The 72,089-nt window shown below is 44.0% G+C and overlaps 1 long non-coding RNA gene across 9 annotated transcripts; it reads right to left on the reverse strand.

The window, feature by feature from the left end:
* Window positions 1-8,661: 8,661 nt before the first annotated feature.
* Window positions 8,662-22,793, reverse strand: LOC125543665 (uncharacterized). Of its 9 annotated transcripts, none has more exons than XR_007298688.2 (6): window positions 22,077-22,793; window positions 21,852-21,905; window positions 21,636-21,738; window positions 11,834-13,245; window positions 11,429-11,477; window positions 10,684-11,315 (listed from the first exon to the last, which is right to left on the reverse strand). It is a non-coding gene; the product is annotated as an uncharacterized LOC125543665 (long non-coding RNA). The 9 variants fall into 9 exon arrangements; XR_007298686.2 differs by having other exon boundaries at window positions 10,684-11,324; XR_007298687.2 differs by lacking the exons at window positions 10,684-11,315; window positions 11,429-11,477 and adding an exon at window positions 8,662-9,139.
* Between the last annotated feature and the right edge of the window lie 49,296 nt (window positions 22,794-72,089).

Here is a 72,089-nt window from a genome sequence, read left to right on the forward strand (position 1 = left end):
GGTGGGTTGCTCTATCTGTTGACGGCTCCTTCGTCAAAGACACCGGACAGGCAGGGACTGGCATGGTTCTAAGGGACTCGGATGGCGTGGTCATGTTCTTGGCTTACAGATATCTATTCAACTGTAAAGATGCCTTAGAGTCCGAAATCAGTGCAGCTTTGGAGGGCATTTCATTCTACTTGCAAAGGTCAGATCTCCCGGTTGTAGTTCAATCTGACTCTTCTGTCTTGGTCGCTGCATTAACGGATGAGTCATTGGACAAATCTGAACATGGACATCTCATTCTGGAAATTAAGAAGCTCCTGGAATTGCGTGGGTTTATTCCGCAGAAATTAGATTGTCATCAAAATAGTGTTGCTCATTGTCTAGCTAATATTGGTCGTTCTGGAGGTAGCACCGCCTATTGGTTGCGCCGTGTTCCAGACAGTGTATCTAGTTTTGTATTAGCAGACTATAACATTATTTCAAAGGAATAAATCCAATATTCTCCCGCAAAAAAAAATAACCTGTATCTTGAAATAATACAATTGTGCAATGTGCGCTGAACAAAAAAACTAATGCATCATAGAGTAGATGACATTATAATTTTCTGAAGACATCAGAAAATGTCATTCTCTTTAAAATGAAGCGAACGTACCATTCACTCTTCCATCCCACCCCATAACTTGCACGTAGCTGATACTTCAATATGCGTTATTGTTTGCGTAGGGAAGTAGCTAGGCCACCCGCCACCACTTTCCATGCAAGTATCTTCAGTTTTTTGTGGCAATGAAGACTTCGAGATCAAACTCCAAATAGGCCGATTCCCATCAGGATGAGTGTTGCACGCACCGCTACTTGCCCTTCCCAAAGCAAATACGAGTACATGCCTGGACTGTGGTGGATGCCTACACTCACAGATGGATCATGGACGGCACGCAAACGCGCGGCGGCGGCGGCTCAGATCTGGTTGTGCGCGTGGGGCATAGATCGGGCCGGGCACGGCAACGGCTTGCGCGGTAACCAACTGGGCGTGGCAGTTTTGGGTTTCATGTCAGTGACCAGGTTGGCCGATGGTGTCCATGTCATATGGGTTGGCTTGTCTTTGTTTTAGCCTGGTTTTTCGTCAATTAATCGGACAATTCTCTTCTTCTTAATCAATGAAAATGGCAAGTCTTTTGCCTCATTTTAAAAAGATGTCTTAGTAGAAACAAAATTTATACCGTCTACATGGGTGTGAACGTCGTGTTTCTGCTACATATTCCACCAAGGGTGGAGGGGCATCAAGGGATGACACATTCCATGCATTGGTACTGTGCCCGCGTTCGTTGGAGCTTTGGGAAGTGATGCGACAGGTATGGCCACTACCACCAAATGGGAAACTGTTGCATACCGGAGATGATTGGCTATTCAATATTCTGTCAGTTGAGAAGGAAGATGTAAGAGCAATCATTATCATGTTATTATGGAGAATTTGGAGTCTGAGAAATGATGTTCTACATGACAAATCGATGCCTCTTGTAGAGATTTCAAAGACCTTCTCTGTAGTTACCTGTCCGCTTATAACCAGGTCCAAAAGTACAGCATAGAAGAGATCATTAAGGGGAAGATGCTGGTTGTGGACACCCCTGTACCAACTAATGCCATCATTATGAAGAAGATGCCTTGGCCAAAACCACCAGCTGGGTGGGTTGCTCTATCTGTTGACGGCTCCTTCGTCAAAGACACCGGACAGGCAGGGACTGGCATGGTTCTAAGGGACTCGGATGGCGTGGTCATGTTCTCGGCTTACAGATATCTATTCAACTGTAAAGATGCCTTAGAGTCCGAAATCAGTGCAGCTTTGGAGGGCATTTCATTCTACTTGCAAAGGTCAGATCTCCCGGTTGTAGTTCAATCTGACTCTTCTGTCTTGGTCGCTGCATTAACGGATGAGTCATTGGACAAATCTGAACATGGACATCTCATTCTGGAAATTAAGAAGCTCCTGGAATTGCGTGGGTTTATTCCGCAGAAATTAGATTGTCATCAAAATAGTGTTGCTCATTGTCTAGCTAATATTGGTCGTTCTGGAGGTAGCACCGCCTATTGGTTGCGCCGTGTTCCAGACAGTGTATCTAGTTTTGTATTAGCAGACTATAACATTATTTCAAAGGAATAAATCCAATATTCTCCCGCAAAAAAAAATAACCTGTATCTTGAAATAATACAATTGTGCAATGTGCGCTGAACAAAAAAACTAATGCATCATAGAGTAGATGACATTATAATTTTCTGAAGACATCAGAAAATGTCATTCTCTTTAAAATGAAGCGAACGTACCATTCACTCTTCCATCCCACCCCATAACTTGCACGTAGCTGATACTTCAATATGCGTTATTGTTTGCGTAGGGAAGTAGCTAGGCCACCCGCCACCACTTTCCATGCAAGTATCTTCAGTTTTTTGTGGCAATGAAGACTTCGAGATCAAACTCCAAATAGGCCGATTCCCATCAGGATGAGTGTTGCACGCACCGCTACTTGCCCTTCCCAAAGCAAATACGAGTACATGCCTGGACTGTGGTGGATGCCTACACTCACAGATGGATCATGGACGGCACGCAAACGCGCGGCGGCGGCGGCTCAGATCTGGTTGTGCGCGTGGGGCATAGATCGGGCCGGGCACGGCAACGGCTTGCGCGGTAACCAACTGGGCGTGGCAGTTTTGGGTTTCATGTCAGTGACCAGGTTGGCCGGTGGTGTCCATGTCATATGGGTTGGCTTGTCTTTGTTTTAGCCTGGTTTTTCGTCAATTAATCGGACAATTCTCTTCTTCTTAATCAATGAAAATGGCAAGTCTTTTGCCTCATTTTAAAAAGATGTCTTAGTAGAAACAAAATTTATACCGTCTACATGGGTGTGAACGTCGTGTTTCTGCTACATATTCCACCAAGGGTGGAGGGGCATCAAGGGATGACACATTCCATGCATTGGTACTGTGCCCGCGTTCGTTGGAGCTTTGGGAAGTGATGCGACAGGTATGGCCACTACCACCAAATGGGAAACTGTTGCATACCGGAGATGATTGGCTATTCAATATTCTGTCAGTTGAGAAGGAAGATGTAAGAGCAATCATTATCATGTTATTATGGAGAATTTGGAGTCTGAGAAATGATGTTCTACATGACAAATCGATGCCTCTTGTAGAGATTTCAAAGACCTTCTCTGTAGTTACCTGTCCGCTTATAACCAGGTCCAAAAGTACAGCATAGAAGAGATCATTAAGGGGAAGATGCTGGTTGTGGACACCCCTGTACCAACTAATGCCATCATTATGAAGAAGATGCCTTGGCCAAAACCACCAGCTGGGTGGGTTGCTCTATCTGTTGACGGCTCCTTCGTCAAAGACACCGGACAGGCAGGGACTGGCATGGTTCTAAGGGACTCGGATGGCGTGGTCATCTTCTCGGCTTACAGATATCTATTCAACTGTAAAGATGCCTTAGAGTCCGAAATCAGTGCAGCTTTGGAGGGCATTTCATTCTACTTGCAAAGGTCAGATCTCCCGGTTGTAGTTCAATCTGACTCTTCTGTCTTGGTCGCTGCATTAACGGATGAGTCATTGGACAAATCTGAACATGGACATCTCATTCTAGAAATTAAGAAGCTCCTGGAATTGCGTGGGTTTATTCCGCAGAAATTAGATTGTCATCAAAATAGTGTTGCTCATTGTCTAGCTAATATTGGTCGTTCTGGAGGTAGCACCGCCTATTGGTTGCGCCGTGTTCCAGACAGTGTATCTAGTTTTGTATTAGCAGACTATAACATTATTTCAAAGGAATAAATCCAATATTCTCCCGCAAAAAAAAATAACCTGTATCTTGAAATAATACAATTGTGCAATGTGCGCTGAACAAAAAAACTAATGCATCATAGAGTAGATGACATTATAATTTTCTGAAGACATCAGAAAATGTCATTCTCTTTAAAATGAAGCGAACGTACCATTCACTCTTCCATCCCACCCCATAACTTGCACGTAGCTGATACTTCAATATGCGTTATTGTTTGCGTAGGGAAGTAGCTAGGCCACCCGCCACCACTTTCCATGCAAGTATCTTCAGTTTTTTGTGGCAATGAAGACTTCGAGATCAAACTCCAAATAGGCCGATTCCCATCAGGATGAGTGTTGCACGCACCGCTACTTGCCCTTCCCAAAGCAAATACGAGTACATGCCTGGACTGTGGTGGATGCCTACACTCACAGATGGATCATGGATCAGCTGACAAGCCCACAAATGGGGACTTAGAATAACATCCCCCCCCCCAATCGATGAAAGCCTTTCTTCCATCACTCCCGAGATCATAGAAAGCATTACTCTCTACTACAACTTTAGATTGAAATTTAAGCCTCATAGCCGGTGTGTGATTCCCCACACATTGCTTCCAAGTCAACAGCTTCACCCGTGAGTACCTAGGAAATAAACTAATAGACTTTGAACATCCATGTCTATATTTGTCAGAGAAAGCCACACGCAAGGCTGGGGCGCTATCAGTTTATGTCACTAATAAAATATGCATATTATTATAGCTTTGCTTGCTAGCTATGTACATTAACCTGAAGCTGAGGTTGCATCATACATCTAGCGACGGTGGACGCCCTTGTACTGAAAGTTCCTTATTTATTAAATGGAACTTCAGAACAAATGGCCAAAAAGTCATATTACCCAATTTTGACAATGCAAATTTAGAGAAACAAGTTCGGACAATTCTACAGAATCATAACACAGTTACCATTATTTTGCATGTTTTTTAAAAACAAGACCATGATTAAGCTGATGCTCACGGACAGAGGACAGGAATATGAGGTCTCCAACCGCTGCAGCCACAAGTCCATCAACCTGCAACAAAAGAAAAACAAATTCGGGCAGAGACATGCGGTGGAGCCGTGGAGGAACAAAAGGAAAGAGACGGGATGTGCACCAGAGAGAAAGGCCAGGCAGGCAGTGGCAGGCAGCTCTCACGCAAGAGAGGTTGTGGGGCAAGAGGGCTCGAGCTGGCCTTTTCAAAGGAGAGAACCCGGGCTTGCAGCAACATTTGACCAGGCACCTTTCGTGGACTAGGAACCGAATGCTCGTGGGCCGAGGACCAGCATGCTGCTACTTCGCTAGCCTATGAACTGGCACATCTGACCAGTGAACAGTAAAGTGTGGTCCAGTTCATCTATATGAGGAAATAACAATCGACCACTGAATATACAGGAAATGAAAAAGAGGAAAGAGAAGGGACCAGATCCCAACACATAATGTGCAGCCCTGATTGCAGCCGCACTAGCGAAACTTTATATCTTTGCTTTTTTATATATATATATATATATATATATATATAAACACTATTCTGATGGCGGGATCAGGATAATATTGTGATCACAACAAGAACTTCCTGAGTAACGCGCCTGACCTTCCCCGAGTACTAGGTTGAACTTCAGTTAAAATGTGTCCAAATGGGGCTTGCGATATACCGTTGGATAGCTATGGACATCAGTATCATGACCCAAGTTAAATTTTTGGCAAAATGTAAGCGGTTTAAGAGCAGTTTTGAAAACCGTTTTTTCTTCATATAAAAAACGTGAATCGTATTTTCGATCGCATTTTTAAACCATTTATCAGAATGAGAAAAATAATATGGAGTTGGAAAGCTGCTGCAAAACCGCTCCTTCCACATGTTGAAAGTTTTCTCTAATTCCCTACGGTTAAAGAGTAATTCGGAAAATCATAAAATTTTGCAAACCGAACACCCGAGTTCGTATTTTTGATGCCATTTCTAAACGGCTAATACAATTAAGGCAAATAATATGGCGTTCGAAAGCTTATGAAAATGCGCTACTTTTTTATGTTAAAAGTGTTTTCTAATTTTGAATGGTTTAAAAGTAATTTAGAAAATGGTACAAGTTGCACCGAGTTCGTATTTCGAGCTAATTTTTTAACCGTACGTCCAAATGCAACAAATGATATGGCGTTGGAAAGCTTGAAGAAATGCGAAACTTTTTTGTATATATTTTTTCTCCTAATTCATTATGGTTTTATGTCAGTTTTGAAAATGATTAAAAACGTATTTTTGCCGTATTTTCTACAAACTTTATCGGAATGGGGCAAATAATATACCGCTTAAAAGCTACGGAAAATGCGAAACTTTTTCATGTTGATGGTTTTCTCTGAATCCTGACCGTTTTTAAGTAATTTCGAAAATGGTGAGATCATTCGTTCTGCCTTTATCGCAAAACAAATTATTCGAAAATGCACCGCGTGAAGAACCTAAACTTCTCGGCATGTCTACTTGAAGTTCACTCTGTTTTTTACGTGTTATTTTTCTCGTAGCTCTCCATCCCCTACTCGTAGCTCTCCATCCACTCACCAGAATTGAGCAAGTGATATACCAGTGGAAAGCTGTTGTAAACACGCAACTTTACCGTGTTGATCATTTTTTCATACTTGCAATGATTTTAAAAGTTTTTCACCTGATATTCATTCAGTGTAGTAGGTGAACTTCCTGCTATTTTTACGTTGAACTTCTGTGACATATTTTTCATTTGTAATTTTCTCATCCATTCGTCAAGTGTTACACAAATGATATTTCTTTTGTATAAACCTCTCTCACAATATTTTTTAAAATTTCTCCGACGGAGGACTTGAACTTATATGAACAAACTTTTAGTCTTTGCTTTTTTTATTCTTTTTAATACAAAATGCACACTGTGTAGTACGTGAACTTCTGGCAGTTATCAATCTGAACTTCTCTCGGTTACATGAAAACATATGAGTTTTTTAATGAATTTTTAATCTAAATTTTTAATCTTTTTTATGAAATTTTGAAGCGCTCTATTTTTAATAGTTGAACTTCTTGTTATTTTATTTTTGAACTTCCTTGTTTTCATTCTTTAATAATGAGGAAAATCAGAGTTTTCTATAATCATCAAACTTCTCCGTCTTTTTAATATGGACTTCATGGTTTTTTTCTTAATCTTTTTTATGAAATTTTGAAGCGCTCTATTTTTTTTAAAAAAAGTTGAACTTCTTGTTATATAATTTTTGAACTTCTTATTTTCCATTCTTTAATAACGAGGGAAATCTGAGTTATAATCATCGAACTTCTCCATCTTTCTAATTTGGACTTCCTGGTTTTATTTCTTCTAGTAACGAAAAAAATCCTACTTTTTGATAGACATCGAGCCCCTTCGTTAAATTTGAACTTCTAGGTTTATTTTAATAGAACTTCTTCATTATTTCAAATAGAACTTATTGGTCTTATTCTTTAGTAACCGGAAAAAATTGAGTTTTCAAATAAATATCAAACTGCTCTGCTTTTAAAAATTGAACTTCTTGGTGTATTATTTAGTAACAAGAAAAATCTGAGTTTTTAATATGCATTGAACTACTTCATTTGTTAAAATTGAACTTCTTGGTTTTTATCTTTAGTATTGGGGGAAAATGCCTAAAATGACATTGTTTTTTGTTTTTGTTTTTTGAACTTCTAAATCATAGGTTTTAATATACTTTGCACTTCTATGTTATTTTAATGTGAACTTCACAATTTTTATTTTATGATTAAATTTTTTGTTTTTGATTTTTAAATAAACATGATTTTGACTTTTTTTATCTTCATGGTCGATTTTCCCTGTTCTATTTGGACTTCTTGGTGTTATTCATTTGTAACAGAAAAAAATCCTACTTTTATAATAAACATCGTACAACTTCTTGGTTATTTCCAACATAACTTCTTGGTTTATTCGTTAGTATCAGGAAAATATTGATTTTTTTAATAAATATTGAACTGCTCTATTTTTTGAAATTGAACTTCTTGGTTTATTATTTAGTAACAAGAAAAGTCAGAGTTTTTTATGAATCCCAAACTATCTATCTTTTTTAATTTGAACTTCTTGTTTGTATTTTTTACCAAAATATTATTTTGGTAAGTGAATTTTATTTTATGACATATTTGAACTCCCTAGTTGAAATTCTATGGTTTCTTTTCTGAACATATTTCATCTTTTATTTAATATATAGAACTTCTTATATTTTTTAATTTGAACTTCTTTAAAAATCCAATTCTAGTAGACATATGAACAAAGACTATCAATCACACAACTTTTTTTTGACTGCACTTGGGAGGGGGGATACAATTTTTTAAATAAACATTGAAATTATGCATTATTATAATTTGAACTCTTGGTTTTTTTAGAAACCGGAAAATGTGATTTTATAAACAAAGCTTTTTTAGTTTTATCCCAACTTAATGGGTTTTGAAGTTCCAAACTTCTTAGGTTTTGCCATGTTAACTTTTCTGATTTTTTGTGTCCTGTAATTTTTCAAAGTAATCTTTTTTATCTGATAGTTTTTGTTACTCGAGTCGAGCGTATGCTGCACTCGCAAGTGAGTAGACTCCTTTTAACATACGGTGGTCAAACTGAACCTTTTACAGAAAGAAAGAATAGTATAGAAGTGGACTAGTAGTACTCACACAAAAGGAAATAAAGGAAAAACCAAACACTCCTCCCATACATGCCCACCACGTGTATAACTAGTACTCTGCCAGCATCACACAAAGACATTCAGTGTTATCTTCTTTTCTTCTTGATCTAATTCTGCATATATCACACAAACTGTATTTCAACTACTATTTTGTTACAGAGTTCTCCTGTTTTCTATTCCAGTCTGCTATCTTTTCAAACTTCAGATGTTTCTGTATCTGACATGCCAATTTTTTTTGTATCAGACCTGTCTGGAGAGATAAATTATGACATAACTATGAACTGAACTTTTCGTACTTCCCATACCTCTACATGTAACATGTGTACCTTTCAGGTTTTTCCGCATACCAATCCAGTTATATATGGACCAAGTGCTAGCACGCGGACATGCTATCAATAGACTACAGGAAACAGAAATCTAAACAGTGGTCTATTCCATATTCGTATATCCAAAACAGAAGAATTTTGCACTTATAGAATAGGGTAGTTGTTTAGGTGTAAGAAAACAATGACGGGCCACAACTTTTCTCATTATATCGTCTCTGAACTTCCAGATTGTTGCTTCGCGAAATTTCCCTGGCCACATTACTTGCCTCGCCATGTGGTTGCTGCTTATTTGGAATGGCCTCAGGTCCGAACTATGAGGGCGGACCTGCATTTCACACATTTGTCAGAAGTATAATACTGCTGAAACCAGTGCATCGGTCACATATAGAAGTGGCATCAAACTGCATTTTTTTAGAAACCAAATACAAAAACTATTTTTGCAGTAAAGTTCAAATACTTTCGGCATGAGAGTTCAATGGACAAAGAGAGAGATCACGAGCTAATATTGTTTACTAACTATGCATAGTTCAGTATAGTATCCGACATAATCAAATAAAATTCAATAGCAGTACTGCTCCAAGCATTTACACAAACTTGTTGTGAGCAACAAACACCCAAGCGAAGTGAGATGGAGCACAGCAGCAGCATCAACAATAATATAGAACAGCGGCAGTGGCTAACATGAGAGAAAGCAGAGCAGAGATAGCAACAGCAACATGCGTTAGTTTGGAGCAAGTACAAGGAGGAGAGAGAAGAAACACCACGGCGGAGAGAGCGGCAACGCAAGGTCCAACGACGAGAATGCTAGGGAGGACGGGAGTGCTGATGCTCGCGTGACGCGGTGCTCTACTTGTGCCAGCGCGAGGGGTGAGCTGGGGACGGCGAGCAGGTTGACCACCCAGGAGGCCGACAGCCTACAGGGAGCAGCACCGCGAGCTCCCTCCCTTGCCGATGAAGTAAGAAGAATTGGAGACGCTCGAGCGCATCGGCGGCGGGCCACGGGATGCGTTGTGCAGTGGTGTTCAGCGGGGCAATGAGGGGCTCAAGCGTGGACGGGGCGGCGACTCTACCCTGGACTTCATCCCTCCCTAGGAGTCGCCGGCACGGAGCCTCGCGACCCCTGCCGTCGGCCGGATGAGGTCACCGGTGCAGGCCCGATAGGGCAGGAGCAACATGGAGGAAGAGGGGATACTGGAAGTGACGGTGTGGCCCTTCTGGTGGCAGAAGGCCGGATCCAGGCATGGCAGCGCCGGAGCCCCGTCGGAAGGAGTCAGAGTGGTGGCGGGAGAGGCTCACCGGGAGGAGGTGGAGGTGCCGCGCCGCATCGCGTGGTCCGCGGTTCCGGCTCGTCTGCGGGGTGTGGGGGACGCAGACGTGGGGGCCGGTCTGGACCCGGCCATGGGGAGGCTCGCCGGTAGGGGGAGGCGTGCGAGGGCGGGGATGGCGGCGGCTGGGAATCGAGGAGAGTGGGGAGAGGCGGGGAACGTGGAGTTGGAAGTTTAGGAACGTCCTCGCGCGCCCTATATAGACCGGCTGTGATCCAAATAACTATTCTAATCTCAGGATTAGAATAGTGTTATCCTATATATGTATATATATATATGTGTGTGTATATATATGTGTGTGTGTGTGTGTGTGTATATATATATATACTAGTGGACCCGTTGCGCTAAATGGCGCAGAGACCTGCTGATTCCATGTTAGCGATGAAAAGAAATCCATGGTTTAGTTGATATAGTTACAGGTACGCACATATGACAACAAATTTAATCTTTCTTATATGGGAAAACAGGGCTTGTTATCAACAATCAGATGTATAGATATAGACACAATTAAATTTGGTAACATAGAGTTCTATTTGAAACAAAATGTATGTAACAAATATAATCCTCTTTACTAGGAAAAAATGGTATTTTGTTGTCTATAATGAGATGTATATACAAATTCTAATTTGGTAGCACAAAGTTATATATATTCTATAAGATGTGAACGATGGACATCACATCTAGAGATATTCACATCAGCAACAAAGTTGTCTAGAATCCATGTGAACGATGTGGTTTGCTGAGGCAGCCTGTGGTTTGCTGAGGCAGCTGTTTCGGGGCCGTTGATTTCTGAGTGAGTCTAGGTGGTGATGATGACAGACACTCGGTGGTCATTTGTGAATGGCATGATCAATGCAAGCCCTGCATATTTCCCTTGCAAAGCTCGTCTTCAAAGTCGGAGTGGTCAATTGTTCGCATGTGTAGCCATCTGTTAGCATGTGGCCAGTGGTATCCATGTTTGTGGGTTGAGTTGTATTAGTTTTAGCCCGGTTTTCCTCAATTAACCGGACAATTCTCACTATCTTCTTAATAAATGAAAATGACAAGTCTTTTGCCTTGTTTCGAAAAAAAACATCAGCAACAAATAATATCCTTGGGCCAGCACCCGACGAAGTTGAAATGACATTGTTCCACGCCTTCCAAATATGCGAAGGATATTACCGATGTTGTCTTGGTCTGGCAGCCCTTCAGGTGGCATCAGTTGCCAAACAAAGAGATTAATAGGAATCGAAACGCCGAGGATTGACCAAATCACAACAACGAAATTGCGGTCATTTTTTCATACATACATGGAGTGTCAAGCCATAGCATTGCTGGAGCGGACTAAAATTCAGGAGACTGGATGATAATAGAAATGATGTAAAGTCAGGTCTCGGTTTAAAATGGGCATAAGAAAGTAGTATTTCAGTAGAGTTGTATCAGAGTGCACAAAGGCTTAGTAACTACAATACTAATTTACTCAAGGAAGTGCTGCACAATTTACTCAAGTAAGAGCTGCTCAATTTTGCCGTTAGAACAAACTGTAATAGGATCGTGGGAATTATATGCACAATTATAACTCTATGTAACAATGCACAAAGGAGTAGCAACTACAATATTAATTTACTCAAGGAAAAACTGGTCAATTATGTCAATAGAACAAACTGTAATAGGATGGTGCAAATTATGTAAACCTTGAACAGGGTGCATCGTACCTTCCAAAGCCTATTAACATCAAGATGTAATAAGGCAAGAGAAAAATGATTGTAACTATCTTCTAATTGTTCAAACATTTGAGAAAGCTTAGAGAATATGTCTTGCTGCCTTTTTCTCCAATGTTCTCTTTTCCTTCTTTTACCTGCAAAAATGAAGCATGTTCCACAAACTGGCAAAATCAGCGTTGTTACCAACATGCTTCCATATTATAAGAGGTATTCTGGAAGTATTTATGCTAAATAAATTCAGGAAAGACCAAAAGCATAATAATTTAGCAGCCTTGTATAAGACTCATTTCAATCCTCATGGTGCATCTCGAAGCCCTGCAATCGAAACTGAAACATCACTCCGCACTGAAATCTCTAAACACCAGTTGATCTAACTAATCAAGCTTGTAGCAGTCTTGCACTGAAACCCCTAAAGACTAGTTCAGTTATCCATATTATACACATCCCTGCTACTACAAAATCTGAAAAATGAGAAACTGGACCCTCAGCAACAACTGACATAAAGGCTAAACCAGAGCAATCAACCATTACTTCTGTCGTGGCACAAAATTTCTAATAGAGTCACATCTAAGAATATCAATTGGAAGGAGAGAAAGGAACTCTAGGAATTCACGGTGGCAGATAAAGCAAAATAATATCAGGGATATGAAAGGTTGTTCTAAGATGTCCCAGACAATCTAACAGTTAGACAACACACACAAAGAAAAGGTCGAATCAAAGACAAACTAAAAACCAGATTACAATATAAAGTGGTTACCTTTTTTTGCTTAGGCAAAGGCCGACATGAACATTAGAAACCAAATTGAACTTATCTTTTTCTGTGTAGTAAAAAACCGAACTGAACAAGTGTCTCTGTTTTTCAACGAAAGAAACAAATGCTAGGAGAGTACTATGCTTATGGCAGAATTAACATTGATAGCAGAAGAAGATACATACTGGAAATGTTGGACTAAATTTGGCCATGGGAGATATTCAGAAATTGGTGAGCATTGACAGCCAACCAAGCAAATGAAGGAATATCCCAGCCAAAATCAAGAACGGTAAATTAGCATCTATAAGTATATAAAAACAAACATTCCGCTTGGAAGAGTGTTATCTCAGTATGATATAAATAACTGGGACTAAAGAAGGTAACCATGTAGAGTGTCACACCTAAGGGCATTATTAAGTATGTCTCTAGTAATATAACTCACTATTGATTGATTTAACTAAGGTATTCTACAGTTGGGTATTTATAAAGGAAAATCACTATTTTTTTACCAGCGAATGGAGAGCAACTGAAAGATTTGTGTTTTTAATTGCAAGAACTAACCACATCAGGCTGCTGTGCAGATTTATTGTCAATGGAAGACACTATAGCTGAGCAAAATTGGCTTTGGATTTCTTCTACCTGCTGCTCCCTCCTACAACAATTATTTAGAACAACAAATAAGATATAAGATAACTATGAGATGAGAGAAGGGCACACTAAAGAGCACGTTCGTAGGAATGTATCTAATAATATAGATGCTACCAATCAATAGAACTAAAATACTCCAGCATTTGGGATCAGCTTGATCTGTGTGTACATCACCAAATTGGAAGTTTAGTTACTTGTAGTTCGCTTGATAGTAGTTGCAGGTTTTCATGCGCTGAAGTAAAAGAACAGACCAGCAGTGACCAAACTTGAGCGCAACCGTCCCCCACAATTCGAGTTCTACCCCAGCAAGTACAGACATGTCCTCTACGAACTCACACATATATGGAAGTGCCATAAAGGACACCGTGCTATGCCACTACCACGGCTTCCAAAACATGTATAAAGACTGAAATAAGCGGACACATCCTGCTCACGCGCAAGCATTAAAACCGGCGGATCTCGGGTAGGGGGTCCCGAACTGTGCGTCTAGGCTGGATGGTAATAGGAGGCAAGGGACACGATGTTTTACTCAGGTTCGGGCCTTTTTGATGGAGGTAAAACCCTACGTCCTTCTTGATTAATATTGATGATATAGGTAGTACAAGAGTAGATCTACCACAAGATCAGAGAGGCTAAACCCTAGAAGCTAGCCTATGGTATGATTGTATGTTGTGATTGTTGTCCTACAGACTAAAACCCTTCGGTTTATATAGACACCGGAGAGGGTTAGGGTTACACAAGGTCGGTTACAAAGGAGGAGATATCCATATTCGTATTGCCTAGCTTGCCTTCCATGCCAAGTAGAGTCCCACTCGGACACGAGACGAAGTCTTCAATCTTGTATCTTCATAGTCTAACAGTCCGGCCAATGGAGATAGTCCGGCTGTCCGGAGACCCCCTAATCCAGGACTCCCTCAGTAGCCCCTGAACCAGGCTTCAATGACGATGAGTCCGGCGTGCAGTATTATCTTCGGCATTGCAAGGCGGGTTCCTTCTCCGAATACATCACAGAAGAATTTGAATACGAGGATAGTGTCCGACCCTACAAAATAAGTTCCACATTCCACCGCAGTGAGAATAATTTTTTCGCAGATCTAATTTGCTGGCTTGTTTTGGCAGCATGACGTTATGTCATGGCCCGGTGATTATTCGAACCGTTTCTTTTAACCAGCTCCACACATAACACGAGGCGGTTTCTTGACACGTCTTGCCGAAGCGGAGATCGTGTTCCCCCAATTACGGGATTCTCATTAATGTGGTCGTGGGTAACCCAACTGTGTCTAGGACTGCTAGATTATAGGCAAGTCCCAAACGGCTACGGAGAGGACGCTTGATATTCACCCCCTTTATAAGGGGACAAGGTTTTCGCTTTTCCCCTCTCGTGCTCAATCGAACCCTTCCCCCGCCTCGAGTTCTAACAGCCAAAGCCCAGGTTAGGTGCTCCGGATCTTCAACCATGTCCGGATCCAGCCTTCAAGGCCGATGGACGCCCTCCTCCGTTACGGAAGAGGACATTAAGAACTTGAGGGAGGCCAGATACCTGACCACCGAGGTTTCGCATCGGCTGCCTGCTCGAGGGCAGATCGTCCCTACTCCCGGACCCAACGAGAACGTTGTGTTCGTCTCCCACTTCCTCTGAGGTCTAGGCCTCACTCTGAATCCTTTCGTCAGGGGTTTGATGTTCTATTACGGGCTAGATTTCCACGATCTAGCTCTAGACTCTTTTCTCCACATCTCGACATTTATTGTCGTGTGTGAGGCCTTCCTCTGCGTTACCCCTCACTTCGGCCTGTGGCTCAGGACCTTTGAAGTAAAGCCGAAGATGATCGAGGGGCAACATGCAGCGTGCGGAGGTGCATCAATAGGCAAGATGGCAGGAGCTCCATGGCTGAAAGGTTCCTTTCCAGAGGTGTCCGAATTATGGCAACGGGAGTGGTTTTACGTCACGGCTCCCAGAAGTGCCAAGTGGGCGGCTGCCCCCGCTTTCCGCTCGGGCCCCCCACCACAACTGATGTCATGGATTAGCAGAGGTCTGAGCTGGGGTCCAGCCAAGGACGTGCCAATACTGCAAAGCCGCATGCGAGATCTCTTCGAGGGAGATTTTAATTTGGTTGCGGTAATACAAGTTATGCTGGTTCGTCAAGTCCAGCCTTGCAAACGCTGGCCCCTTTGCTTGTGGGAGTTCAACCCAGAGGGACCACGTGCCATTCAAAGTTTCCTTGGCCTCGCACGAGGAGATGTACAGGTCATTCTTCGGACCTCAAGTAGAATGCCCGGATATTACCGAGGACGTGGGCCTGAGCAGTAACCGCGCCGCCGAACAAGTAAGAAATCCTCTAGCTGAACACACTGTCTTTTATTCAAAGTTATTTATGAGAGTTTGCTTTTTGACCAGGACTGGCTAACAAAGGCGAAGATGATTCAGTGTTTGGCCCCCCTCCCTGAGGGTTTGGAAAATCCGGTATTGGAAAAGATGCTCAAGGTCGCACCTTGCCCGGAGCCCTTGAAGGAAGATAACAGGGGGGATAATACGGGCGGACGCGGGCTCCCATCGCTGCCCGTTCCAACCGAGGGAACGAGCGTCTCCACGAAGGAGGACGACCGGGGGAGGAAAAGGACTGCTTCCGAGGATCCGGAAGCCGAAGCCTCCAAACGGGAGAAGTCTCCCACAGAGGGTCTTGCCTCGGGGGGGTGCTTTTGCCGCACAAATTCCGCGGGGGGATCAGCCCTCCAACGAGTCGTAAGTGATCCAAAATACTTTAATAGTAAAGGTATGCTATCTTTTTTTCTCTGAGAAAATAACCACCGCATATATCTTGCAGTTCGGGCCTTAGCCCCTCTCAAATGAGCTCGTCTTCGGGGGATCTTTTTCCAGAGATGATGGAGAGCGAAACGCCTCCCCCGGACTCCTCCGCTCCAGAAGCGGGCGACCCCGAAGTGTCGTCACGGAGGGCCTCTCCGGATCCGGTGAGGCCAGAAGATAATCCCGTAGACCCCCAAAGTCCCCAGTGTCCGGCTCCCGAAGAGAGCATACAAAAGAGTCCGGCCCCATCCGGTGTGCGGTCAGACGTTCTGAGGGAGTTGGTGGGGCGAGCGGCCATCTCAGAAGAACACCGTATGCTGATGGGTACGGTGATGGAGAGAATCTCGTCCGCCGAAAGCGGATTACATGAAGCCTTTATGAGTCTACTGACAGGCTTTCAGGTACGTGAGATAATATGTGATAGTACTGCACATGTTAGGTGTGCCCTGTGTAGATAGTAGCCCCTGAGACTCTGGTTGTCGTCGAGAACAGCGGTGAACAGAGGATCATATTCCCAGGCAATAACCAGACTGCCCCTATGTGCAGGTGGTGGAAGCTCCGGTGGCTAGCCGGACTAGTGAGTTTGCCAAATTAAAACGGCAACTGGATGCGGCAGACACCGACATCGAGCTTGTTAACAAGAGGCTTGACGAGGCACAGGGTAAGTGTTATTATCCGGCGAACGCCACATAGTAAGAGCAGCATGATGCCAGTATCTTTAATATGTTGTGAATGCAGATGGAGCTGCCACCGTAGAAGCCTTGCGGGCAGAACTTGCCCGAGCCAAGGAACAAGCGAGGATTAGTAATGCGGCTGCTTTGAAGGCGGCCGAAGAGTTGAAAGCCGAGAAGGCCGCACATTGCGAGAGCCAAGAGAAGATGGCCAAGATGGCCGTAGAATTAAAAGACACTGCCGACCGTTGCCGGGTCCTTGAAAAATTAAACCGAGCGAAGGCAACGGACCTAGAGAAGGCCGCGGCGGCGGACAAATACACCCGTTCTGCTATGAGAGCGAAGAAGGAGGAGCTGCAGGAAGCCGGGGATACTGCGACTGAGAAACCCTTCATGTTATGGAGGAAGTTCGGAGATCCACGGTATGCCCCTCTGGATCGGCTGTGGAGTTCGGCAGATGCGTATATGGATTTGGCGGCGAGCGCTGCCGATGCGGCCAAGTATTTCCAAGGTCAGACAGATCATGAAGTGGACAAGCTGTTCTGGACGCAATTCCACGTTCCAGAGCGTCCGCTTACATTGACTGACCAGCTAGCCGAATGGGCCGAACTGAATAGGTTGCCCGGACTCGCCATGAGGTCTGTTGTGGATCAGCTATGGCCAGAAAGGCCAAAGCCAAATAGCTACTTCAGCTTAGTGCAGCAGTTCCATGATGCGGTGTCACGCATTAATGCGATGAAGAGGTCGGCGTGCATAGAAGGCTCGCGGATGGCCCTTGCCATGTTAAAGCATACTAGGCGCAGATGGACGCTACCACTGTTACGGCGCAGGGTTCGGCCATAGGCCGGGTGGCTGCCGAGCACTATTTCGAGGAGGTTCTCGAGGGTGCTCGTTTGATAGAGGCCCAGTGCTCGAAGAATAGTATGTTTGAGTGATATGTATTCTCATTGTAAGCACAATGCTTTTATGAAGTTTTTATAAGGTTATGTTTATACTTTTGTCTGAAAGTAGTATGATGCCTCCTGCGCGGCCGTTTATGTATACATGTGTATAACCTGAAAGATTGCAGCCGTCGGATTCAACCCCCACGCATATAATGTGGAGGTGCTCGCAAAAAACGCGTGTTCACACTTAACCCAACGTCTTGGTCCTATTAAGGAGGTGATAGCGTAGCGAGCGAGGCAACCGGACTAGAATGCTTTAACACTTTCACTTAGCCATAGGAGTTTGACAGTGGGGCTACTAGATAGCCTCTGGTGGCTCCGCAATCTCCCGATCGCGGGGTGCGTACATGCCTGGCCGGAAAACGGCCCTTCATTAAGGCGGAGGAATTCTAACATTCCGATAGGTCACCGAGTGGTTGACCAGTCTCACGCTATATCATGACAGTCAGTTTTCGGCTTTCTCTACTGAGGTGCTCGTCCGGATGAACCAGGGCAAAATCGCAGTAGTTCTCCTGGTGCTACCTTAGCCGGTAAAACGGAACATAAGGCACCAAAACACAGGAGCCGGGCAAACCAAACATTTGACCAAAGACAATGATTCAGAGCTGATGCATATAAGGCCAAACTCGCGACGCCGAACACTCCCTAAGGTATTCGGTCTTTATGGTATAAACCGGGCCTAAATAGTGCCCTTCGTAAGAAGCCCCTTGTGTCCAGGTACGTGCATTATTCTGGCGTGGCCACATGCCAAGACGTCAGCATCCTTCTCAACTATGCTGAGAATTCGGTGGATATGTATCAACAAGAGACAGTAAAAAAGGTTTACGCAGGGTCTTAATCTAAAAAGAATCCTTGGAGCGGGTCCCTGCTGCACGTCTGCGCATGTGTCTTCGTTGTGCCGTATCCTGGACGGGTGTAGCACGATGATCATCTGTAAAAGACAGGAACTTAGGTGAAAAGGTTGTCGTGCAAAAGGATAGTTTTTAAGGGAACCAAGTATAATTCAAGATGAGTAAAATATTGCCACTTTGGGTAGCTCTTGGTGGGGCGATTGTCGCCATACCTCGCTGCTGTGTTGAGTACTTTACTCCATCTGAGTTGGAGTGTGTCTTGCGCAGCCTTGAGCCTTTGCTTCTGCTTTTTCAGACTCCTCACGGTGGCAACAAGCCTTTGATGGGCATTCTGCTGCTCCGGGTGCCTGTCCGGCATTATGTCGTCCGGACTATTATCTTTGACAGAATTGGTTTGTTCGGTTTGAGTCCCCGTATTGCCGTGGTCCGGCAGTGGTTCGCCCTGCTCCAACGCTGGGTCTGTATGATCGTTATTTTTGCCGAGGCGGGATTTGGGGTGGCGCTTGCGCCGCCGTTTTGACTGCTTCTCGAGGGAACAAGCCTTCGGTGCGTCCTTCCATTCCTCGTCGTCGTCTTCTTTTGGTGTGTCCACCATGTATATGTCATATGATGAAGTGGACGTCCAGCACCCTGTGGGCGGTGGTTCCTCTTCGCCTCCCGCATCGTCATCCATACCGTCGATGTCTTCAGAGTCAAAGTCGAGCATGTCGGTTGAGTCATGGATAGTGGCTATTAAGTGGGTGGTGGGTGGGCGTCGAATTTCTTCGTCGTCCGCATTCCAATCCTGTTGGCCATAATCCGGCCAGGGCTCTCCTGACAAAGAGAGAGACCTTAGTGAATTCAGAATGTCGCCGAGTGCTGAAAGATATCCGCGGCAGTGAATTCCATGATCGGCGCCCAATCGGATTCGATTGGCAGGGGCGCGGGCGGTTCGGAGTCAGAAAAAGAGTCCGACACCTTGGAGTCATGGGCTGCGCAGAGGGGTATGCTGGTGTTCGGCTCGATCGCCATTGAGACTGCAGCCCCTGAGGCGGTGTCTAACCACCCGTCCTCGATTGGCGCAGTTGGCTCCGAACTAAGGGTCGGAGCTGATGCGGGCGCGGCTTCTGGGGTACTGTTTGGCGGCAGAGCTAGGTCATACCCATCGCGACAGTGCGGCGTGCCCGGCTGTGGCTCGAATCCGTCGAAGATCAAGTCTCCGCGGATGTCGGCCGTGCAGTTCAAACTTCCAAATCTGACCTGATGGACAGGGGCGTAGTTTTCAATCTGCTCCAGATGGCCAAGCGAATTAGCCCGCAGTGCAAAGCCGCCGAATACGAAGATCTGTCCGAGGAGAAAAGTGTCACCCTGGACCGCATCGCTATCGATGATAGTAGGATCCATCAAGCCTAAAGGCGACGACACAGAGGAACTCTCAATGAAAGCACCAGTGTCGGTGTCAAAACCGGTGGATCTCGGGTAGGGGGTCCCGAACTGTGCGTCTAGGCTGGATGGTAACAGGAGGCAAGGGACACGATGTTTTGCCTAGGTTCGGGCCCTCTTGATGGAGGTAAAACCCTACGTCCTGCTTGATTAATATTGATGATATAGGTAGTACAAGAGTAGATCTACCACGAGATCAGAGAGGCTAAACCCTAGAAGCTAGCCTATGGTATGATTATATGTTGTGATTGTTGTCCTACGGACTAAAACCCTTCGGTTTATATAGACACCGGAGAGGGTTAGGGTTACACAAGGTCGGCTACAAAGGAGGAGATATCCATATTCGTATTTCCTAGCTTGCCTTCCACGCCAAGTAGAGTCCCATCTGGACACGAGACGAAGTCTTCAATCTTGTATCTTCATAGTCTAACAGTTCAGCCAATGAAGATAGTCCGGCTGTCCGGAGACCCCCTAATCCAGGACTCCCTCAAGAATAAAGCCAAACAATACATAACACCCTGCCAGATCTAGAAAAGCATTTTAGCTAGACAGAAAGCAAGCAAACTTCGAGGAACAGAACAAAGATGCAACAAAGCAGGAGATCGAGACACAGCAATAGTGCAACACAAGAGATCGTAGAACCTACTAAATACATGTATATGAAGTGGTCAGAGCATCAGCATGCTATGGAATAGAGAATAGACAGGTAAAAGAAGAGTTGCTCCGTAGAAAAATAAAAGAACAGTCCATTTACGTGAGTTGGAGAGGAGAAGCAGGCTATCAGAGCAGCCAAGATGGAAGAGCATACCAAGGACGAGCATAACCGAATGCAAAAATGAAATGCATAAACCAAATAGAGATCAATTTTCACCTAAACCAGTAGATACACTCCTAAAGGTATGCATCCTAGTAGGTCCTATAAAAATCACAAGAAATCAGATGATGGAACTTGACTGCCTTCTATATCATTTGGAGCTAGAAAAATTGCAACGAACCACTAATCCCTGCTAAAACTAACTTTCATCCCCCTGTGATATATGGATATAACAGAAAGTGGAGCAAAGCACCTCTCAGTTTTGTTTCATCGTGGGAAAGCTGTCATGCATGCGCGTCAGTGATTTCTCACGTGTTCCGCATAACAAAAACATATACATATAAGTATATAAGATTGCAATCAGTCCTCATGTAAGGCACTTTTCAGGTTACCACCGTAAGGCAATAGAAGCCATTCTCTTAATGTTCATGCAAATAATTAATCGTCCAAAATGGAAGTAGCTGACTAACATCATATAGCTGAGCAATTACAAATAGTTGAAAAACAGCACTAACTCAGAACATTTAGCTACCACATGGTATGGTAAGAACAGGATAACATGATAAAGATAAACTGCTAAATGCGTATAAGTTGAATCAGAGAGCAACGTAATACATGGGCATTCGAAAACAGAAGGTAAATTCTACAATGAGATTTTGTCATGGAAACTAATCAAATTTACAATATGGGCTTCCAAGGTATCATATGATATGTATGAAGCTAAATTCAAGTGTCTGATTATAAATTCAAATAAAAAAATTCATGTGGTGCCTAGCCTTAAGTTTCTTCCATTACTTAGTTATATTTCACTGTGATCATGCAGTTCAAAGCTTAGAAATATTCGGTAAACTGATGTACTGAAACGAAGTGACTGTCATCTTTTTCTTACCTAATTCAGAATCTTCAGCCTTAGGTATAGATCATGCCATGAGTCCACATAGCAAAGATAATGATGCAGCCCATGCCAACAATAGAGATCTCTCCTCATGTCCCTAAAGAAATGAAAAACAAGCAAATGGTTGTCATCTTTTTCTTACCTAATTCAGAATCTCCAAAGTTACGTACAGATCATGACATCCGTCCACATAGAAAAGATCAACCATACCACTTGTGGAAATGATGCAATCACTGCCAACAATAGAGTTCTCTCCTCATATCCCTAAAAATGGAAAACAAACAAATCAAAATTTATGTCTAAAAGCATACTCAAATAAGCAAATCCCAGGCAATATCCACCATGGATTGATCAAAGTGCAAGAAATCAGAGGCAATATGCAGCATGGCTTGATCAGAGTGCAAGCCAACAAGAGGAGAAGAGAAAGGCCAGAACCTGCAAGCTGAAGAAGTAGAGCATGTCATCGAGGCAAGGAACGAGAGAAATCTGAATTGCCCGGTCCCATCGTCTCGGAAGGCGGTGACCACAGGCATATTCCTCTTCCAACCGCGCGTCTTTGCCCTCTTCCTCGACCTTCATCTCCTCCCGTGCTGCTACTCTGGTGCGCCTCCTCCCATGACAGCGCCCGACGGAATTGGCCGGTCGGCATCGGTGGCTCTGTCTTCCTCATCGTTGACCACTCAGCTAGCTCCAGAGAAGAGGAGATGGAGAATCGAAGGGGAGGAAGAGGGCCACGGTGGTGCTCGAGAGCAGGAGAGGAGGAGAGATGTGAATGTGCGGTGCCGGCCGGAGACCCTCTCCCATCCACCGTCACACCTCCCTCTCCTCTTTCCTCTCTGTTTCTTCCTCCTCTCCCTCCTTTCTCTCTCTCTCTCCCTCATCTTTTCTCTTGCAGGGACCGGTCCATGGCACTAGATCGAATCGAGTGCCCCGGCCATTGTCTTTTGCCTGCAGGTCGCCGCCGCTGCCAGAGATGCCCGTCGCCATGCCCACACGCCTCGGATGCTGCCGGATCCGCTACTCCTCCACACCAGCGAGATGACCCGGTGGCGGCTGACGAGGGAGGTGGGAGTGGTGCTGCGCTGCGCTATGGGGGTCGAGGGGAAAAAGGGCAGGGTTTGTGAAGTGGTGGCTGGGGTGGAACCACGCCAAAGCGGGGCAGCAAATGCGCGAGGCGCTCGCGGCGAGCGAGGAAAGGGCAGTTTCACCCGGTAAAGTTTCACCCAGCCAATCGAGAGGGACCCCGAGCCCACCAGTCATGGACCTCAAAAATCAACTGCGAGGTGAAACCAGCAGTAAGAATCAGACGGATCTGCCTGCTCGGTTGACCAGATTCAACACGATCGAACGGCCAAGAACATCCCAATCCGGAGGAGCTCCATGTAGGAGGGTTGGCTAGCGCGCACACATATATATATAAACACTATTCTAATCACGGGATCAGAATAATATTCTGATCACAACCTGACCTACCCCGCTAGAAGTACGTTGAACTTCCCTGTGAACTAGGTTGAACTTCCGCCAACATTGCCCAAATGGGGCTTGCGATATACCGTTGGAAAGCTATGGACACCAATATCATGACCCAACTTAAATTTTTGGCAAAATATAAGCGGTTTAAGAGCAGTTTTGAAAACCGTTTTTTCTTCGCATAAAAAACGTGAATCGTATTTTTGATCGCATTTCTAAACCGTTTATCGGAATGAGGCATATAATATGGCGTTGGAAAGCTGCTGCAAAACCGCTCCTTTCACATGTTCAAAGTTTTCTCTAATTCCCTATGGTTAAAGAGTAATTTAAAAAAATGTAAAATTTCATAAACTGAACAGCTGAGTTCGTTTTTTCGATGTCATTTCTAAACGGCTAATCCAATGGAGGCATATGATACGACGTTGGAAAGCGTATGAAAATGCGCTACTTTTTCATCTTGAAAGTTTTTTTCTAGTTTTGCATGGTTTAAGAGTAATTTAGAAAATGGTCCAAGTCCTACCGAGTTCGTATTTTCGAGCTAATTTTTTAACCGTGCGTCTGAATGCAGCAAATGATATTTCATTGGAAAGCTTGAACAAATGCGAAACTTTTTGGTATGTATTGTTTCTCCCAATTCTTTACGGTTTTAAGTCAGTTTCGAAAATGGCGAAAAACGTATTTTTGCCGTAATTTCTACAAACTTTATCGCAATGGGGCAAATAATATACCATTGAAAAGCTACGGAAAATGTGAAACTTTTTCATGTTGATGGTTTTCTCTGATTCCTAGCCGTTTTCAAGTAATTTCGAAAACGGTGGGATCATGCGTTCTGCCTTTATCGCAAAACAGATTCTTCGAAAATGCACCGCGTGAAGAACCTGAACTTCTCGGCGCATGTACCTGAACTTCACTCTATTTTTCACGTGATTTTTTTGCTCGTAGGTGTCCATCCACTGCTCATAACTCTCCATCCATTCGTCGGAATTGAGGAGGTGATATACCGATGGAAAGCTGTTGTAAGCACGCAAGTTTCCCGTGTTGATCATCTTTTCATACTCGCGATGATTTTAAAAGTTTTTTCATCTAAAATTCATTCAGCGTAGTAGTTGAACTTCCTGCTGTTTTCACGTTGAACTTCTGTGATGTATTTCTGTTTGTAATTTTCTCATCCATTCGTTAGTGTTACATAAATAATATTCCTTTTGTACAAACGTCTCTCACAATAATTTTTTTAACTTTCTCCGACCGAGGACTTGAACTTACACAAATGATATTCCTATCGTTTTGAGGTAAATTAAAAAATGGCGAGATCATGATTTATGCGTTCATCGCGAACGAAAATGCACTGTGTGAAGTAGTTGAACTTCTGGGCATGTTTGTTTGAACTTCACTTTGTTTTTGACGTGCTGTTTTTTGACGTGTTGTTTTTTTTGCACCGTGTGAAGTAGTTGAACTTCTGGAACATGTCTGTTTGAACTTCACTCAGTTTCACTTTATTGTATTTTTATTATATGAAATACACACCATGTAGTACGTGAACTTCCGATCGTTATCACTCTGAAACTTCTCTTTGGTTTGAGAGAATTATTTTAAAACACAAAAAACAACATATTTTTTTGTATTTTCGACATCTAAATACACGGTGAAGCTCTCTCACAAGAATTTTTTAAACTTTTCCTCACCGAGCACTTGAACTTCTAGCAACCATTTTTTTCGTATATGAGTTGTTTTTTAAAGTGCAAAAAATAGCTTGTGTTTTTTATTTTTTTAACAGGTAAATCCTATGTTTTAATAAACTCCGAACTTCTCTGTTATTTCAATTTGAACTTCACCTTTTCATATCTTGAGTAAAGTATTGTATTCGATTTTTATACGGAAAAAAATCTTAGTTTTGTAATAAACATTATACAACTTCTTCGTTATTTCGAACTGAACTTCTTGGTTTATTCGTTAGCAACAGGAAAATTTTAAGTTTTTGTGATAAATATTGAACTGCTCCATTTGTTGAAATTGAACTTCTTGGTTTATTATTTAGTATCGAGGAAAATCTGAGTTTTTCATGTACATTGAACTATTGTATTTTTAAAAATTGAACTTATTGGTTTTTTTCAATTTGGACTTCTTGGTGTTGTTCTTTTATAACGGAAAAATCCTAATTTTGTAATACACATCATACAACTTCTTGGATATTTTCGAACTGAAATTCTAGCTTTTTTTCATTGGTAATGGGGAAAATTATGAGAAAAATCTGCATTTTTATAGACATCGAACTCTACTTTTTTTTAAATTTGAACTTCTTAGTTTTATTTGTTAACAATGGGGAAAATCCTTTTTTGAAGCTTCCCGGGCAGGTCACTTGAACTTCGGGTAACTAAATATTTAGAATTTTCCTTTTTATTCTTTTTTTCTCACATGAAATGCACACCATGCAGTACATGAACTTCAGGCAGTTATCAATTTGAACTGCTCTCTATTTGGCTTTACTAACGGAAAAAATCTGAGTTTTTATGGACATCGAACCGCTCTAACTTTTTTTATTTGAACTTCTTTGTGTATTTTTAGAAATGTGAAAATTAAAGTTTTGTTATAAACATTGAACTTCCTCGTTATTTCAAATTGGACTTATTTGTTTTATTCTTTAGTAATTGGAAAATTCTGTTATAAATATCAAACTCATCCGCTTTTTCTAATTGAACTTCTTGGTTTTATTCTCTAGTAACGAGAAAACCTGATTTTTCTTGATTTTTATTGGTTTTCCACCATGAATTACTCAAGTCTACACCGTTGATTTTTCTCCCTTGCACATCCCGTATCTTGAGTCTTGACTTTTAAATCCCACCCTTGAATTATTGAAGTTTTTGTTACATGAAATAAACAAGTTTGTTCTTTTTTGTGCCTATTTTTTTCTCTAATTTTCTCTCATAGCTCCCTCTGAACTTCTACACATATGTCATGAATGTTCCTAGTTTTTTAACCTTTTTTGTTTATTTTTTGAACTCTAGGATTAGTGGTTTTTTATTGAACTTTGTTGGTTTTCATTTTTGGACTTGAAGGGGTTGTCATATCAACTAATATTTTTATCATTCCTCTTGAGCATCTTTTTTATGAACCTCTGGTGTTGACGAAAGCACCAAACTTTGGGAACTCCTCGTTCTTTTATTTTTGAACTTTTTCAGCAGCAATAATACTTGAACTTCATGGACTTTTTTGTGAAGCAACCAAATGCGCATACCACACAGGGAAGAGGGCACATTTTCTTTCATTGTGGACATTTTATAAAAACACAGGGAGAGGACACAATCACAAAGAGGAAAATAAAGAAGGAAAGAATTATGCATTTTTCTTGTTTTTTGCTCATACATAGAAAACGTGTGTATCCACATTTTTAAATTTTCTATGTTCTTTCTTTGATCTACATGACAGAAAATAGTATTTTTCAATTTGGTGTACTGCACACACACACACGCACAACATATCCACATTTTTTGGCTGACATCAACTGAAAGAGGTTTTTGTCTCACAAGCATACACAAATCGAACTTCCATTAATTTCTATACTGTTTACAAAAAAAATTGCGAGAACTTTGATAAACTTTTGCCCATGAGCAGTACTACATTAACATCTCTTGTACAAAAATGTTTGTCTTTTACATTAGTGTGTGAAATGTCACAAGTGGATGGCGGTGCACGTTGGTGAACCGGAGAAGGAAGAACGATGATGCTGGTGAAGGTCGGATTCGATCGTCGCTGCAGTACACACACGACAATAATCTCGGCCATTTGCGGACATGGGGTCAACAACGAGCGGAATGCAGCACTCCAAACATCTCTCCGTGACCGGATGCCCACACCTTAAGTCGCTGCTCCAGAGTTGATGGTGCCTTCACTTGGCCGCCTTAAGTCGCTGCTCTAGAGTTGATGACTCGATGTTCTTCTCAACGGAATGTCCTTGAACTTGATAGTGATCTGTAGTAGAACTTTCTATTACTGCACACACTCGCAATAAGGCATTTTACATGACAGAAAATTTGAACTAGTAGAACTTCCTGTTGCTAAACACACTTGCACTTACATATTTTTCTCGGCAAACTCAGAGGTGGTAGGGTTAGGATGAATATTTGAAGTTACATGGAAGTTAATTGAGAAACAAACTTCATAAGATTTCCTGCAGAACAAGAAAGATCATATCTTTTTTCAATGCGTGCAAGAAATATTTGTTGCATTTATAAAGAAAATATTTGAGCAAAGTATACGCACATGAAATTGTGAAACCGTCAACCAACAGTATGTGTTATGGGGTTTCTAGTTAGGCGTAAATATATGGAGTTTGCACCATGCTTTAACATTTTCTTCATAGTATACCATCACAACAGCAACAAACACACAAGTGTGTAGCAATTTTTTTGCAGAGAAACATACCAAAAGAGACTAGGAAGAGCCAAAACAACCTAATCCTCTGTTTAAAGTTGAAAAAACCTCATTGATAAGAAAATAAGCAACACAAAAGTTGTATTGTCATTTGTCAAACGTTGTTCATATCACACAAGTCTTATTCCACTATTTTTTTTCTCTCCTCTGCTCATGATTTACGCACCGGAGAAAGCACATACATTTTAGTTCCTACTAGTGGATAAAGAACAAAACAAGAAAACATGCGTACCAGGAATTAAAAATTAGCTGCTTCAGGCAAAGGTCAAGGTGGCCCTCGCTAGAAGGTCAACTAATCAAAGAGCGAAGGCAGAGCATGAGGATACATGGGCGGATGTAGAAGTTACAGGGGCTCTCCGGCTGTTCTTAAGTATGGAAGCCGGCGAGTACATGAGGTGGCAACGGCTAATGAGAGTAGCTTGCAGATGCACGAGTACCAGCGAGCTTGGGTGGCACGCACGGCGGTGGATCGGGAGGCGGCTGGTAGCGGCAGCGCGATGGCAGCGGCAGGAAGCCGGCGACACCTGGGGTTGCTAGGGCGGCGGTTTGCGTGGTTCGCGGGGTGGCGGCGCCTGGGGTTGGTAGGGATGGTAGTGGCTCACGTGGTTGGCAGGGGGGTGGCGCTTGGCTTTGATGGGGGCGGCGGCGAGCGGGGCACCGGCGGCGGGGAGGTTTGGGGCGGAGCAGGAGAGGTGGGGGCGGGGTGCGAAATCGGAGTCGGAGGGTTGTTCCGAGGCAGGGCTCCCAGAGGTGAGTGGATCTGGGGCGGGTCCCGGGCGAGATCGGCGGTGACTGGATTGTGAGATCGAGGGCGGGTCCAGGGCGAGATCGGCGGTGACTAGATTGTGGGATCGAGGGGAGGTGGTGCGGCAGTTCATGGGTGTGGCCTCATGGTCCTTTTTTAGTCGGGGTTGGTGGGGCAATTCAGAAACAACCTGATCGCTCCTATGTAGGGGCGCGCCATGATCTAAATATATATTCTGATCCCAGGATCAGAATAGTGCCACTATATATATATATATTCATATACCCCGAAAACAACCAGGAACACCACGAAACCCTATTTTCATCGCCGCAACCTTCTGTACCCAAGAGATCCCATCTTGGGGCCTTTTCCGGAGCTCCGCTGAAGGGGGAATCGATCACGGCGGGCCTCTACATCAACTCCATGGCCTCTCCGATGATGTGTGAGTAGTTTACCTCAAACCTTCGGGTCCATAGTTATTAGCTAGATGGCTTCTTCTCTCTCTTTGGATCTCAATACAATGTTCTCCTCGATCTTCTTGGAGATCTATTTGATGTAACTCCTTTTGCGGTGTGTTTGTCGAGATCCGATGAATTGTGGGTTTATGATCAAGTTTATCTATGAACAATATTTGATTCTTCTCTGAAATCTTTTATGTATTATTGGTTATCTTTTCAAGTCTCTTCGAATTATCAGTTTGGTTTGGCCTACTAGATTGATCTTTCTTGCAATGGGAGAAGTGCTTAGCTTTGGGTTCAATCTTGCGGTGTCCTTTCCTAGTGACAGCAGGGGCAGCAAGGTACATATTGTATTGTTGCCATCAAGGATAAAAAGATGGGGTTTATATCATATTGCTTGAGTTTATCCCTCTACATCATGTCATCTTGCCTAATGCGTTACTCTGTTCTTATGAACTTAATACTCTAGATTATACCTGGCCATTCCTCGGGCCGGGCCGGGCTTCGGGCTGGGCCAACCAAAGCCCGATGCAAAAAACCCAGGCCCGAGCCCGGCCCGACAGTCAGGCCTAAAAATCGGGCCCGAGCCTGGCCCATCACACTAAAAGCCCGTCGGGCCTCGAGCCACGGGCCGGGCCTCTTCCTTAAATGACGAAATTGACGGGCCTAGGCCCGGCCCGGCCCGGGCTTCGGGCTCAAAACCTAGGCCCGAGCCCGGCCCATGGACAAGGTCGGGCCGGGTCGGGCTTTTTCGGGCCGGGTCGGGTCGGGCCGACCGGGCCGGGCTGCCCATGGCCAGGTATACTCTAGATGCATGCTGGATAGCGGTCGATGTGTGGAGTAATAGTAGTAGATGCAGAATCGTTTCAGTCTACTTGTCGCGGACGTGATGCCTATATACATGATCATGCCTAGACTCATAATTATGCCCTTTTCTATCAATGGCTCGACAGTAATTTGTTCACCCACCGTAATACTTATGCTATCTTGAGAGAAGCCACTAGTGAAACCTATGGCCCTGAGTCTATTTTTCATCATATAAGTTTCCAATCTATTTTATTTTGCAATCTTTACTTTCAATATATATCATAAAAATACCGAAAATGTTTATCTGATTATTATTATCTCTATTAGATCTCTGTCACAACCCTAGAATTTGCTTGTAGCTAATTACATGAGTGAGCATCTTGCATCATGTCTACATTCTAAAAGTTGAATTGAGGTTAGTTGAAACCCTCAGAAATAAGTTCAGAAATAATCAACATTAAAATATCATCAAAGAATCCCAAGAAAATGTTTCTGTTAAACCTTGAAAAATATTGGCAAGAATAAAATTCAAACAAATATTTTTGGAGGCTTCAAAATATTATTTTGGGCCTTTGATTTAAATCATAAACTATTTTAATTGGATTTTTCTGTTATAAAATAAATACATCTCCAATAATCCTGAAACTTTATGAGTGACTCTGGTATTATATCTACAGACCACATGAATATTTTCAGGAGCAACAAAAGTGGTTTAGTATTTTTGCTAAATCAGAAAACAAAGACAGAAATAGAAAACAGAAACGTAAAGAAAGAGAGAGAGTGGACTTACCTGACGCAGCCCACCTAGCGGCCCACCACTGTAGCGACCTAGCCACAGCGCCGCCTCCTTCAACCTCATGCCAGAAGGCACGAGGGCGCGTGGTCATCGCGCGCCGACCACCTCATGCCTGCCTGGTTGCCTCCTCGACACGCTGGGTCTCCCTAGGCGTTGCCACGCACCCCTGGCCCTCTCCTTCTCTCTCCCGCGTCCCTCCCCTCCCCTCTGCCTTTCTTCCCCCCGCTCTCCTCGCTCACGTCCGAGAGCGCCGACGAGCACTAGCGCAGCCACCGAGCCACACGTCAAAGCACGCGACCGCAGGAGGCCTGCAATGCCGTCACCACCATCGTCTTCAACCCCCGATCTCCGAGATCGCCGGCAATGCCCCGACGTCGTCCAACCTTCCCCGAGCTCGGTGAGACCCTCGTCGGACTCACCGTGAGCTCCTCTACCGAACCCCCTGCCCCCATGCTTAATACCTCAGCGTAGTCCTCGTTTACGTCGAGGCCGAGACCTCGTCGGCGCCGGACTTGTCGCCGTCGTCGTTTTGGCTTGCCTTCGTCCAAACCGAGCGCGTCACCACACTCAGGGCACTCCCAGGAAGCCGTGGACCTCACCATCTCGTCCTGAGATGTGCCATAGCGCCTAACTCGCTAACGCTGAACGCCGGCCGCCGCCACGAGCTCGCTCCACCCTAGATTCTCCCGCTCGCACCATTCAACGCGGATGAGTCTCCTTGTTCCGTAGATGGCCTCGGCCTTCGATTTGGTCACTGTGGGACGAAACCCGAATGCCTCCGCCGTCTCTGGCCTCGTCGGCGACGAGCCACGGGTCAACTCCGGCGAGTTTGACCCCGGTTGGCTGGGTTTGGCTCCCCTTTGAGTGACTGGCACGCGGGCCTGGCCACACTAATTAATCTAGGATTAGCGCTAATTAAACCAGGATAGTTTAGTTAGTAACTGACATGCGGGACCCACTGGTCAGGTTTGACCCTGGCTGCCCAGTTGACCCGCTGACGTCACAGTGATGTAATGTTGACGCAGTAAGTGTTTTCTGGAGTTTTAAATAAATCAGAAATGATTTATTTATTTCAGAAAATGTTTGAAACTTCTAAAAATCATAGAAATTAAACCGTAACTCCAAATGAAATAAGTTATATATGAAAAATGATCAGAAAAATCTAGTCTATCCATCTGTACCATTTGCATGCATGTTTGAACAACCTAAGGTTGTTGTATATGACAATTTGCATAATTGGCATTTAAATAATCACATATGGAGTTTGAATTTGAACCTTTGGTTGAAACCATCTTCATTTAATATGGTTGCTAGTTGCATTAGCTCAATAAACATCATATTTCCATGTCACATTCATGCATCATATTATTGCATTACATTGATTTTGTTCCCTCTCGTTGCCGGTGATTGTCCCCTCTCAGTAGACGTGGTTCCGACGATGAGTTCGATGACACCGATGAAGAACTATACTATCTTCAGAAGTGTCAGGCAAGCGGAACCCCCTTGTTCATTCCGATACAATCCCACTCTCTCGCTCCTGCTCTCTTTTACTGCATTAGGACAACAACGATTCAACTCTTACATGCTGCGGTAGTTGAACCCCTTTTCCTCTGCATGACCTGTCATTGCCACAGTAAATAGATGAAACCCACTAGCATGAGTAGGAGTTGTTTGAGCCCTGATGTGCCTACTCATTCATGCTTGTTTGTCATGCCTGCTACTGCTTAGAGTTGAGTCAGGTCTGATTCATCGGGGATGAATTGGAATGGTGATGAACATGTCCTACCGTGTGTGAGCTAAGTGTGTGAACACGATTTGGTAAAGTTAGCAGTGAGAGGCCATGTAGGAGTACATGGTGGGTTGTCTCATTGAAATCATCCTTAGGAACTGTGTTCTGTCTTTGTGATCCATGAACAGCTACTACCACACATTGGGCTCCGGGCACTCCAAGCTCTCTCGACTTATTAATCAACCTGATCTCTGTCCAGGAGTTACAACTAGTTTCTGGTGTTTGTAGGATATGTGTTGGGGGCCGTGCTTAGTTCTGACCCTTGGGTTGGGCTATGATGCGGTAGAGACACGAGGCACGGTGTATCGGGACGCCCGTTTGGTGCCTCGGGAACCCTGCTCCCATCGTTTGGGGCCGTGAGCGAAACCCCGGCCGGATCTCCTTGCGGATGGAACCCGAATAGGCGATAAACCTGGACTAGAGACTTGTGTGGTTAGTCAGGTCGTGGCCGACACCCTCATCAGGCTTCCGCTTGAAGGTTGCCGAGATACATGACGTGTACATGGCGGTAAGTGGCGAGAGTGTGTGTGAAGAAGTACACCCCTGTAGGGTTAACATCATCTATTCGAATAGCCGTGTCCGCGGTAAATAACTTCTGGGTTGCCTGTACAGTTCATAGACAAGTGAAAGTGGATACTCTAAAATGCGCAAGATAAGCGTGAGTGCTATGGATGGTGTTCTCGTAGGGAGACGGGAGCGGATCCATAGTGGTGTATTGATATGGTGAATATGTGGACTCATGTGCGCCACCTCAAAAGAGTTACTTGTAGTCGTAGTTTAGGATAGCCACCGAGTCAAAGCTTTCTTGCTGCAGTTAAACTCCACCACCCCCTTTGTTGATACCGATGCATATGTAACTAGTTCTGATGTAAGTCTTGTTGGGTACATTTGTACTCACGTTTGCTTAATTTATGTTTTGCAGAGAGACTTCAGTCTCGCTAGTAGTTCCGCCTGGACTTCGACATTTAGCTTAATACCTCAGCTACGATCTTGTGCCCTTGGCAGGATTTGGTAGTTAGTCAGGCTTCTCAGCCTTTTTCATTTGTAGATGTCTGTACACAGACATGTTAAGCTTCCGCATGTGCTATTGCTTGTATGACTTGAATGCTGGGTCATGAGACCCATGTTTGTAATATCCGGCTCTTCAGAGTCTTATGAATAAATACTTTGAGTCGTAGAGTTTTGTTGTGATGCCATGTTGTATTTACACATATCGAGCATATTGTGTGTATGATTGAAATGCTTGGTATGTGTGGGATCTGACAACCTAGTTGTCTATCCTTGGTAGCCCCTCTTATGGGGAAACGTAGTCTGGTGCTTCCACTGAGCCATGGTAGTCTGCTATAGCCCGGTTTACCGGAGTCCTGCTAGCCCAGTTACTACTACTCCGGAACACCTAGACTGGCCGGCATGTGTCCCACATCATTCTTGTGTTTGTCCCTTCGGGGAAATGTCACGCGGTGACTTCCGGAGTCCTGCTAGCCTGCTACAGCCCAGGTTCCCGTAGTCCTGTTAGCCCAGCTGCTACAGCCCGGATTCACTCGCTGATGACCGACACGTTCGTTGCTGGGTCATGTATGCCTGTCCCTGTAAGTTAGTGCCACTTTGGGTTTACGACTAGTCATGTCGGCCTGGGTTCTGTGTCATATGGATGCTAGCGACACTATCATATACATGAGCTAAAAGGCGCAAATGGTCTCGGGCCAGGTAAGGTGGCACCTGTGGGAATACCGTGCGTGAGGCTGCAAAGTGATATGATTTGTTACATGCTAGATTGGTGTGACTTAGGATCGGGGTCCCGACAGCTTTGGCATCAGAGCCTAACTGCCTGTAGGATTACCAAGCCAAACTGGTCGAAGTTGAGTCTAGAAATTCTTTAGTTATGTAAGGGAATTGATTGTGGAAGGGAACGTAAGGCTCTTTTTTACTCCTCTACCTTATTCCCTTATGATCCGAGTCATCTTATCTTTCCTACGGGGTTAAGGAACTAGGCTTTCTATTCTTTCTATCAGGATCACGTGTTACTAATCTATAGACTTATAGGGTTGATGGATTCAAGTCTCAGTTCAGTTTCTACTACTCCCGTATGTTCATAGTTGATCTCGGAACCTTGATATTGTGATGTTAAGTGGTTACGCCACCAATTTGCAGGATGTCTCAAATCTTTTTGAGCATTTATAGCTGTTATGCTATCCGAGTCATCCCAGGTTTCTAAAGAATCTGATGCATTTGCAAATCCTTCCTCCCAGTTCCCGATGTCCTTTTGGTCCAGATTAAGCACACTAAACGGTCTGTTCAGGTACTCCATTGCCTTGACATATATGTTGGAGCTAGTATATGACCCTAGGCATCCTAGAGAACCACCCAGTAATCTAGCAATGCTTTATATTCCTAGTGTGATGATTCTGGTCGTCATTCTCGAAAGCATCCCGTGATGCCATTTAGTTAATAGGCATTCTATTCCTGGGTTCTTGAACCCGAGATTTACCCTACTTACTTCATGTTGATAGTGTTCCTAGTTCCTTTAGGATATTAGTAACCTTGCGACAGTCCTCGAGGTCCGTGGTATTTCCTTCTTCCAAATACCATGAACCATTAAGGTAGAAGTTCTTTGAACCAAAAGATCACAATCAGAGTACTCTTGAGGAGTTCTCCATTCATAATTGTGATTCTGCCAGTTCTACCTTTCTGCATGGGTTATCTGGAAGAAACCTGTTGAACTTGGTTCGACATATTAATCTATGCATCCACAACTCAAAAAGATATATGTCCCCTTGAGTTGTCCCTCTTCATTTGTATTCCGACCATCGTCTATCAATTGATAGTCAGGAGTAATTGGGCGACTTTAACTACATGAGAGCTCCGGACAATCGTAATAAACCTGGGGGTAACATTCACAACATGATTACGTTCAATGACATAATTTGTAAGCAGCAACTAATTGAGCTCCCGATGAAAGGTAGAACTTATACTTGGAGCAATATGCAGATCGATCCTCTGCTTGAGCAGATTGACTGGTTCTTCACATCCTTGCATTGGACTAACGCATATCCTAAGACGCTAGTTAAACCCCTTGGCAAGCCTGTTTCTGACCACATCCCTTGCATTGTCACCATAGAGACCAAAATCCCCCGATCCAAGCTCTTTCACTTTGAATCCTATTGGACCTTACACCCAGGGTTTATGGACATAGTTAGAGAGGTTTGGGAACGGCCAGTTAGGAACGCAAATGCTGCCACAATCCTTTGCCGAAAATTCAAAGCTCTTCGACACGCTCTCAAAATTTGGAGTAAGAATATTTCTCGTTTATCAGTGGCCATCACGAACTGTAACAATGTCCTGGCGGACTTAGACGAGCTGGAGAATAAACGAATCCTTTCAATTCCAGAAATGAACTTCAGACGTATCCTCAAGTCACACTTGATGATACTGCTCAAATATCAAAAACTCTATTGGAAGAAGCGCTGTACTATTCGCTGGATCAAGTTTGGAGATGAAAACTCCAAGTTTTTCCAAGCTGTGGCCATGGAACGATATCGCCAAAACAATATCTCCTCACTCAAGCTTAAGGATGGCACATTGGTTGACGATCATCCTGCAAAAGAGGCCCTCTTGTTTCAAACCTACAAAAACCGCCTGGGTACGGTCTCCCCTTCAGAAATGAAATTTGATCTTTCAACCATTATCCCCCACGCTACCAATCTTGACCAGCTTACCACTCCTTTTTCACATGAGGAAATCGATAATGTGGTCAAAGGTATGCCTCCGGACCGCGCACCTAGCCCAGATGGCTTTAGTGGGGCGTTTTTGAAAGCATGCTGGCCCATCATTCGACATGACTTTTATGCCCTATGTGATCAATTCTATGAAGGTACATTGGATGTCAGTAGTATCAATGATGGCCTTATCACACTTATACCTAAGATCAACTCTCCAGAAATAGTCAATGATTTCAGACCCATTACTTTGCTCAACTACTGCCTCAAGCTAATTACCAAACTGCTAGCAGACAGACTTCAACGTGTCATTCTCACCCTCATCCACCGGAATCAGTATGGGTTCATTAAAGGTCGTACTATACAGGATTGTCTGGCATGGGCTTATCAATATCTTTATCAATGCCAAAGCTCAGGCCGGCCAATCATCGTTCTTAAACTTGATTTCGCCAAAGCATTCGATACTATCGCGCATGAACCGATGATCCGCATTATGCAGTAGATGGGTTTCAATGACAAGTGGATCTCCTGGATCAAGTGCCTCTTCTCCTCGGGTCGCTCGTCCGTCCTTCTTAATGGGGTCCCAGGCCGGCAGTTCCTTTGCCGATGCGGTGTGCGGCAAGGTGATCCTCTATCCCCCCTCCTTTTCGTCCTGGCAGCTGAGCTACTTCAAGGCGCGGTCAATGATGCTTTTCGACGTGGAGATATCAGCCTGCTTTTCCCTGCAATGGCCAAAATGATTACCCAGTGATTCAATACGCGGACGACACCCTCCTTGTCCTACCTGCCTGCCCGCAACAAGCAGCCCATGTCAAGAACATTCTTTCTGACTATGCATCCTCAACTGGCCTCAAAATTAACTTTCACAAGTCGACGCTCATACCAATCAACCTGGATGCAAGTGCGGCATCTAGCCTCGCCGCCGTTTTCGGTTGCACTGTTGGTACTATGCCTTTCACCTACCTGGGCCTGCCGCTTGGCACTACAAGACCAACCATTCAAGAATTCATGCCTCTAGTTTGCAAAATGGAGCGTCGTCTCACTGCCACGATCGCTATGATGTCCTATGGGGGCCGCCTCTCCTGGCTCAATGCATCGGTCACATCCCTTCTGGTGTTTGCCATGTGCACGCTCAAGTTCCCTCCGAAACTGATCGAAATTCTTGACAAGATTAGAAGGAGATGTCTCTGGACAAAGAAAACCGACCAAGGCGACAAATGTAATTCACTTGCAGCCTGGGAACTGGTGTGCAAGCCCAAATGCACCAGTGGGTTAGGAGTGATCAACATTAAAATCCACAACGAAACCCTCCTGTTGAAATTTTTGCACAAGTTCTATAACAAATTGGACGTACCATGGGTTACTATGCTTTGGGATAATCGGTATGCCAACCAGGTGCCTCATGCGGTTGATTTGGCCGATTCTTTCTGGTGGAAAGACATTCTCAAATTAACGCCCATTTACCGAGGGATCACCCGTGTCCAAGTCGTTGATGGCTCGACTACGCTGCTCTGGAAAGACTTGTGGTCAATTGATGTGCTACAAACATCACACCCCCGTGCCTTTTCATTTGCTCTGCATGAAGACATGACGGTCGCTGACTTCTGGGCCAACAATGAACTACAAGAAACCTTTCACCTACCGTTGTCTGCTCGTGCGCTCAATGAGGTGCAAGATGTTCAACATGCAGCATCCCGTATACACCCATCCACAACAATATCTGATGTTTGGCTCTACACTTGGGGGACAGCTGAGTACAAACCAAAAGACTACTATAACTGTTTCTTCCGTGATGCAACAGTTCATCCCACTTTTCCGCTCCTTTGGAAATCAAACTATATGATGAAAATCAAAGTATTTGGCTAGCTGCTGCTACATGACAGGTTAAACACACGTGACATGCTGAGAAGAAGACACTATGACATCGGGAATGACTTCACATGTCTCCTTTGTGGGCAGAATACTGATGAGACTCTCGAGCATATGATCTTCACTTGCCAGTTCAGCGAAAGGTGTTGGGCCAAGATAGGTGCTCACTGGACTGATTTTCAAAATAGGTTTGACGCGTTGCAAAACGCACGACCCAACTGGCCCAATCCTTTCTTCATTGAAGCATTCTTCACTGCTGCCTGGAGTTTGTGGAAGGAAAGAAACAATAAACACTTCAGAGGTGTAGCCCCAAGCATTACATCTTGGTTCCATCGATTCAAAGAAGACTTGGGGCTTCTACAACATAGAGTTAAGGGTACACGTAGAGATGACCTGCTTTCATACTGTGACACACTTAGCTGAGTCCTGCTGTGTTTCCTTTTACCCTCTTAACTTACTTATAGACAAGTGTATAACAGTGATCATGGCGTAGTTTGCCCCACCCTTGGTGGTTACACCAAGAGTGGAGCTGGATGTATGTGAGTGGTATGTCTATGTAAACACCCCATTTATATAGATATATGAAAATATACAGTGGGAGTTCTCTCCCACTGTCAAATTCCTCAAAAAAAATTGTGCATCCGTGTTATCAATGCTTATTATTCTTGGGGTCTGTCAAGCCATTCTATTTCAGAATGACTAGGAGAAACAAACTCCAGTACCTCATCCATAGCCAGGGTTGGGTCAAAATAGTTGTGTACCGCAGATCAAAATGCCAATCCAGCTTTTGATTCTGTTCTACCCTGAAGTATTACCGTCTTATGTCAAGAATGTCATGGGAATTGCACACCATCTTATAAAATCTTTGATACAGTGATACCTCTCGCCATCGTTGTTCATTCCTCGGTTCTCGTGTTGCTGCAACCGAAATACCGACAAGTGAATCATGATGTGTGAAATCAATACTCCTAGCAATTGCGTTGCTTGGTAGTTAAAGGACAATATTCTCATCCTTAGCATGTTGGTTATTGAATCACCATCCTAGGACTGATCGTGCGACCTAGTCCATTTTTCCTGGTGCACTCCTCGATCAATGAGATGGGATTGTGTCAATCCATCACTCTCTTGATCACATCGTCTTGCCCTAAAAAGCAAGATTGTTCTCGAGCTTAGTAACATATCGGTGGTTCGTGATTTTCCGAATATCTTCTCGGAAGCATTACCAGGTTGTCACTTGACCGCTATGTTGAGTTCGTGATCAAGTTGGTTTCTTGTAAACCACCCCTTCTCCAAGAATCTGTGTTGGATACCCCTGAGCTAGTTGGTTAAGCTAAATAACAACTTGGAGAGTTGGAAGATAAAAGCTTGTCTGACTTAGTTCATGTTAAAGGATATCTTTTTGTGTGTGTGTGTGTGTTGAAGAAAGATGATATCTTCATCGATTGGTCCTCGTGATCAGTTCTTGGATCTATTGTATTGTCCAAACTTTGATTTGAGTGCGGGCTATCCTCAAATCAAATCAGAACCAACAATGTTCATAATGTTGTCTTACTCATGGTTGACCCATCGAGCATGCACCATTATATATTTTGGTCTGACCAATGCTATCACCGTGTTCACTTAACTGTGGAATTCCATCTATATGGAAGCATGGATGGATTGTTGTTGAACCCATCGGCAACATTTCCATCTTGTCCATGATTCATGTTGAACATCAGTAGTGTTGGAAACTTCTAAAAGCATTATCTTCATGTCTCGTTCATGAAGCATATGTTGGATGAAAGAAGTGACTTTCTCTAATTCACGTGCGTTTGGTGCAAGTTTTTGCCATGAGTTCGAGAAAGATTGTTTTTGTTTCCTCTGGTACCATCCCAAGTCAGTCATGCATGTGTGAAGTATGCTTGGTTTGACAGGCTCGCTACCTCCATTCCATACGTAATTCCTAGCACACCAAGCCCCTGATTGATTTGTTCAAGATAAAGGAGTATGTTCTAAGGTTATTACTTTAGACTTCCGCGCGGAGACTTCGACATCATTAATGATGGTTCCCTACCAGAACTCGGTAGTATTTTGTTGTAAGACTACCATGTGATCATGCTTGTCCGGGACAACGTGTTCACATGGGTGTAGCAGAACCAGCTCATGTTTTGGGGCTTGCTATCATAGTTCATTTCCCGAGAATCTCGCAACATCATCTCCTCGATTTGTGTTGCAAACTTTCATTTTTCTCTCTAGACTTGATGAGTCTGGAATATCCTGACACCAACCAGATCTGAATCTCAGGCAGATATGATGGTTGGAACGTGTCCCAAGAACTATAATATTGGTCTCTCTATAACCCGGTAAAGCGGATGTCGTGGCCAACACACCCAGCCGGAAGACCTATTATTGTAGTTTCTTGATTGAGGAAGTTGGCAACCTCCCCATAAGGATCTCATAGGATATACTCCAGAAGTTGCTCCTTATGGATTCTTGTGTTCCCGAAGTCCGACCTTTTACTTAATGCCCTAGATACCAAACCATAGCAGTAAATGGGTTACGCTAGCACATCAAGGAGAACATTAGAAGGGGAGTGCTAAATGTCTCTCGGTCGACCATCCAGATTCGGTTTCCTTGCCTCGTTAAGGTGAAATATGAGAAGGTGTTAGCTTCCTTTGCATCCGCACCATCCATCACCATTCATCATGGTAGTATGTTGTGTTGCTAGGATCCTTGACACGGATATTGGCAAAACCTTGATGAATATGGAAATGCTCGAGTTCTTGAGAGCACGCGCAAGCACTAGGTTTTTATCATTGGCATTAATTGGGATTTGCTCCCAGTTTCCTCGGTTATGTTATAACCTTTTCAAACAGTGGACTCACTCTCTACTGTTGGGTTTCTCCCCAGTTACTAGAATCATTCCCAGCATTTGCATTTTATTCCCATCTTGCACCACCGTTGTGCCATCCTACCACGGGTTCCCTCCATTTCCGATGATAAGTAGAGACCATCCATTACGTTGTCTTCAACAAGGTAGTCCACATCATCCATTCTAGTCAGAGTATGCCATTCTTCTGAACTCCTTCAAACGATCATTTGTGATTGCCTTTGGCTGGTATAAAGAGTTTCAATGATCTTTGTATCAAAAGTAATTCTTTTTGCCACTTAAGGGAATAATTCTACGAGTCACCTCTTCTAAGGTGTCCCGTTATGGAATCTTGACAATTTAATTCCTCGCTACTTTGAGAAACCCTTTCACCATCTTTTCAAGTATGGAAGTGTTGCTTACCAAATTGGGCAATCGTCATCTGTTTCCTTTCACCCCTGATGTGTGTCTTGTCTCTCAGCTCAAGAGGCGTTCTTTCGTCTCACTCCATGAGTTGATCTTGAGTGCTCAAACTTCGAGGGGATCAATTCCTGTAGAGTTTCCTTTTGTCGTCATAGGTTGGCATGAATGTTTCAAAAGCAAAGATGTCAAGACAAAGATGATGCAATGAATCAACATCTTCAAGAAGAGCAATTGGATCATGAAGATTGTGTTAGTTTGTGTCCCCTTTGTCTTCTTACCTCACGACTTGAATCTCGGGACGAGATTCTTGTTAGTGGGGGTGAGTTGTCATAGCCCTAGAATTTGCTTGTAGCTAATTACATGAGTGAGCATCTTGCATCATGCCTATATTCTAAAAGTTGAATTGAGGTTAGTTGAAACCCTCAGAAATAAGTTCAGAAATAATCAACATTAAAATCTCATCAAAGAAGCCCAAGAAAATGTTCCGGTTAAACCTTGAAAAATATTGGCAAGAATAAAATTCAAACCAATATTTTTGGAGGCTTCAAAATATTATTTTGGGCCTTTGATTTAAATCATAAACTGTTTGAATTGGATTTATTTCTGTTATAAACGAAATACATCTCCAATAATCCTGAAACTTTATGAGTGACTCTGGTATTATATCTACAGTCCACATGGATATTTTTAGGAGCAACAAAAGTGGTTTAGTATTTTTGCTAAATCAGAAAACAAAGACAGAAGTAGAAAAAAGAAACAAATTAGTAAAGAAAGAGAGAGAGTGGACTTACTTGACGCAGCCCACCTAGCGGCCCAGCTGCGGCCCACCACTGTAGAGACCCAGCCACAACGTCGCCTCCTTCAACCTCGTGCCAGAAGGCACGAGGGCGCGTGGTTGCCGTGTGCCGACCACCTCCTGCCTGCCTGGTTGCCTCCTCGACACACCGGGTCTCCCTAGGCGTTGCCACGCACCCCCTGGCCCTCTCCTTCTCTCTCCCGTGTCCCTCTCCTTCCCTCTGCCTTCCCCCCCCCCCCGCTCTCCTCGCTCGCGTCCGAGAGCGTCGACGAGAACCACCGCAACCACCGCGCATGCCTCGCCGTCCGGTCCCCTAGCTCCTCCTCGATGCCATGGAGCCACACGTCAAAGCATGCGACCGCAGGAGGCCTGCAACACCGTCACCACCGTCGTCTTCAACCCCCAATCTCCGAGATCCCCGGCAATGCCCTGACGTCGTCCAACCTTCCCCGAGCTCGCTGAGACCCTCGTCCGACTCGCCGTGAGCTCCTCTACCGAACCCCCTGCCCCATGCTTAATACCTCAGCATAGTCCTCATTTCCATCGAGGCCGAGACCTCGCCGGCGCCAGACTTGTCGCCGTCGTCATTTCGGCTTGCCTCCGTCCAAACCGAGCGTGTCCCCACACTCAGGGCACTCCCAGGAAGACGTGGACCTCACCATCTCATCCTGAGATGCGTCGTAGCGCCTAACCCGCTAACACCGAATGCCGGCTGCCGCCACGAGCTCGACTTCCCCTTTATCGCGTTGGTTGCAAGGTTCTTATTTGTTTATGTAGGTACGAGGGACTTGCGTGTAGTCTCCTACTTGATTGATACCTTGGTTCTCAAAAACTGAGGGAAATACTTACGCTACTTTGCTGCATCACCCTTTCCTCTTCAAGGGAAAACCAACGTAGTGCTCAAGAGGTAGTGGGCCCATACGAGATGTGCCAATTCGGCCCGTCAACGGCCCGTTAAAGATTTGACACCATTGCAACCCAGCATCAGTTCGAGCCTGTTAACAGCCCGCTATATGTTTGGGCTGAATATCGGCCCGATGTGATTTCGGCCTATTAACTGCCCATTCAAGGGATGGGCCAATTTTCAGGATGTACATGTTTCGGCCTTTTAGCAACCCGTTTAAGTGTTGGGCCAATTTCTGGCCCGGTGTGTCTTTCAGCCTGTTCACGGCCCATAAATGAGTTGGGCCATTTGTAGTCGGACCTTAGTTTTGACCTTTTAGCGATCCATTTAAGTGTTGGGCCAATTACAGGCCCGGTGTGTCTTTCAGCCTGTTGACAACCCATAAATGAGTTGGCCATTTGTAGTCGGACCTGATTTTTGGCCTTTTAACGGCCCATGCTCTTCATGGTCCAATACCAGCCCGGTTTCTCTTTCGTCCTGCTAAAGGCCCACAACACAGTTGGGCCATTTACAGTACGACATGACTTTTGGCCTCTTAGCGGCCCATGCTCTTCATGGTCCAGTACGAGCCCGCTGTCTCTTTGGGCTTGCTAAAGGCCCATGGTATAGTTGGGCCATATGTAGCCCGACCTTAGTAACAGCATGTTAACAGCCCATGAAATCAAGTAGGCCCACCTATTGCCCGCTTCGAAGTCAGACTCTTCACTACGGGGGAGGTAAGAGGGCCGACCATTAACTTTCGGCCTGGTAACGACCCATTAACTTAATGGGCCCACTAAAGTTCGTACATGTCTTTAGGCCCAATTAGATGGCCCAATTAGATAATTTGAGCCCATTACGACAAGCCATTATGCATAGGACCAAAACCGATCAAGCAAAGGTACGACATACAGGGAAAAACGTTGCACATCCAGCATATATTACAGGAAATTACATCCACTGGGCAATCAAAGATTGATGCCAGTGGAAATAAATGAACAGAACCTAACGATCTACAATGTCACAATCCGCAACCTCAGCGCAGATGACGCCCATAAGCATGTGGGCAAGTTCTTGCTGCTTTGCTACGCTGTCTCTGAAAACATTGATCAGTTGTTGTTGCGCATGAATGTGCAGCTCTGATTCCTCCACCATTTCCATCATTTCTTCAGCCATTAATTGGCCCATAAACATACATATTTTCCGTTGCATGACATTTTGGCATTCTTGTATTATTGATAGTGGAGAGTGTCTCAACCACTGCATCATAACATAAATTAGGAGGGGAACCGAATAGATTAATCATGAGTTATTGCCATATTACCTAGCCTAGATTTATTGGAAAGAAACAATGGGGTTGCCTTGCTGTTTTCAGAGTTTGTCTTCTTATCTTCAGCAGCCTGCACCAAATTAACACACTAGCATTTGCTATCATTGGCAAGGTTAGATAATAAGAAAGCAACATTGACACAACGAATATTTGGGCAACCAGACCAAACCAGCCTACACCAACTTAACACAATATGGCACATCCATCATCAGCCAGGTAAGGTAATACGAAAGCAACATTGACACAATGAATGAATGGGCAACCAGAGCAACACTACAATTCAGTAATGTGCATGATATGAGATAGTACACTCATGCAGCTCACTATGCAAAACTACCAGGTAGTTTTCCTTACAAAAATCAAAATTGTCACCTTTAACATTTTGCTAAAACTGAATTTAGATTAGATAAAGGTTGTATTCACATTGATTAACAAAATACATGCTGATGTAAAAATATTGTCATATACAGCAGGTACTTACATCAGCATTGGAGCACAGAGAATTCTTGCAAGATACTTTCCTCGAATACGATCCCAGTACAGAAAGTCTTTTATCCTTTAAGATTATTTTCTAAAAGAGAGATGGGTAAGAAACATGTAGAAAATATGATCAGAATGCTATAAAATTTCATGATGCGAGGATACGCACATGCTTCTTAGAATGGAGTTGACATGTTTTTGCTGGACTGGAGTGGACTAGTTCTTTGGGCACTGGAATCTTCTTATTATCAGTGGGAGTTGGGTTTCTTTGTGGTGGAGCAGTATCTATGAAAACTGGAGTTGGTTTATTATCTCCTGGCGTTTGGATCTTTTGCAAAGACCTGGTTTGTAACCCTTCAGATTCTAACATAGCCGTCTTCCCCTTGCATGCCTTATATAGAAGTATGGTGCTTCAATTATAAAATAACTATATAAGAGATGGAATAGGTACTGAAGAATGCAAAGGCATGACATATTGACATGTATTCCCTCCATCCGGAAATAAACGGATGGGTCTAGGCGTATTTCAATTCTAGATACATCCAATTTTATCTATTTCTACGACATGTAATCCGGACGGAGGGATTATGATGTAAGAGCTGGGGATATGACAGGACAACAGTGTAAAAACACTACTTGGATGTAAAACTGTATGCTAGTGGAATACATTGCAGAAAAACACTAAGGCAACATATGCGTGTATGATTGGGAAACTAAGATGGCATTGCAAGAGACCACTAGAACAACACTTCAATGTAAAAAAGGAACATGGTATGATAGACAGATGAAGTACATACTGATGAATAACAATGCATGAGATATTGAGAAGCATGGTGTCCAAACTAAGCAGATGGCATTGCAATAGAGTAGAATGACAGTACTTGAATTTGAAAACATGTTATCATTAATGGAATAGGTAATAAGAAATAGGAAAGCATGCCATATTTCCATGCATGATCAGCAGGCGAAGCACAAGGCATTGCAACAGAGTAGATGCACTCCAGGACATTATATGCATGTTGTACCCATGTCAAGGGCCAAGTTAGAGCAAGGACCTTATGGGGTGAATAGGATTCATCATCTTTCTGCAAGTCTTGTGAAGAACTGCCTTTACATGTTCCATCATATTGGGTATCATTGACGTCAAGTTTGTTGGCCGTTACATTGCTCTGTGAGGTTCTTGTGGATAAAGCAGTGTGTGCAATTACATCTGACATGCATGGAAGACAATTAGTAGTTAGATTTATGTAATGAGTGCCTGTAGGAGACGACATAAATAGTAGGACTGGGGTTAACTAGAAGCAACAAGTCTTAAAAACTAAAGGGAGAACACAGATGCAAGCTACAGAATATGTATCGTTTGTACTTGAGACTAACTAGATGGCACACAAAAGTATTAAGGAACAACATAGGTTATACTAGAAGTGTCTAATGCTATAATCACCAGCCTGTGGGATAGCATTGGCTGATGGATGATAACTATGGAACAACGTTACCTAAAGAACAAGTCTCTTAGCTGAACTATGGAATAGTGTTAACTCCTGAACAAGACCCGTAAGAGATCAGCATGAATATACAGTGAAATGTGATAATCTATTTTCAATGCTTAAATGAATAACAAAGCCATAAATGTTGCACATAAGTAAGATGAGGGTACAACCTATCTGGCCGCCATCCATAGGAGTGAGAATCATGTGCTGACTTGTCGACGGCCCTGCAGTTGTTGTGGCTGTCCATGTCGGGCACGCACATTCGATGCAGGCAACTATTGAGTGGGGACTATAGCTCCCTTCTGGTGTATGCTTCCCTTGTTAGAGCAGTTGCGGTGAGTCGGAAGACGGTGTCGCTGAAGATGCAGAAAATGCATAATGTTAAGAACGACACATCTCTCTGGTCTGAAGAAATACCCTAAGAGATCAACAGCAAGGTACGAGAATGGTCACACATCTGTTGACTGAAGACTAAATTGGGGTCACACGATTTTATTTTATTTTGGTACCGTTCAATCTACGTCGGATGGCTTGATGGCCGTCTTATGCCTCCCGGCTGACACTATTCCCCGAAGAGCCAGCGACCACCGGCAGAACAGCCTGCCTCCGTCGTCCGTGGCCCCGACCAAAACCCCGCTCACCGCCCCACCGCACTGCCGTGGTTGCACCGCCCCCAGGCCAATCCACAAAGACTCGCCGTCATCCAGATCCGGCGGCGGCAGTATCTTCAACCCACGCAACTCTAAGATAGCCATCTAAGCGCTTCTTCCGCAGCGAACTTGCGCCACCGCACCCTTACGTTAGACACCAGCCAACCGGCAGCCTAAGATCTCCGCCGACTCGAGGGGTGCTGCTTCCCATTGGGAATCGATTGGCCCAGAATAAAATTCAGACAACTAACACGTAAATAAAGTGATTTGGGATGAGGGTGCGACCTATCTGGCGGCCCGGTGAAGTAGGCAGCTCTGCCTAGCCGGTGAGGTCGGTGCGGTTGCGGTGGCTACCGGCAGCAGGGAAGCAGAGATGTCGCGATGGTCGACGGCTACAGGGAAGTAGCGTCGGGGCTCTGGTCGGGTCCAAAGTTGGAGCCGCTTTGACCCCATGAACAACGGCAGGGGTGAATCGGCTCCGGTACGGTTCACACAGCCGTCGTCAAGGCAGCTCCGGCAGCACGAATAAGAGGCACACGGCCCAGTGCATGACGGCAAATGGACAGCGTCTCCGGGATTAGAGAGGAGGGCGGCTGTGAATTTGGTGCGGTGGGGGCGCCATGGAGGAGGGGCTGAGGTTTCGCGGCTAGGGAGAAGGGTGCTTCCGGGGAGAAGGTGATTTGGCACCCACGAGGTATGAATGGGGAATTGGGAGGGGGAACCATGTCTTACAGATGCAATTATCTGAAATGTGTGTGTGTGGGGGGGGGGGGTTACAGTTCTACCCCTGCCTTTAGGCTTCTCGGCTTGGGTTTGTGTACTGAGGGTCGGGGATAGTAGAGTAACTTTGCTTCTACCAAATAGTGGGCGCGAGCGATTTCGGGCGAGGAGGGCGTGTTTTGAAATATACTGGGCGCGAGCGATTTCGGGCGAGGAGGGTGTGTTCTGAAATATAGTGGGCGCGAGCGATTTCGGGCGAGGAGAGCGTGTTTTGAAATAGTGGGCACGAGCTATTTCAGGCGAGGAGAGGGTGTTTTGCCGACCATGGTTTATGAATTATTCGGCACATGTCATTTTGGTCGAGGAGAAGGCGCGCTTGGATGAAGTTACGAACCTACCCTCGATGTACAACGGGCCAATTGATGCATGTCCCACATAGGCCGGTAATTTCGCGTCTCCCATTTATTTGCTCGGGCGAATTCCACTGAGTAGAGGGTGTTTAATGGTTCGTTCAAATTTTGGGAGAACGAGCATCCACGTCTACCTTACCAAGTCGATTCGAATCAAATGTTGAAATATAAGCTTGCCACTTCTTTTTTAGATGGAGAGATGATGCTCGGGGGTAATGTGTTTTTACATGCTCGTTGCTAGCGATTTACTATATGACAAATAGTTCCACTCAAAAACGGGAATCAAACCCAACATGAAATATCTCGATTCAATGAAATAGCTCGTTCACCAGGTCAAAATAGTGAACTAAATCCAAAATTGAACACCTCAATCAAGTAGCATGTTGTACAGTATTGTAATACTCCATGAACATGTTGAAAGTCAAATTAATGAACTTGTTTGATATACGCATATCTCCGTTCATGTGTGGATTGCAGACAACATGTTCTCCAATTTAAATATTTGAATGCAAGTTTATATCGAAACATGGTTTATATCAGTCTTTCATGCATAAAACGCGACCTCACCCTCTCCCGGACTCCTGCTCTCTCTCTCTCTCTCTCTCTCTCTCTCTTTCTCGCCGACAATCTTCAATTATGTCACATGCATCCAACACACAAACCTTGTTGGTCCCTCTCCCTCTCTCCCTGTCTCTCTCTCTCTCTTTGTGTGTGTGTGGGGGGAGGGGTCTTTCTAGTTCGCATGCATATATACTCCATCTATAGGTCTCTCTCGCACACTATGTATGATTCTCTAGTCCAATCTAAATATCTTGGGTGCACCATCGTACGCACACAAATTCCTTGGCTCGTTGCCCGTAACTCTCTCACGCACCACTCCGTCGTCTCGGAGCTCTTCCCTCTCTCTCAAAATCTCCATCTACCTGGGTCACACATACACATGCATTTCTCACTCGCACTCAATAGAACCGTCTAAAACTCTATCTCTCTCCCTCGTTCTCTCTCCATCTCACACGCACACACACACAATATCATGCCTAGCCAAGTATGACGGTCTCTCACTCAAATGTAGGCACACGCAGTTCCCCCTATATGTACATGACTAGCTAATCTTAGTCTCCATCACAAACATGTGCATGGTCTATCTCTATTTGTCTCGAGGTATCTTTCTATCGCGCATGCACCTCCCTCGATCTCCCACCCATATAGTCCCCTCACGATCTCGAGGGGATCTCTCTATCACAAACACACCCTCTCTCCCTCCCCATGCATCCATGTTCTCCATGTGTACCTCTCAACCTTTGTTTCTTGTTGGCCAGACCTCTATTGGACATGTGCTATAGGGGTGTCTCTCTCTGTTGCAAACAATCACGCACTAGCTATCTTCGTGTATCGCCTCACCTCGCTTGTCTATCTCGGAGATGCATGCGTGATATGTTTGCATAAGAAACGAAAAAACACACACACTCTCTCTCTCTAATTTATCGTTTGTTGTCCCTTTCACTTTCACACACATACTCTTTTTGCACACTCACTCATTCTCCTTCACACGCACTTGATCTCTCTCGACTTAGGCACTCTCTTCGGTCCATAGCATATAGATTTATTGAAAAGTCAAACATCACAAAGTTTGACCATGTACGTGGAGAAAAACATTTACATATAGAACGACAAACATATACCATTAGATTCATCATGAGATGTAGTTTCGTATGATATATCTTTGGTATTGTAGATATAAATAACATTTGCATAAACCTGATAAAAGTTTCCAAAGTTTGACTTCTAAATTTTTTACATGCACTGCATTATCGAGCGGATGGAATATCGCTTTCCCCCTCTCAGCTATCTGACGCACCACTCAGCCTTATCGGGGCTCTTCTATCTCTCTCAAACTTTATTTCTCCCTGGTTCACACATACACATGTCTCACTCACGCTATATATAGACCCATCCAACACTCTCCGCCCTTGTTCTCTCTCTATGTGACACGCACCCCCTAAGTACCATAATCCCTCACTCCATCATAGCGCACGCACTCCCCCTAAGTATGATTATCTCTCACTAGCCACCAGGAACACACGTATTGTCTCCTTCCATCCATACATCTATCTCGATATCTCTCGGGGTATCTTCTATCACGGACACACCTTGTCACTCGATCTCCCACCCATGTAGTCCCATCACGATCTCCAGGGGATCTCTCTATGACAAACATACACTCTCTCCTCCCCATGTCTGCATTTTCTCCGTACGTCTCTATCGACATCTCTCCCTTGTTTGTCAGACCCTCTTAGCCACGTGCTAGGGGTCTTTCTCTCTCGGTTGCAAACAACCACACACTATCTCCTCACCTTGCTTCCGTTGTCGAAGATGCATGTATGATATGTTTGCATAAGACACACACGCCTTTTCTCTCTTTTATCGTGTGTTGTCCATGTCTCTTTCACACACGCACCCACACACTTTTTTCGCTCACTCTTTCTATTTCACTCTCTCTCTCTCTCTAGCTAGGGACTCTCTCACGTCCATAAGCATATGGATGTTTTGAAAAGACAAACCTCAGAAAAGTTTGACCATGTATATGTGGAGAAAAAACATTTACATCTGAAATGATCATTAGATTCATCACAACATGTACTTACTTCATACTATCATTTATATTTGGTATTGTAGATATAAGTAATTTCTTTATAAACTTGGTCCAAGTTTCAAAAGTTTGACTTTTAAAAAAATGCTGGCACTACATTGTCGAACAGAGGGAGTAGCTCTTTCCCTCTCTCTGCTATCTCTCACGGGCCTCCCCTCTCACTCGAACTCTCTATACCGACGGATTATACGCTCACTGTGTCCGCGTACAGCTTCGTATATTGTTTAGTTCACCGGTCAACCAGTCCACATGCTACCTTGTCAGCTTGTGTTCTCCATCTTCGTGTGCTGGCCCATGTGGCAGTGGGTGAAAATAAGTAAACTAGACGCCCATCTGACACGCGGTGAAGTAAACAAAGTTGAAACCACTCGGGGTAGCACCCCGCATGCTAGTAAATTGAGGGCGCATTGAGGACACACTTCTTCCACGTGAAGGACGCACTCGTGCATAATTCACCACTGCGTGGCGGCATGCACAGAAGGATGCACTCGCACACACCTAACAGGCCAGCACACAACACACACTAGCACACGTGTACACCGGCGTCGCCACCGGTTGAGATGGACGGCGAGGCAGCCAACAAGCGGAGGCGGTTCGAGCCAAAACCGCATCCGGCGAGCCTGGACTTCATCAGCAGCCTCCCCGGCGACATGCTGCTCGTCATCATCGGCCTCCTCCCCACCAAATCTGCCGTGCGGACCGTCCTGCTCTCCAGGCGGTGGTGCCCCCTCTGGCGCCCTGTCCCCCTCAACCTCACTGTCGACAGCTGGCTCTGCGGTGGGGATTGCAAATGCATGGCCGCAATCTCAAAGATCCTTTCATCGCACCCTGGGCCAGCCAGACGCTTTGACATCCGCATGTTCAATACCAACTCCAAAGTCCAAGCCAAGTTCAACGAGTGGTTCTTATCCCCCGCCCTAGATCAGCTCGAGGAGCTCAGCTTTGAAGCTGGACGATGTCGCTCTCTGCTGCCGTCCATGCTCCGCCTCACACCAACGCTGTGCCGCGCCAGCTTCAGCTCCTGCTATCTTCCCCCAGATTAATGCCGCGCCCACCCTTCTTCTCCCTCAACTCAAGCAGCTCGACCTCTTCGACGTTGGCATCTCATAGCAGGCTAAGGAGCACCTGATCCGCTACTGTACTGCGCTCGAGTACCTTCGTCTTGAGCAGATCCACAGGTTCATTAGCCTCCACATCGCCTCGACGAATCTCCAATGGATTTTTGTGTCTTGTTGGCCCCGCAACAAGACATCAATTGGGAAGATATCACTCCAGCTGTTCCACATTATGGTCATTGAGAATGCGCCTTTCCTTGTGAGATTGCTTGTATTTGATCTAGAAGGTCCAACAAAAATCAGGGTCATTGACGCGCCGAAATTGATAGCGTTGGTGTACTCGTCTGCCAAATTCTACGAACTCTTTGTTGGATCCGTGATCGTTCAGGTACAACACTCATCTTCTTCTCCGTCTTCTTGAAATTCATATTTTTTAATTTCTTCTTGATGTATTTACGACCGTCTTCCAGAAAATTATTCCCACAAGCTTGACCCAGTCTATGCGCACAGTGAAGATCTTGGCAATAAAATCTATCGGCCCCTATCTGGATCAAGTTGTTGAATTCCTTACATGCTTTCCGTGCACGGAGAAGCTACTCATCGAGGTGAAACTTCTTTCCTATTAGTAAACGGTAATCACAACGTAGCTCTATTTTTTCGTAATTTTCCCAAATTACGATGACAAGTCTAGTGTTCAAAACTGCATCTACGCACTACACCGAAAGAAATGTTTTTAGTATTTTCTCTCACGTGATCACTTGCATCGTTTTTTGTTGTACCACTATAGTAGCCTATGCTAGTCATAGGGGAAAGTAACTTAGACTAGTAACTCTATGGTTACCCTAAGAGCAAGTTTTACCTCCATCCCGCTTTACTCTTCCTATTTTGTAGTATCAAAATTTGACCATATATTTAACTGACAAAATGTTAATGCATGCCACTAAAAATTATATCGTTGGATTCGTATTTGAACATAATTTCAAATGGTATAATTTTTGGTGGCATGCATTGGCATTTTCTTAGGTAAATCTATGGTCAAAATTTTACACTAAATACGAGGTAGTACAAAAGTGGGCTATAACGGCCCTCCACTATGTAGGCCAAAACACGTGCCAAATTCACTTGTGATGCATTTGGCATCGATGCCCCTCCATTGCTCACCTGGTGCCCCAATCTGGATCACATACTTTGCTTCGGTGCCAAATTAACTCACACAATGAAAAACACTTGCGTGGGAGAGAGAGAGAGAGGACTGAGGCAATAACAAAACACTTTTTTGGGAGAGTGAGAGGCTGGTGTAGTTGGTTTGATTGATTTGTTTATACATGTGGTCTATGTGCACAGCGGTGCCAACTCTCTCACATCGCGAGAGCGGTTCCAAAATCTTTTGATTTGACATCGATTCGTATTATGTGGCATACTTTTGAGAAATATGGCATCGGCCACATAGTGGAAGGCAACAAATGCCCAAGCTCTTCACGTGCTCCTAGGTAAATGAGAGGAAATAGAAGGAGAGAGAGAGCGAGTGTGTGTGTGTGTGAAAAAATATCACTAGCCAGCCAACCCTATTGTATGAGTGAATGATATTGGTACCTCCTGATGACATGACAATCTTATACAGCCAGCTGCTCTAATATGTTCTCTTCTTTTGCAGATAAAAAAGACCCAAAAGTGAAAAATGTGCTGCACTATAACAATCTCATCGAATGCCTTGATCTCCATCTTACAGAAATTGATTTGATCGACTACCGAGGCAGCACATCTGAGATTAAATTGGCCAGGTTCTTTGTTTTGGAGGCAAGTGTGCTCCAGGTAATGAGGTTTGGCATTCTCTGGCGCAACAATGAATGGCGTGTTGATCACCGCAAGCGTCTAAGCCTAAATGACAAAGTCTCTGCAGACTCAAAAATTTGTTTGCCCATTAGTGACTTGTGAGGGCGGTGGATTTTAGTTTGTACGATAATGCTGCATCCACCTAAAGAAAAGAAAGTTCTTACGTAAACTTCCTAGATTCCCTCTTCGTAGGTGCAGCATTACTCCTAACATGTGTAATATCAGTTTGAAACTTGTAATATTGGCGTGTCCTATTCCTGCGTTTTCAATTTCCTGCAAATCAAAGAGGTCCTGAGTTGGTGATGATGTTGTGCCTGCCATCTTTCACCAATAGCCGTCGGATCTAGATCTGACACATACAAACCAAACTTCTCCATTTTTGCAAAAAGATGCCCGCACTTGTTCCCTATTTACAAATAACTCCTTGTCTCTCACAATCATCCTTATCTCCTCCCCACCACATCTAGAAGGCCATGGAAAAATATGGAGCGATGGCCGCTGCCGGCGCCATCCACCCCCAATCTTGGTGTTCCGTGCAATGCACGGGCATCTACACACGGGAAATTATGTCGAACATGGCTAGTTATAAGCAGGATAGCTCTACAGCCATGATGATAGTGACTGCAGACGGTGAGGTTGACTATGTTATGCCAAACATGGCGCGTATACTCAGGTGTCATCTCCGGCGCAGGGTCTTGTCACTTCACTGCGAGGAGCAGCACGTAATAATTTGACCAACGGGTAGTACAGTGCTACTACGTTGGTAGTACTACTAGTAGTACTAGCACCACCGTCTGGATTTAGTAGTACTACCACGTCCATCTGGATTTAGTATTTGACTAGCAATATCTAGTAATGCATGTCACAAAAAAGGGTCTGTCTAGGACACATCTAGATGTGACATAGTTATGTCACATCTAACCTGATGTCCACTATGTTTGTGGCCTATTTTTTTCTTGTCTCAGTTTTTTTGTTCCTTGTTGCTACGTTATTTGTGAGAGATTAGATGTGACATCCTTGGAAAACATCTAGATGTGAATTAGAGAATTGCACAAAAAATGTACTACTTCCTCTGTAAATAAATACATGGTGTATTGTTTTATTCCTTCCGGTAGATGGCTTAAATCTGAAGTCTCATCAATCAGACTACTATTGTACTCACCGAGCGCTCAACTTTGTAAGCTACCAACAAAAAATTGCAATTAAAGACTACTATTGTACTCCCTCTGTACTGGTGCATTAGTCACGTTACGAAAACCAAATAGTAATCCCAAAACTTTTAGGCGCGGTGCATTAACTACCCACCTCGTTCCCAATTTTTTGCCACGAAAAAAGAAATCACCCAATACGAGACATGGGGTGTGTATGCATCCAATGACTTGAGACTACTCCCTCCGTCTAGGTGTATGACTAGCCACAATGAAGAGAAACATACACTAGTAACATACACATATCCCTAAACTATGTTACTACCTTTCATAGTGGGTAGTAACATAAGCATGGTAACATGCAAAGCCTAATTTATTAGGTTATAGACTCATATTGCATCGAGACATGTGATGTTACATTAACTAGCTAAGTTACTCAAACTACCTCTCTCCTCATTAACTCATTGCCACATAAGCAAATTTGTTTAGTTGGACTCGATGTTACTGCTGAAGTTACTCCCACTATGGCTAGTCTAAGTCATCTTAGAGCAAGTGAAAAAGAGGAGTGGGCTCTCATGCAAGAGCCGCTATATGCATATTCCTAGGCAGATATACAATAAATATGAAGAAAGAGAGAGAGAAGATGAGAAAAAGTAGTACTATTATAGCCAGCCTTATAGCTAACCTTATTGTATGAGTGGCTACAAGTGATGGCTCCATATGACATGGCAACAACATATAGCCAGCAGCTGGCTATACTATTAACCATGCTCTTAGGGAATCTCCAATGGTTGTAAGATAGTTGTTGGTAGACTTTACCACATAGGATTTTTGATGATGTGGCATACAATAAATGAGGATAGAGAGAAAGGTTGTATGTACATGAACCAACACCCCTTGCACAAGCTCCAATGTAGAATGAGAGAGCACCTTATTTATTATCTTACATCCTATTGGGCAAACTAGATACAACCCATTGGAGTTGTTGTATGTTAAGGTGTTGATTGAGGACATGGCATATTTTAGCAACAAACTAACATACAAACTATTGGAGATGCCCTAAGGTTGTGCACCGTGACCAAGAAGAAGGGGAAAGCGAGAGAACTTAATGTCTTTTTGCTAATTAATAGGATTACATGCAATCAACTAACCACTGCATGTCATGTTTGGTAGTCTCAAGTCAATGAAAGCATGCACGGCCCACATCTCTCATTGGTTGATATGTCACGAAATAAGAAAAGAGGAGGGAGTTAATGTACCATGCCTATGTGTTTTGGGACGGAGGGGGACGCAGCTTCATTGACTTACTACACATGCGTTTGGGTGAATGACACGTGGGCCCAGTAGGTGGCTGGCCCACTGCTACCTCTTGAGCTTGCGTTGGTTTTCCCTTGAAGAGGAAAGGGTGATGCAGCATAGTAGCATAAGTATTTCCCTCAGTTTTGAGAACCAAGGTATCAATCCAGTAGGAGATAGCACACAAGTCACCTAGTACCTGCACAAACAAACAAGAACCTCGCAACCAACGCGATAAAGGGGTTGTCAATCCCTTCACAGTCACTTACGAGAGTGAGATCTGATAGAGATAATAAGATAAATATTTTTGGTATTTTTGTTGTATAGATTGGAAAATAAAGATTACAAAAATAGAAATAGCAAATTGATAGGAAAATAATATAATGGAAGATAGACCCGGGGCCATAGGTTTCACTAGTGGCTTCTCTCAAGATAGCAATTTCTATGGTGGGTGAACAAATTAATGTCGAGCAATTGATAGAAAAGCGAATAGTTATGAGAATATCTAGGCATGATCATGTATATAGGCATCACGTCCGCAACAAGTAGACCGAAACGATTCTGCATCTACTACTATTACTTCACACATTGACCGCTATCCAGCATGCATCTAGAGTATTAAGTTCATAAGAACAGAGTAACGCATTAGGCAAGATGACATGATGTAGAGAGATAAACTCAAGCAATATGATATAAACCCCATCTTTTTATCCTCGATGGCAACAATACAGTACGTGCCATGCTGCCCCTACTGTCACTGGGAAAGGACACCGCAAGATTGAACCCAAAGCTAAGCAGTTCTCCCATTGCAAGAACGATCAATCTAGTAGGCCAAACCAAACTGATAATTCAAAGAGACTTGCAAAGATATTTAAATCATACATAAAAGATTTCAGAGAAGAATCAAATATTGTTCATAGATAAACTTGATCATAAACCCACAATTCATTGGATCTCGACAAATGCACCGCAAAAAGAATTACATCGAATAGATCTCCAAGAGAATTGAGGAGAACTTTGTATTGAGATCCAAAGAGAGAGAAGAAGCCATCTAGCTAATAACTATGGACTCAAAGGTCTATGGTAAACTACTCACACATCATCAAAGAGGCTATGGTGTTGATGTAGAAGCCCTCCGTGATCGATTCCCCCTCCGGCAGAGCGCCGGAAAAGGCCCCAAGATGGGATCTCATGGGTACAGAAGGTTGCGGCGGTGGAAATAGGGTTTCATGGTGCTCCTGGATGTTTTCGTGGTATATGGGTATATATAGGAGGAACAAGTACGTTGGTGGAGCTGCGCGGGGCCCATGAGAGTGGGGGCGCGCCTACCCCCCTAGCCGCGCCCCTGCCTCGTGGCCTCCTCGCTTCTTTCTTGATGGCCACTCCAAGTCTCCTGGATCACATTTGTTCCAAAAATAACTCTCGCGAAGGTTTCATTCCATTTGGATTCCGTTTGATATTCCTTTTCTGCGAAACACTGAAATAGGCAAAAAAACAACAATTTGCACTGGGCCTTTGGTTAGTAGGTTAGTCCCAAAAATAATATAAAAAGGTAAATTAAAGCCCATTAAACATCCAAAACAGATAATATAATAGCATGGAACAATAAAAATTATAGATACATTGGAGACGTATCAAGCATCCCCAATCTTAATTCTTGCTCGTCCTCGAGTAGGTAAATGATAAAAACAGAATTTTTGATGTGGAATGCTACCTAGCATAATTCTCAATGTAATTTTCTTTATTGTGGCATGAATGTTCAGATCCGAAAGATTCAAGACAAAAGTTTAATGTTGATATAAAAATAATAATACTTCAAGCATACTGATAAAGCAATCGTGTCTTCTCAAAATAACATGACCAAAGAAAGTTATCCCTACAAAATCATATAGTCTGGCTATGCTCCATCTTCACCACACAAAATATTTAAATCATGCACAACCCCGATGACAAGCCAAGCAATTGTTGCATACTTTTGATGTTCTCAAACTTTTTCAATCTTCACGCAATATATGAGCATGAGCCATGGATGTAGCACTATAGGTGGAGTGGAATGGTGGTTGTGGAGAAGACAAAAGGAGAAGATAGTCTCACATCAACTAGGCGTATCAACGGCCTATGGAGATGCCCATCAATAATATCAATGTGAGTGAGTAGGGATTGCCATGCAACAGATGCACTAGAGCTATAAGTGTATGAAAGCTCAACAAAAGAAACTAAGTGGGTGTGCATCCAACTTGCTTGCTCATGAAGACCTAGGGCATTTTGAGGAAGCCCATCATTGGAATATACAAGCCAAGTTCTATAATGTGAAATTCCCACTAGTATATGCAAGTGACAACATAGGAGACTCTCTATCATGAAGATCATGGTGCTACTTTGAAGCACAAGTGTGGTAAAAGGATAGTAACATTGTCCCTTCTCTCTTTTTCTCTCTCTTTTTTCTTTTTATTATTATTTTTGTCTGGAGTCTCATCCCTACTTGTGGGGGAATCATAGTCTCCATCATCCTTTCCTCACTTGGGACAATGCTCTAATAATGATGATCATCACACTTTTATTTACTTAGAACAAAATATGACTCTATGTGAATGCCTCCTGCGGTGTACCGGGATGTGCAATGACTCATGAGTGACATGTATGAAAGAATTATGAAGGTGGATTTTCCACAAATACGATGTCAACTACATGATCATGCAAAGCAATATGACAATGATGAAGCGTGTCATAATAAATGGAACAGTGGTAGGTTGCATGGCAATATATCTCGGAATGGATATGGAAATTCCATAATAGGTAGGTATGGTGGCTGTTTTTAGGAAAGTATATGGTGGGTTTATGGTACCGGCGAAAGTTGCGCGGTACTAGAGAGGCTAGCAATGGTGGAAGGGTGAGAGTGTGTATAATCCATGGACTCAACATTAGTCATACAGAACTCACATACTTATTGCAAAAATCTATTATTTATAGAAACAAAGTACTACGTGCATGCTCCTAGGGAGATATATTGGTAGGAAAAGACCATCGCTCGTCCCCGACCACCACTCATAAGAAAGACAATCAATAAATAAATAATGCTCCGACTTCATCACATAACGGTTCACCATACGTGCATGCTACGGGAATCACAAATTTTAACACAAGTATTTCTCAAATTCACAACTACTCAACTAGCATGACTCTAATATCACCATCTTCATATCTCAAAACAATCATCAAGTATCAAACTTCTCATAGTATTCAATGCACTTTTTATGATAGTTTTTATTATACCCATCCTGGATGCCTATCATATTAGGACTAATTTTATAACCAAAGCAAATTACCATGCTGTTCCAAAGGACTCTCAAAATAATATAAGCGAAGCATGAGAGATCAATAATTTCTATAAAATAAAACCACCACCGTGCTCTAAAAAGATATAAGTGAAGCACTAGAGCAAAATTATCTAGGTCAAAAGATATAAGTGAAGCACATAGAGTATTCTAATAAATTATGATTCATCTGTGTCTCTCCCAAAAGGTTTTTACAGCAAGGATGATTGTGGTAAAATAAAAATCAAATACTCAAATCATACAAGACGCTCCACGTAAAACACATATCAGGTGGTGAATAAAAATATAGCCTCAAGTAAAGTTACCGATAGACGAACACGAAAGAGGGGATTCCTTCTGGGGCATCCCCAAGATTAGGCTTTTGGTTGTCCTTGAATTTTACCTTGGGGTGCCTTGGTCATCCCCAAGCTTAGGCTCTTGCCGCTCCTTGTTCCAAAATACATCAAATCTTTACCCCAAACTTGAAAACTTCACAACACAAAACTTCAACAGAAAATCTCATGAGCTCCATTAGTATAAGAAAACAAACAACCACTTCAAGGTACTGTAATGAACTCATTATTTCTTAATATTGGTGTTAAACCTACTGTATTCCAACTTCTCTATGGTTCATAGCCCCCGATACTAGCCATAGATTCATCAAAATAAGCAAACAACACACGAAAAACAGAATCTGTCAAAAACAGAATAGTCTGTAGTAATCTGTAGTTTTAGAATACTTCTGTAACCTCTAAAATTCTGAAATAAATTGGCGGGCGTTAGGAATTTGTCTATTAATCATCTTCAAAAAGAATCAACCTAATCGTACTCTCCAGTAAAAAGTGGCAGCAAATCTCGTGAGCGCTAACATTTCTGTTTTTTACAGCAAGATCACATAAACTTCCCCCAAGTCTTCCCAAAGGTTCTACTTGGCACAAACACTAATTAATAGCATAAAACCACATATAAACAGAATCTAGATGAATTATTTATTCAAAAACAGGAAGTAAATATATTGGGTTGTCTCCCAACAAGCGCTTTTCTTTAAAGCCTTTTAGCTAGGCATTGATAATTTTAATGATGCTCACATGAAAGACAAGAATTGAAGCACAAAAGGAGCATCATAAAGCATGTGACAAACTCATGTGAATCTAACATACTTCATATGCATAGGCATTTTATAAGAAAACAAATTATCATAGCAAGAAAAAATTAGCATATGCAAGGAAGAAGAAAGAGACGATAGCAATCTCAACATGACGAGAGGTAGTTTAGTAAGATAAAAATTTCTACAACCATATTTTCCTCTCTCATAATAATTACATGTGGGATCATAATCAAATTCAACAATATAGCTCTCACATAAAATATTTTCAACATGATCCACATGCATGCAAAGTTGACACTCTTCCAAAATAGTGGGATTAACATTAACTAAAGTCATGACCTCTCCAAACCCACTTTTATCAAAAATTGCATAAGATTGAACATTCTCCAAATACGTGGGATCTAAAGTTGACACTCTTCCAAACCCACTTTCAATATTGCAAACATTATTATCAATCTTATATTCATCATGGGGCTTCAATAAATTTTCACGATCATAAGAAGAATCACCCCAATCATGATCATTGCAACAAATAGTAGTCATAGCAAAACTAGCATCCCCAAGCTTAGGGTTTTACATATTATTAGCACAATTGACATTAATAGAATTTATAATATCATCATTGCAATCATGCTTTTTATTCAAAGATATATCGTGAATCACTTCACAAAGTACTCCATCAAAATTTTCAGATTCACGAATTTCAAGAAAAACTTCATAAAGATAATCTAGTGCACAAAACTCACTAGCAATTGGTTCATCATAATTGGATCTCTTAAAAAGATTAGCAAGCGGATGAGGATCCATAGATCTTAGGTTCTCTGTTTAGCAATAAATAAACAATTATTCCAACCAAACGAGCAAATGAGCCAACTAAGACATCAAGGCAAACGAAAAGACGAAAAGAAGAAGGGCAAAGAAAAGGCAAGGGCGAAGTGGGGGAGAGGAAAATGAGAGGCAAATGGCAAATAATGTAATTCGAGGGATAAGAGTTTGTGATGGGTACTTGGTATGTCTTGACTTGATGCAAACTCCTCGGCAACGGCGCCAGAAATCCTTCTTGCTACGTCTTGAGCTTGCGTTGGTTTTCCCTTGAAGAGGAAAGGGTGATGCAGAACAATAGCGTAAGTATTGCCCTCAGTTTTGAGAACCAATGTATCATCCAGTAGGAGATAGCACACAAGTCACCCAGTACCTGCACAAACAAACAAGAACCTCGCAATCAACGCGATAAAGGGGTTGTCAATCCCTTCATGGTCACTTACGAGAGTGAGATCTGATAGAGATAATAAGATAAATATTTTTGGTATTTTTGTTGTATAGATTGGAAAATAAAGATTGCAAAAATAGAAATAGCGAATTGATAGGAAAATAATATGATGGAAGATAGACCCGGGGGCCATAGGTTTCACTAGTGGCTTCTCTCAAGATGGCAATTTCTACGGTGGGTGAACAAATTAGTGTCGAGCAATTGATAGAAAAGCGAATAGTTGTGAGAATATCTAGGCATGACCTGTATATAGGCATCACGTCTGCAACAAGTAGACCGAAACGATTCTGCATCTACTACTATTACTCCATACATCGACTGCTATCCAGCATGCATCTAGAGTATTAAGTTCATAAGAACAGAGTAACGCATTAGGCAAGATGACATGATGTAGATGGATAAACTCAATCAATATGATATAAACCCATCTTTTTTCCTCGATGGCAACAATACAATACATGCCTTGCTGCCCCTGCTGTCACTGGGAAAGGACACCGCAAGATTGAACCCAAAGCTAAGCACTTCTCCCATTGCAAGAACGATCAATCTAGTAGGTCAAACCAAACTAATAATTCGAAGAGACTTGCAAAGATATTTAAATCATGCATAAACGATTTCAGAGAAGGATCAAATATTGTTCATAGATAATCTTGATCATAAACCCACAATTCATCGGATCTCGACAAACACACTGCAAAAAGAATTACATCAAATAGATCTCCAAGAGAATCGAGGAGAACTTTGTATTGAGATCCGAAGAGAGAGAAGAAGGCATCTAGCTAATAACTAGGAGGAAGAAGTACGTCAGTGGAGCTGTGAGGGGCCCACGAGGGTGGGGGTGCACCCCCCTGCCTCGTGGCCTCATTGCTTCTTTCTTGATGGCCACTCCAAGTCTACTGGATCACGTTTGTTCCAAAAATAACTCTCCCGAAGGTTTCATTCCGTTTGGATTCCATTTGATATTCCTTTTTTGTGAAACACTGAAATAGGCAAAAAAATAGCAATTTGCACTCGGCTTTTGGTTAGTAGGTTAGTCCCAAAAATAATATAAAAAGATAAATTAAAGCCCATTAAACATCGAAACGGATAATATAATAGCATGGAACAATCAAAAATTATAGATGCGTTGGAGACGTATCACCCACCTATCATACAACCAAAGGTAGGTGGAGTAGAGGGCCGAGGAGTAGATGGCCAACACACACGTGAATGCAACGCAGTCTGCACATCTCATATAAAGGCTCCTCGCCAGTCCAATCTACAAAATCCTACGCACCTACGCACCCTAACCAAGGGCAAGAGTGATCACTCCAATCGCAAGATCAGTTGACTAGAAGCTAGACCCACGAAGGCGATGAGCGCGAGCATCAGCCGGTTGTGCCAGATGGTCCACAATGCCAGCCTGCGTCCCGGCACCGAGGAACATCTCCAGGTCGTGCTTGGGGCTGCTAGGGAGAGAGGCCGCTTGGACGATAGCTTCATCTCCTTGTTTGATAAGGTCCTCGTTGGCTTCCTCGACAAGTTCACCATCGTCAAGAAGCTCGCAAACGACCTTGACGTACGCCTCCAGCCCACGCGCCTAGGCTCTGCGATGCCCGCCACCCTCAACGGCCTCTATGGTGACAACCTCTTCGACGCACTGTTGGCCCTGCGACTGCCCGCCGTCGCGCCGGAGAATGTCCACCTCGAGGTCGCGCTTGCCGCTCAGCGCCTGGCGCAACAAGACACCATTGACATAATCACCCACGTCTACATGCAAATCATCCACAAGGACTACTACGTGCCAGAAGAGGATGATAGGTTGCTGGCCTTCTTGACCCGCAGGGCAACCTTCGACAACATTGTTCAGAAGCACGTTGAGCTTGCCGCTAACGCCGCTGCTCCTCACACGTCGGTTGGTGACCCAGCGCACTAGGGCGTGAGGATGTCGTTGATGGACCTGTATGTATCTTTATCTTCCTGTCAAATCCATGTAGTAGTATATGGTACTACTAGTAATTATCTTACCTTTCGCATCAACTTCATAATTTTCGTATGTACTCCATGCATGAACCGCGCCAGAACCAAACTTCTCATTACTCTAGGGAAAATCGTTATTTCTATCTTTCGGTCGCGCCATGGAGCAGAACCAAATTTTACAAGTTACAAGTTCAAAAGGAGAAGTTTGCCGTGTTCGCGTCGCACACCCACACGGTTGGTCCGGCACGCCGGTCAAGGGGGAATGTGTGATGTGTTGCATTTTCACTTACAAGTGGGACCGTAGTTAGCAAACCGACTATTGGCAAACCCCCACCCCTCCCACCACGCGATGGCTAAGAAAACAGGAGGGAGAAGAGATGGCTGTAGCACAGACTCTAAGAAAATTGGTGTCGGATGGGACTCGTGTCGGTGGCGTGTGCCATACTGCTAGACGTGAATGCTAGTTATGGCCCATTCCACCCGACTATATCAAGCCTATATCGAGGTGCTGGTTACGTAGAACAAATTTCCTGGAGTCCATGCTCAGCCCTCCTCTATCTCTCTTCTTAGCCAGCCAGCAAACGCGCGAAGCCCATCGTCTATTTGCTTACATGTGGTCCCACATGTCAGTCAAAACACAAGAGGACCAACTGAACCTGCACATCTTTCACCTTGACGTGCTGGTGATGAAAAAATCCAATAAAGATCTTCAGTGGCTGCTTTTGGAGTTAATCAAGAGTAGTAAGATTCAATTTACAGTTTAACCCAAGATGCACATCACGTGGCTTCAACTACCACTCCATTTTCTTGCATGACATGACCTGGATGCTGGATGTCCCATGTGTCGGCAAAAGGAGGAAGAACTCAACCAAATCTTCTCCACATTTAGACTGGAGGAGTGGGAAACACGGAAAGCCCTGTGCCTACATCATACTACGTACAAGCCCACCTCACGCAGTCACGCTATCACATATTTCTCGGCCTCCGTGCGACACCTAGCTCTAGTTGATCTAACTAGAACTAACTATTGGTTGGCTCTATGTGATGTGGCAACTTCATACTACTACGGATGCTGGCTATACTACTACGGCACTAACACTCCAAGAAGTTAGTCAAAAACCATTTATAAATTGAGTTTATGACATGCATATGCAAATTTACCATTCATTACATACAACAAGTCATCAACACACAATGACAACGAGGATACATGTTGGATTATAGATTAGTTCCAACGAAACATTCTAGTAAATACTAAAGCTTTCATCACACAACAATAACAAGCAATGAAATGAACTTCAGCTCAACCAATTCTCAGCGTTGGAAACACTTGCTTTGAACCAGAAGTGATTCTTTGGGAAGGGGCAGCTTCTGTCAATCTCGAGACCAACACATGACTGATCATCTAGGCTGAAGCGGCCTATGTCAGGATGCATATTGTGATAGCCACAATAGGGAGGAACCATAGCAATTTCCGAGGTATAGATACAATTGCTTCTCATAAATGGTAGTAACGTTGTGTCAACAGCAGTTGGATCACCTTTCACCATCATTGGATAGTTTTGTCCAAGGAAGAGCGAGTTTCCTCCAAGAGTATCAATACTAAACCAGGGAGAAGGTGTTGGCGCTAGAATAGTAGTAGTATCCTTCCCGAATACCCTGCAACGAACGTTGGAATAGGTACGGAGAGTGCGACCATGGGAGACAACACCTGCTTCCTTAGTAACATCAGCAGTGCCCTGTATATAGACAAGAAGAGGTGATCCATCAGAATAAGTTTCCACGCGCCACTGAGTATATGGGTCCCCATGCTTGTGATCATCATCATTGTCATAACCCCCTTGGTTATTGTAAGGGCATATTTATCCCTAAGGTGTTTAGGTGATTGATGACAATGCGTTTGCGGACTAATCGTGTGCCTAGAGTATCCCAGACGTTTCATCGCTAGGCACAAGATGGTTTGGTGCCCCTCGAACACTGTTGAAGACGGCGTCTTTTCTACGTTTCTTTTTGGTGGATTTGAGTCGTAGGAAAGCCATACTATTAAGAGGGGGTCCGCGTCGGAAAGGTTTGGGTGGAATCATCACGTACACATTTTCTTCCTTGTCCCCTCCTTTCCCCTGCACTTTGGAGCATCCTCCGTTGATCCTCTTTTCCCCTATCCTGACTGCTGTTGGTGGGCTTGCGGTAGTACTGCTCATTGTTGAGCGGTAGTACCGCAGGCACCCGCGATAGTACCACACTTCGGCGGTAGTACCGCACTTCGGCGCGGTAGTACCGCTGGTGCCCACGGTAGTACCGCTCCTCTGGAGCCGCAGTATCGTGGCCCCCAGGCCAAGTACCGCTCCTTCGCGGTAGTAGGGGCGGATGTAATTTTTTACATCCGCGCCACTACGGTAGTACCGCATTCCTTGCGCGGTAGTACCATGCGCGGCCTGGATCAGCTACCAGGCGGTAGTACCGCTCCTCTACGGTAGTACTGTGTCGGGTTTTTGCTTCTTCCGTTTACCAGCGGAAGTAGGCACGGATGTACCTTTATCCGCACTCTTCCCAGGCTAAGGGTTTCCTGCCTTGCGGTAGTACCGCAAGGGGGAGCGGTAGTACCGGGCCCGCGGCAGTACCGCCCTCACACTACTAGGAAAAGAGCTATAGATGAAATTGACACTAATGGCGCACCAGGCAAGTGGTGCGCCACTACTATATACTAATGGCGCACCATTTGCTGGTGCGCCATTAGTAACATTTTTTTTCATTTTTCCAAACATACTAATGGCGCATCCTGGCAAAGTGCGCCATTACTAGTTCTAACTAGTAATGGCGCACCACAACCACGGTGTGCCACTACTAACAATTATATATATATATATATACAAAACTAGTTATGGTGCACCCTAACTGGTGCGCCATTGATATACCTCTCGATCTGTTCCAAAACTCCCTCTCCATCTGTTCCTCCCTCCCTCGCTCCCACATCGGCGCCGACCCCACCCCCACCCCCGCCGGCGACCTCGCCCTCTCCCACACCGAACTTCTCTCCCCACCCTAGGCCGAGGAGCCGCAGATCGAGCAGGTCAGGCCCGATCCGCCAGCGGCGCTTCCCCGATCCGCGCCGTCTCCAAGGGCCGCCTCCCCTGGTTCGCCGCCTCCCCTCGTATCTTCCTCCCTCGATATGCTCCGCCGCCCCGGTTCCTTCCGATTCTCGCCGCCGACTTACTCTTCTCTCCTCTCTCTCTCGATCTGCAGCACCATAGGGGATTCACGGACAGGGCAGAGGAACCTCCTCTCTTGATCTGGAGCTGCGTGCCGGCGTTCTTGCAGTGGGGCGGAGGGCTAGGTGGGATTCCGGCGGGCTAACGGCGGTGGCAGAGGCGCAACACACTCTTCTCTCCTCAAGGTACAAGCCTCTCTCAGATCCCCATGTATATGCTACAGGTGGAACTTATTTTACTCATGGATTTGTCCAGCCGAGAGAGAGAGAGTTCGGATCGTGGTTGCTTTTTGATTCATGACTGCTTGTTGATCCAATATTTACTCAAATTAATGTTGCCCAGTATATATCTGCAATATATGCTAATGGTGGATAATGTTGTCCAGTACGAGCCTCCTCTGCAGCAGAGCTCCGATTGTGTTGGTAGTCACACCGTGGCACTGGTGTGGCTGAGTTTTTGCTATGGCTACAACTCCTCTTGGTGAGCTCCTCCTTTCCTCTCTCTGTTCTCTCTATGATCTAGCCCTAGTTCATGTTTTAGATGCTTTGGTAGTCCTGCTAGTTCTGGCTGTATGTTCCAGATGAGCATCAATTAATTTTGGTGCTCTCTGTGATAGCTATATCTTGATCTAGAGTTGCCCGTTGCTGTGCTCTAGGTCATTTGTGATGGCTCTCTGTGGTGGTCATCTTGCTCACTAAACTTGCTGCATACATGCTCCTGTGGGTGCTGTTGGCTATCTAAGTGTGTGTGTAATTTAACTTATGCTAGGGTTCTGGGCTGTTAATTTAACTTGGCTGCTCTCTGTATTTGTGGCACTCTAATTGGCTTAGCTATTGGATTTTCTAACTAGTTTTAGTTGCTCAAATGCATAGGTACACCTGTGCATTTGTGGTGGCTTTAACTGGGTAAAATCCAATTGGTCTTGGTCATTTGGACAGTGCAAATGATCTGGTCTTGCACTACTGGCTGTTCTGTTTTTGTTGCTGCTGCTGTTTTTCTGCCTATAAGGGCTGAATTCATTCTACCATGCTGCTAGACATTACTAATGTTTGATTAAATAAGCATGGGAAACATTCAGATGTTAACTTCTTTTCTTTCTACCATGCTGCTAGACATTACTAATGGCATGTTCAAGCTTCTTGGCAGCATGTTAATAAATAATATGGCATCTGACTGAATAACTTTAAATGCATGCAAGATTGGATAAGAATGGGGGGAAGCAGCCACCGTCGCTCTGCATCACTGGAGTACGAGTTGGATGCTTTCGAGTTCTTCAGTATCATACTTTCTTATTCAGTATCAGCCACGAGGCAGGTATATAAAACGAGAGATCTCCCCTTCACCCATCTCATTATGATAAGTTTGTTGTTTGCTACATCACTCCTTGTCCCAAATTGTAGAGGCTACCTGACACTTTTATGAAGATGCTGGGTGAAGATCCGCCAGATAATGTGAAGCTCCGACAGGCCGGCAACGGGGTTCGCAGGCTGTGGGACGTGGAGTTGGTGATCGAGGAGGGCCACATGTACCTGTGCCGTGGCTGGGAGAAGTTCTACAGTGCCTACGACCTGCGGACCGGGTACTTATATGCTTAGTTTCCTATAGGTTAGCTCCAAAATTACTTATGTTAGCACAAAATGATCAAGTTTACATAATAAGCTTATAGTCTTCTTCTTATTCTTCTTCTTTTCCAAAATGACATAGGTTAGCTTCATTTTACCTAAGTTGGCTCTAATATGCTAACTTAGAGCTTATATGCTTAGTTTCCTATAGGTTAGCTCCAAAATTACTTATGTTAGCACAAAATGATCAAGTTTACATAATAAGCTTATAGTCTTCTTCTTATTCTTCTTCTAGTATTCTTCTAGTGTTCTTCTTCTTCTAGTATTCTTCTAGTCTTCTTCTCTTCTTCTTCTTCTTCTTCTTCTTCTTCTTCTTCTTCTTCTTCTAACTTCTTGTTTATCATTTTGCAGATTTGATTTAATTCACGGAAGCTTGCATGGATGGAGTGCTTCTTTTCCATTTGTGTTTTTATTTTGTATCAATGTGAAACTTTTGTGAATTGATGGATAACGGTGTTGGATGAACAATGTGAAACTTTTGTAATATGTAACGATGGAACTATGTGTTGGCTATGTATGTATATATGATGAAACATGTGTGTTGGATATGATTGTTATATGGATGCTTGTTGTATATATATGTGTTGGATATGTCATATGTGAAATAGTGACCTGAGATTAAGAAAAAAGCGAAAAAAAATTTAAAAAAATTGTTACTAATGGCGCACTTCCATGTGGTGCGCCATTAGTATACCAGATACCAGATACTAATGGCGCACCTGTGGGACACTAATGGCGCACTTATGGTGCGCCATTAGTATACCAGATACTAATGGTGCACCTGTGGTGCGCCATTACTAAAATATACTAGTGGCGTGGTACTAATGGCGCACCTGTAGTGCGCCATTAGTAGCCAAAACAGGTGCGCCATTAGTAGGACTTTTCCTAGTAGTGTCAGCTCTTGTGCTACAGGTCTGCCCTAGCTGCTGCTGGTGCTGCGGTAGTACCGTGGGCCTGCACGGTAGTACCGCGTGGCCTTGTTGTAGTACCGCTTGTCAGCAAGTGGAAGTACCGCGTGGACCTGTGGTAGTACCGCTGGTCTTATGCGGTAGTACCGCTGGTCGCGGGCTGGTAGGTGGATAATGGTTGGATCTTTGTCCTAAGCTATAAAAGGTGTGTCTTCTTCCTTGAGTTGACCATCTCTTTCAACCCTAAGCTCCATTGTTGCTCTAAGCTCCATTTTCGCCCGATCTCACTCCCTAGCCAATCAAACTTGTTGATTTGCTCGGGAGTGGTTGAGAAGGCCCCGATCTACACTTCCACCAAGAGAAAATTGATTCCCCCACTAATCCCTTGCGGATCTTGTTACTCTTGGGTGTTTGAGCACCCTAGACGGTTGAGGTCACCTAGGAGCCATAGTCCATTGTGGTGAAGCTTCGTGGTGTCATTGGGAGCCTCCAATCGAGTTGTGGAGATTTCCCCAACCTTGTTTGTAAAGGTTCGGTCGCCGCCTCCAAGGGCACCAATAGTGCAATAACGGCATCTCGCATTGTGTGAGGGTGTGAGGGGATACGATGGCCCTAGTGGCTTCTTGGGGAGCATTGTGCCTCCACACTGCTCCAACGGAGACGTACTTCCCCTCAAAGGGAAGGAATTCGGTAACACATCCTCGTATCCACCGGATCCACTCTTGGTTATCTCGTTCCTTTACTTGAGCAAGCTTATTTGTGATATATCTCTTGCTTGCTTGTGTTCCAATCTTTTTTGCATCATATAGGTTGCTCACCTAGTTGCATATCTAGACAACCTACTTTGATGCAAAGTTTAAATTGTTAAAGAAAAGCTAAAAATTGTTAGTTGCCTATTCACCCCCCCTCTAGTCAACCATATCGATCCTTTCAATTGGTATCAGAGCCTCGTATCTTTATTAAGGACTTTACCGTCCGAAGAGTATGGTTGATACCGTAGACGGTGTGGAGGAACACTCCGGTGTGAATCTGATCTTGTCTACGGGCGATGGGGGAACCTCAGTCTCTCGTGAGGAGTTCAATGTGGTCTTGGAGACATTGAAAACCTCCATGACGATCGAGGTTGAAAGCATGTTTACTAAATTCCTTAAAGGGCTTAAACTATCCACCGCACCATTGAAAGTGGGTGATCCCACCGACAAGGTGACGGATGCTATCTCCGACAAGGGGGAAGCTAGTAGTGAAAAGGCTCCTTCTTCTAGTGGTAAAAATGGCACCGACATATTTGCTCATGTGGAACCACCACTTGTTTATGGTGGACCGGTTCCTTCCACTCATTTGAATCATGCCGGTCCTCCCCCTAAGATTGTGAAAAATGAGGACTTTGATTCTTGGGTTTATCTCTTTAAGCGCCATTTAAATCATGTGAACACTAATCTTTGGAGAATCATTGAAGAAGGTTACCATCCGCATGATCCAAGCAACTTCACTCCTTGAGAAGCCGCGGATAACCAATTCAATGAGAATGCTCTCTTCATCATTCAAGATTCAATTCCACCCGAAGATCTACCTCATCTTCGGCCCTTCGCCTTGGCCAAAGACGCATGGCTTTGTGTTGTCTCGCTCTACCGGGGAAGCGCAAGCATTCAACGCTCCAACTATGAAGTGGTGCAAGATGAAGCCGATGAGTTTGCAATGAAAGAAGATGAAGAACCTCGTGAGCTTTATCGGAGAGTAACCAAACTCGCGGTCTCACTCCGAGATCACGGGAGCAAGTACACGGATGACAATTGGATCAAGCACAAATTCCTCAAGGCAATGATGCCTTACCACAAGGCCATGTCCTCCATCATTCGTGAAAGGCCGGACTTCCACACTTTGACCTCAAGCAAAGTGTTGGATGAGTTTGTGGCCATGAACATCTTGGACAAGACCGCCGACAATGCGGTGCTTCGTTCTCAAAGGGCAAAGAAGCCCAACCTTGCATTGAAGGCCAAGGTCTGCGTTGAAGAAGAAGAAGAAGAAGAAGAAGAGGAGGAGAGCAACCCCGAAGATACAAAGTATGCATATCATGAACACATGGCACTTGCTTCAAGGCAATTTTGGAGCAATAAAAACTCAAGGCCAAACTTTAACAAAAACAACTCAAGTGGCACGAAGAGCAAGCAACGTGTAAGGACTTGCTACAATTATGGCAATGTGAGTCATTTTGTTGCGGAGTGCCCGTATGAGAAGAGGGAAGACAATGGTGGCAAGCTCATCCGAAAGGACAAGGCCAAGTCGTTCCCCAACAAGAGCAACTTCACCAAGAAGACTCCTCCCAAGGCATTGGTGGTACAAGAAGAGTACAATGAGGATGACGATGATGAAGATGGTGAGTCGGTTGCCATGGCCTCAGTTGCCATTACAACGACACCACGGGTGTCTCTCTTCGACTCACCCAATGAGAGCATCACCGCCAAGTGCCTCATGGCTAAAGCCACCAACAAGGTAACCCCCAACATCAAAACTACCATCATTAATCATCCTTCTTCGACGGATAGCATTGATCAACATGAGGGAGTTAATGTGGAGGTGAATGAGTTTGAGGCCTTTATGGGCAAACTTAAGGGTAAATCCAAGAAGCACTTTGTTGCTCTCTTGGAACAACTTGGTGAAGCCAATGACATGATCGAGGCTCACGAAGATACCATCTCTAAGATGGAAGGGCATAGTCGTGACTATGCCGATGAGATCTCGGATCTTTCCAATGCTCTTGAGGAAGAGCGTGGTCTTTGTTTGGCTCTTGAGGAGTCACACAACGTTGATCATGCTAAGTTAAAGAAAGATTTTGATCATGTTCTCATTGTTTCTCGTGTGCTGAACTTCGAGAAGGCCGAACTTGAGGTTGATCTTGCTAGACTCAAAGAGGAGTTTGATCTACTTGACAAGGCTCACAAAGTCTTGAAGGGTGCTCATGCTAGCCTCA

The sequence above is a fragment of the Triticum urartu genome, chromosome 3A (genome assembly GCF_056163025.1).
Source record: "Triticum urartu cultivar PI428250 chromosome 3A, HENAU_Tu73, whole genome shotgun sequence".
In the NCBI taxonomy this organism is placed as follows: domain Eukaryota; kingdom Viridiplantae; phylum Streptophyta; class Magnoliopsida; order Poales; family Poaceae; genus Triticum; species Triticum urartu.